Source organism: Phyllopteryx taeniolatus, chromosome 1, assembly GCF_024500385.1.
Source record: "Phyllopteryx taeniolatus isolate TA_2022b chromosome 1, UOR_Ptae_1.2, whole genome shotgun sequence".
NCBI classification, from domain to species: domain Eukaryota; kingdom Metazoa; phylum Chordata; class Actinopteri; order Syngnathiformes; family Syngnathidae; genus Phyllopteryx; species Phyllopteryx taeniolatus.
In genome coordinates, this window is record NC_084502.1 from 12,079,964 (window position 1) to 12,149,334 (window position 69,371).

At 45.7% G+C, this 69,371-nt stretch overlaps 2 protein-coding genes and 1 long non-coding RNA gene across 6 annotated transcripts in view; all 3 read right to left on the reverse strand.

Annotated features, from left to right (window-relative positions):
* LOC133477424 (polypeptide N-acetylgalactosaminyltransferase 6-like) overlaps positions 1-3,216 on the reverse strand; it is a 13,886-nt gene extending 10,670 nt beyond the window's left edge. For both annotated transcript variants that reach the window (XM_061772158.1, XM_061772149.1), the window contains exons 1-2: positions 2,614-3,216; positions 623-795 (exon numbers count right to left, since the gene is read on the reverse strand). In XM_061772158.1, coding sequence (XP_061628142.1) covers positions 623-795; positions 2,614-3,083 — 643 coding nt within the window. In that variant the 5' untranslated portion in view covers positions 3,084-3,216. The remainder of the gene's footprint in view (positions 1-622; positions 796-2,613) is intronic.
* Positions 3,217-8,000: 4,784 nt separating this feature from the next.
* On the reverse strand, positions 8,001-60,420 carry LOC133477406 (adenylate cyclase type 6-like). 3 transcript variants are annotated; one of them, XM_061772125.1, is made up of 23 exons: positions 60,268-60,420; positions 59,919-60,033; positions 58,205-59,078; positions 26,793-26,942; positions 26,416-26,537; positions 22,551-22,662; positions 21,780-21,907; positions 21,491-21,649; positions 21,275-21,416; positions 21,075-21,203; positions 20,332-20,360; positions 20,058-20,205; positions 19,878-19,975; positions 19,678-19,765; positions 18,818-18,934; positions 18,306-18,458; positions 17,063-17,238; positions 16,316-16,345; positions 16,111-16,243; positions 14,754-15,017; positions 12,168-12,372; positions 11,935-12,059; positions 8,001-10,583 (listed from the first exon to the last, which is right to left on the reverse strand). In XM_061772125.1, exons 3-23 carry the CDS (start codon positions 59,075-59,077, stop codon positions 10,455-10,457), a joined length of 3,510 nt encoding a protein of 1,169 aa, XP_061628109.1. In that variant the 5' UTR covers position 59,078; positions 59,919-60,033; positions 60,268-60,420; the 3' UTR covers positions 8,001-10,454. The 3 variants fall into 3 exon arrangements, 2 of the variants coding, with proteins under 2 accessions (XP_061628109.1, XP_061628102.1); XM_061772118.1 differs by having other exon boundaries at positions 17,063-17,298; XR_009788352.1 differs by lacking the exons at positions 8,001-10,583; positions 11,935-12,059 and having other exon boundaries at positions 12,233-12,372; positions 17,063-17,281.
* LOC133477448 (uncharacterized) lies at positions 29,962-46,789 on the reverse strand. The gene is made up of 2 exons (XR_009788368.1): positions 46,562-46,789; positions 29,962-31,956 (listed from the first exon to the last, which is right to left on the reverse strand). It is a non-coding gene; the product is annotated as an uncharacterized LOC133477448 (long non-coding RNA).
* Positions 60,421-69,371: the final 8,951 nt, after the last annotated feature.

The window sequence follows — 69,371 nt, forward strand, 5'->3', positions numbered from 1 at the left end:
TAGCTAGCTAAAAAAATAGATGGATTTATAGATTTTTCCCTGGTGTCATTGATGTCCACTAAATGAAAAGGTTAAAAAAGAATGTATTTTAGAAAAGGTAATTTTATACAATGTTTCTTATAATGTACTAATAAATATTTTTTCTTGTTAGTACAGTTGACCCCTGCTATTTAACAGAGATGAAAGATGAATGAAAATCAGCGAATAATTGACGCTCATAATTGCCATGATTCTAATTGCCACAGATTAAGCGGGGGGGGGGGGGGGGGGGGGGGGGGGGGGTCACGTAGAAAAAGCGCAAATGAGTCGGGCAGGCTGTGGACGAATTTTGCTCAATAAAATCCATAAAATCAGTGGTTAGCACATCTGCCTCCCATTTAAGAGGTTCTGCGTTCAAATGTGGTTTGCATGTTAAGCGTCAGCTTTTCCTCCCACGTTCCAAAAATCAGCATCATTGAAGACTGTAGATTGTCCATACTTGTGACTGTGAGGGTGAATGCTTGTTTTTCTATCTAATATGTGCCCTTGCATTGACTGCCCAACAGTCTGTTGTGGTCCTGTTTTAGTTTTTATTCTTTCAAAAATGGTGATTTCCATGTGTTGTCATTTGCTGGTCTCCCACCTTCAGTGCTGGCGTCGTCCACCAGGATGATTTCTTTGAGCAAGAAGGCGGGCGACGTGTGCATGACGCTGTACACCGTCCGGAGCAGCGTTGACCAGGCCTCGTTGTGGAACACGATAATCACGCTGGTGTCGGGCAGCGGAGGACAGCGGACGAACCTCTGGACCACGCACCTGGACGTGTGTGGGCATGTTAGCGTTTGATGCTCTCTAATTACAAATGCAAAGGCGCAAATAGCGAAAATCCACCGATAGTTGACCCCCATTGGAATTACACTGGAATTTATATATGTATATATGTGTGTATGTATATATATATATATATATGTATATATGTGTGTGTGTGTTTTCGGGGTTGGTTCTCACCCAAAATAGAATTGGGGAGAGAAAAAAAATGGGGAAAAAAAGATAAAAATGGAATAAAATTCTTAAAAATGGAAAAAAAAACCATCCACAATTAGTTGAATCCGCTGGTGCCGATGCGTGAGTATATTTGGGGTCCACTGTACCTGAATACATAGCAATGAACACAGAGCAATACAATATGTAAACACCTGAACAATTGGCTATTGTACTCAGGTGGCTCAATGTTAGCATACCAACTGCCAGCATTTTAGCATTTCTTTCATCAATTCTCATTACAAACAGTAACAAGATACAGAGCAAAATGTAAAACCTGATCAATCTGCTTCAGCGCTGTCTCTACTCGGGTTGAAATTGCTCCATATCTTAGCATAGCAACTGCAAACATGTTAGCATTAGAAATAGCACTAGAATAGAGTGCAATATGTAAAAACCTTATCAACTGGCCTTTGTGCGTTCTGTAATCAGGTTGCAATTGTGCTATATCGTCATACCAACTGTTAGCATGTTAGCATTGAATCAGATCGCAGTAGAAATGGTACCCGAGTAAAATCTTTATCAATTTTAGTTCTTTCTTTGTCTCATGTTGCTCTCTTACTATATGTTAACATACCAACTGCTTGCATGTTAGCATTTGATTCACTCTTATTAGTATGTGTAGCACGATGCAGGGCAATAGGTCAAATCCCTTTTAAATGGGCCTAGGGCTTTTTTTCTACTTGGGTTGCTATCTAGCCATATGTTAGCATATCACATTAGACTGAAGCACCACAAGAGCATTTAATCAGTTCCCATTAGAAATACACAAAAAGGTCCTTTGTATTCGCTTAATTTGAACATGTACGTCAGTTACACATTAAAATGTGTTAAATTAACATATTATTTGATAATTTTCAAAGAGGGGGAAATTACGTCGGTTTACCAAATTTTTAGACCTGCAACCAATCTACATGAGTGTGTGCATTAGCTATTTCTCAGGCTAAGGTTGGTATTTGTACATTTATTTCCAAAAAGTCTGACTGTGGCTTGTGTTTTAAATGGATAAGGTACTCGGTAAGGTTTCTTTATCTGTATCAAAGAACATTGCTGCTACATTTGAATCAGCTGACTGTGTCAGAGACGTGCAGGTGAGCAACTTCATCGACTTAAAAAAAAAAAAAAAATCCACACTGCAGTGAATCTCCAACAAAGAAACTGCAATATAGTTGTACACTGCTCGATGTAAAATTCTTATTCATCTGCCTTAGTGCTTTCTCTACCCGTGTTGCTATCGTTCGCATCATACCTACTGCTAGCATATTAGCATTTCATTAACTCTCTTTTGAAATTGCACCTGGGTACAGGGCAATATGTAAATCATTATCACTTGGCCTTAATGTGTTCTCTAATCAGGTATGAAGATATTACAGTGGAATTCTAATCGCATTTTCATTTTGATTCTACAGCTGCTACATTTGAATGCATTACGCAGCATTTCAATTCAGCGTCAGGTCTTCAGCATTCACAAGCAAGTTCTAGAGAAGAAATGAGGATTGGCATGATGTCGGTGAGCTGCCGCACACGTTGGGAATTGGTCAGCCTGAGTAGAACTGCAACTTTTTAGGCAAGTAAAAAAAAAGGATCTCTTACTCCGGAGGCCGAGTATCTTCGCCGAGGCTCCGGCTGAGCGAAATGCGGTCGCTGGCAAACTGATTGAAGCAATGCTTGATCATGCCCGCCTCCTTCTCCTCGGTCTCCTCGGGAGACAGATTGTCTTTCACATAGCCGTTCCCGTTGGCACCGGGCGCTTTGGGGTCCTGAGGTGGTCTTTCCAGGTGAGGCTTGAGCTCAGCCTCGCTGTAGAAACCGGCGAGGCAAGTGATGTTCTCTGTCGGCTCCGTCTCGACCGGAGGGGGCATCTGGAAGCCAAAGTTTTTGATGGCCTCTCGGACCAGGACGAACACCTTCTCCTTCCTCCCCACCCGCTCCAGGAGCCAGGGGTCGGCGGCGAACGAGGCGTCGGGGTCCCTGTGGAGAACCACCACGGCCGCCATAAAGATAACCCCCCCGAGGACAGCCAGTTTCAAGGGGGACATGCGGCGGCGGGGTAACAGACGCATGCTTCAGAGGCAGCCTTCACGGGCGTGAGGTGACGTGTGACTGTGAGAAGGCATTTGAGGAAGTGCCGGCAAATGAGTCATCGAGGAGACATTTTCTCAAGCGACTCCCTTCTGGTGTCGTAGCAGCAGCGGCGCCCGCAGCGGGCTCACTTAACACCACACCTGCCCTCCCCGGGACCCACGTGACAGCAGGTGGGCCGGCTCAAGCTCACTCCGGTCCCCGCCCCTTCGCGACCTCCAGCTGGATTGACAGCTGAAGCGTGGCTACTTTTACTTGAAGCAAAACCTGTTTCCCGGATTGCTGCAACGGTGGCCGTTTAAAAGGTCAGAGGACAAAAATGTGTAATTCTTTCTTGCTAACTCGAGAACCCCTTTACAAACCACATCTGCCGTTTCGAAGTGATTATATGGCAGATATACAGCAGTTAAATCGATAAATATGATGCAGAATTCGCCTTCTGCTTTTTGCATCCCGCGCCTTCCGGTCTTCGTTTCTTTCTGGCGCCGTGACGTCACACGAGCCAAACATCCATTCGGCGTTGTGTGCTATTGTTTCATGCTGTCGTTTCCGTCCTTGTATATTTGTTGTCGTATGATGTAACGACATCGCGATGGTTTATTGTGTGGAATTTGTTTGTACAAATGGTTCAGGCAGCGGAAAGAGGTTTTTTTTGCCTTTCTAAGTGAAAAACGAATACGTGACCAGTGGATAGGGAAAGTCACTCGACGGTTGAAGAAACGTGGTCGGCTACGGGTGCCTAGCAAGCCTTCCAAATTGTGCCGATCACTTCGAACCGGCGTGTTTTGAGTGAGACTTAGCAGAAAGCGTTGCATACAGAGGCAGAGGCTGAAAGCAGCTGCGGCGCCAACTATTTTGCCGACGTCCTTGGGGATCTCCACCGCCAGCAAGAGAACTAAATTTCGATGCGGCGCAGACAAGAGGTGGGCATCTCCTTGTATACACCTACCACTCCATTATGGTTACTACGCACTGGGGGGTAGGAAAAAAGAGCCACGCAGTACTTTTCCGTACTGACGTCTGTACTTTTGCCAATACGACAAGCCAACAGACACACGGCAAAGACTTTGTGTGCGGCGTGTTATAACGCTACTCGAGCGAGGGGCACACCATGTACTGCATCCTATGGAAAAGCTTGTGCCGTGTCACTGAAACATATATGAATATATAATACGCATCGTCGTGCTCAAAAATATTGACCTCAAGCCATGAGTGTAGGAAAGGACATGCTTTTGACATGGCGTCACACGGCCACTCTCTTTTTCTGCTGTTAGCTGCGACTCGGCCGCTCGCCGTCGTCGTCGCTGTCCGATCGGCTCAAACGCGGACGCTTTGACGATGCCGAGTTCAGTCGGGTGCTCCCGTACGTCGAAATCCTCCTCCTCCACGTTGCGTATCGAGCGGTGTTTGGCGATTGCGACGTCACTTCCGGTAGCCCTTGCGGTGGATAGAGGAACCGCAGCCCAGCGTCTTGAGCTTCGGGTATGTGCTCAATATGCGTCATAGAAAAACTCATTTTTAGCTAAACTGTGGTTGAAAACTTGCTGGAAGTGACGTGCATGTTTTACATAACAGATAAACAATGCAAATATGAATTTTAACTGACCCCATAACACATTTGTCATCTGACCTTTAAGTGAGCACGAAAATCATTGATTTACTGATGAGTCATTCATAGGGGCCACCAACCGGCTAAGCGTAGCAAATTACAATCGCCTTTCATCCACTTAAACAAAAAAGAAAAGAAATTGTTACTACCAAGAAAGACAAAAACTAAATTGTTTTTTGTTTTTTTTGATGAGTCGAGAAAGCACAAAGGCCATTTGATCAGGGTCTCTACTACCGCATTTCTATTGCGAATTGATACGAGCAGTTGGCATGCTGACATATAGCGAGCGAGAAAAATAAGTAGAGGAAGCACTAAAGCACATTTACAAGGGTTTTCAAAATGGCCCTATATTCACTGAATCGAGACTTCGAGGAGTTGATGAATGAGGAAAATGATAGAGAAGGGAGAGTAGAAGAGGCAAGTGTGGTGGACCAGGAAGTGGCAATGATTAGTAAGGGGGAAGTTAGAAAGGCATTAAAGAGAATGAAAAATGGAAAGGCAGTTGGTCCTGATGACATTCCTGTGGAGGTATGGAAGCATCTAGGAGAGGTGGCTGTGGAGTTTTTGACCAGCTTGTTCAATAGAATTCTAGTGCGTGAGAAGATGCCTGAGGAATGGAGGAAAAGTGTACTGGTGCCCATTTTTAAGAACAAAGGTGATGTGCAGAGCTGTGGCAACTATAGAGGAATAAAGTTGATGAGCCACACAATCAAGTTATGGGAAAGAGTAGTGGAGGCTAGACTCAGGACAGAAGTGAGTATTTGCGAGCAACAGTATGGTTTCATGCCTAGAAAGAGTACCACAGATGCATTATTTGCCTTGAGGATGTTGATGGAAAAGTACAGAGAAGGTCAGAAGGAGCTACATTGTGTCTTTGTAGATCTAGAGAAAGCCTATGACAGAGTACCCAGAGAGGAACTGTGGTACTGCATGCGGAAGTCTGGAGTGGCAGAGAAGTATGTTAGAATAATACAGGACATGTACGAGGGCAGCAGAACAGCGGTGAGGTGTGCTGTCGGTGTGACAGAAGAATTTAAGGTGGACGTGGGACTGCATCAGGGATCAGCCCTGAGCCCCTTCCTTTTTGCAGTGGTGATGGATAGGCTGACAGATGAGGTTAGACTGGAATCCCCGTGGACCATGATGTTTGCAGATGACATTGTGATCTGCAGTGAAAGCAGGGAGCAGCTGGAGGAACAGTTAGAAAGATGGAGGCATGCACTGGAAAGAAGAGGAATGAAGATTAGCCGAAGTAAAACAGAATATATGTGCATGAATGAGAGGGGTGGTGGGGGAAGAATGAGGCTACAGGGAGAAGAGATGGCAAGGGTAGAGGACTTGAAATACTTGGGGTCAACCGTCCAGAGCAATGGTGAGTGTGGTCAGGAAGTGAAGAAACGGGTCCAAGCAGGTTGGAACGGGTGGAGGAAGGTGTCAGGTGTGTTATGTGACAGAAGAGTCTCTGCTAGGATGAAGGGCAAAGTTTATAAAACAGTGGTGAGGCCAGCCATGATGTATGGATTAGAGACAGTGGCACTGAAGAGAAAACAGGAAGCAGAGCTGGAGGTGGCGGAAATGAAGATGTTGAGGTTCGCTCTCGGAGTGACCAGGTTGGATAAAATTAGAAATGAGCTCATCAGAGGGACAGCCAAGGTTCGATGTTTTGGAGACAAAGTTAGAGAGAGCAGACTTCAATGGTTTGGACACGTCCAGAGGAGAGAGAGTGAGTATATTGGTAGAAGGATGATGACGATGGAGCTGCCAGGCAAGAGAGCGAGAGGAAGACCAAAGAGAAGGTTGATGGATGTCGTGAGGGAAGACATGATGGCAGTTGGTGTTCGAGAGGAGGATGCAGGAGATAGGCTCTCATGGAAAAGGATGACACGCTGTGGCGACCCCTAACGGGACAAGCCCAAAGGAAAAGAAGAAGAAGAGACTCGATGAATGAAATGCTAACATGCTAGCAGGTGCTATCGTCATGGAGCTGGAAACCAGAGTGGAGAAAATTCCTGCGGTCGATTGATCAAGGCCGTAATGTTTCCTGCTACTACTGCATTTGTTTCGAATACGAATTGATGAAATGCTAATAGCTAGCAAGCTAAGTAGAGAAAGCGCTAAAACACCTGAATAGGAATATATTAGATGTAATAGTGCGCGATGAGGATCACGGACGATCATTGGACAAATGAAGACCCGACGTAAGACGAAAGCAGTTTAATTTTTTTTTTTTTTTAAAGAACGCTAAGAGCTCTGATCACTGACATAATTGATGAGAGAGTGCCACCTACTGGATTAAAGCTGAACATCCACTCACAATGACAGTCGAGCTCAAGTCAATGCGTCAAATATCGTTTAATATTCACCTCAGTATTGATTGAAACTAAAAAAAAAAAAAAAACAAAAAAAAAAACACAGTCCTATTGTATTAACATTCTTACAGAAATTAAATAAATATAGAGAAGAAAAGGAATTGTCATCACCGCCTTTCCCTTTTCTCCGCTGGTCCAACAAAAGCAGCAGACTTTCCAACAGCTTCTTTCTCTTTGCCATCAACTTCTTAAACAATCCACTTGTCGTTTCATCTCTTTAGCGCCTTTTCATTCTTAGTATTCATGGGTGTAGCGTCATTTCCAGATATCTTTTGTTCGTGTATTACCGCACTTCATCGTGACTCTCTGCACTTTGTAATTTTGTGTATTTTAAAAAGTATACTTTGTTGTAGTCTTTATGCTCTAGTACTACAATTTTAAAAAAAAAAGATACAGCGTATTTTTGAACCCTTCTTTTGAGAACAGATTCTCCTTTGCAATGTCGATCTGTCTGCAAAACAAATGTGGGTTTTGACACACTAGGCCAATAAAGATGATCTAGATTCCTCTTCTAATTTCTGATACTACTACTAACAGTACTACCGTCCATCTTGCACGGTTTAAATTCCACGCGTCGGTCCAAACAATCGAATAATACAGCGAATAGGTTTTGAAAGGCACTTGTTTGTGATGAAGCGGTGAGGCTGTGATCCAACAAGCCAAAGAGCGGCCTTACACACCCGCCGTTTTGGTGTGCGCATCACTTTGCCGACTGTGCACGCTGATCTCGGCGGCCCGCGAGGGATTAGCTGGAATATGGGAGGTGTAATTCCCGTTCAGCACGGAGCAATGTGAGAACTTTGCCGCCGGCAATGACGCAGCCCCCCTGAAGCTGGAGGCGGCTTTCTTTGGGAAAAGGAGAAGAGGAAGGCTTTCTCGAATGTCTGAACCTGAGCCACACGCAGCCTGCAATGGAAGCGGTCGGACAATTTTCTTTTATTTTGTAAAATAGATACTACAGTCGTGCTGTAGAAGTGCATCAACAGAAGGAACACACAATGAAGGCAAACACAACCATTCGCCGCGTTCCTGTCCACCAAACGGTGACGAAGGGGTCACCTTTTAAGGCAGAAACATTGTGCGCCGCCACCCAAAGGTCAGCTCCTAAACACTGCGGTGCACGTGCAATCGAAGTCCTGCATGCTGTATTTCTTCATTTGCAGCAAACGGGAATCCCAAAGTGGCGCGTGTCCTTCAGTGGTCAGTTCGTCTTTGTTCCGCTTGGAAAATTGGTCCAATGCGGCTGCTTCACATCGACACAAAGAAAGTCTCAAAATATACTTGGATGTTTGCTTTGAAATCTTTTGGCTTGGAATGACATCGCCGTCCGGTCAGAGTGGACATGATTCTCCCGCAATCGCCAAAGGTCTGGCGATGAATCGACACCAAGCAAACAAGAACGCGCGATCGGGGATCAAAAAAACTCACAGTGAAAAGTTCAGCAGGCTGTTTCACACACTCACTCTCACGCGCACAGCAGTGGCGGTTCTGGGGAGCAGGGGGGCCGGTGCCCCCGATTGTGCCCCCCCCCCCCCCACCCTTTTTGCGGGGTACGCTAGATGGGAAAATGAATGGAGGCATCTTTTAGATAGAATTTAAGAGAGTCCAAATCCTCAGCGTTTCAGTCAAATGGGACTATGTTCTGATTTCTTTATTCCTCCGTGAAAGCAAACAAATTGCCTTTACGTTTTAAGCAAAACAAGGCATTCGCAGACTTCAGCTTTTAGAAAAGTGATCGTCGGTTTTGCCGAATTTCGGACGTGTTTTGAATCCAACACTAACCCAGTCATTCCTAAATCGTGCCGACTCGGAACCCGCTTTGGAATCCTGAGGCCCGCCGAAACTTTTAAGAGGCTATGGTATCAATAATATTCATAACAATGCTCCATAAATACGGATGTAAAAAGCAATGACTGTATGATTCAAATGGCTAGCAAGCAAGCTAACAGTATACGGTATATTACTCGTGCACTCACTGTCGTAGGCTCGCCACGCTGCACGATTTGCATATCTGTCATTGACCTATACTGGCCACTCATGCCAGAGTAGCATCTGCTCCATTTGCACAACATTCTGCAACATTTGCACAATCGAAATTGTCCCAGACTATCGTACTACTCGCTTGAAGTCTCGGCGCCCTTTGCACAATGGTCATTGCACCGAACTATTGCGATATTAGTCATTCCAACTCCTCTAATTGCTAGAGGACTCTGCATCTTTTTGCACAATTGTTCAAAAAAAAAAAAACGGGTCGCGGGCCTGCCGGAGCCTATCCCGGCTGTCTTCGGGCGGGAGGCGGGATACGCCCTGAACTGTCCTATTAATTTCTCATACATTGTATACGTGAACATGTAAAAGTGTCAGTTTTGATCAGCTGCGGTGCTCTTTCGTGTCCGCGCCACGACTTATGCTGCATTCAAGAGCGGCTCGGAAATGCTTGTAACCGCGTCTTCAAAATGAATTCAATTATTTTAATGGCTGTAAAATTGTGTTTGTGTGCACGAGTAAGGGGAAGCGAGGGAATTAATCAGCGGTGCCTTGTTTCCTTGCTCTTTCACGGCGCCTCTGATTCTGGTGAAACTTGAGGAACTTTTATGTCTCCTAAACGTGAATCTCACTCGTGGATGAGCAACTCACGCGGGCACGCCACAGCCCCGCCCTTCTCTTGTGCACCATTGCTTAATAAATAATATCTTCTTACATTTTTTCAGCATGTTTACATTACATTTGATTGATGAAAGGTCCCAAAAAAAACCCACAAAAAAAACGCAAAAGCCAAAAGGGGTGCCCCAAAAGGGCAGGTGCGCTCTGCATGTCCCTGGAGGCCGGCCCCCCTGAAAATACCCTTGGACCAAGTCTGGCCACCCCGCTAAAAACGGGCTAGAACCGCCACTGACTCACTCACACACACACACACACACAAACACACACACACGAGGCAATCGTATTGTTTGCGTTCCTTATCTGTGGGACTTTAGTCCACCTGAAGATACGCGTGTGTGCGTGTGTGTGTTTGTGTGTGTGCGTCCCTCACAAACCCGATGAAGTGAGCCTACTTGGGACAGAGTCTCAGTGTTGTTCTTTGGTCGTGTTCATTCTTCATATATGAACGTACGCTTATCTTATCACTGAAAATCCATCTGCACAAAACAAGAAAATAAATAAAGAGTGTAGAGAAAATACTTGAACTTCATCTGATACGGAACAAGCAGACGCCCCTCTTAAGGCAACTGGGCTTTCCAAAAAAAAAATGCAAAACCAAAAAAAGACTTCAAACTCCACCAACAGTCACGTGTGTGTGTGTGTGTGTGTGTGTGTGTGTGACAAGGCACAGACAGCGTTTGTCCACCCTGCGGAGGAGCTCGGGCCCGCGGTTAACAGGCGGGGGGGCCGCTGGCGAGGAAGTAAGTGGTCATTTCGCCTTTGCCCTTCACCTTGACCAGCCCTCTGCAGTCCAGCCGGTAGCCGTTGTTGGCCAGCACGCGGTACAGGTCCGTGGTCACCTAGGAAACCGTCCGCGGCACAGACGACGACATCATTGGGGAGAACTAACTGCTTTCACTTATGACAATATCAGGATAGAAATGACGTACGCAGCAGGCTTATTAAAATGACGTTGACTAAACGCATTACACTCACGTGCCGCGATCGCAGACTTTGAAGCCGTTGTTTGATCGTTTGCTTGAGATGGAACTGCGCCCTACCGTCTCAAAGTGAATGTGCTCGAAGTCTTTATCCATTTGTGGATTTTGACACAAGAATTTAAGAGAGCTTTTCATGAAACATCTGAGTTACCAGTGAGCAATTCAATACGTTTTTTTCCCCCGACCACATAAACACTCAAATCAAAAGTATTACAAAATGATCAAACTCTCAAGGACCATATCAGCAAAATGTCAGCGTCACACTCAACACACATTAGACACAGAAATGTATCGCGATGTCACTTCCTTGCAATTCTATAGCAGTGATCGCGCGATTGCTTACTTGGACGCGCACCAATCAGGTCGAAGCACTAACAAAAAGCAGCAGGTGACTTCATCTGTCTTCAACCAAAATGGAAGAAGAGCTCACATCTATTTCTGGACTGTATTTTCCTTTTCTGTGTGTTCCTTTTGACTGTAACCGTAACCTGTGCTGGATGCAGCATTTGATGTTTGTTGAAGTGTTATGCAGCGAAAAGTGCTCTTATTTTGAAATTCACAGCCCTACTTTTATTGAGTAAATGAGAAAACACACAGTTGTGCTCATATGTTTGATTACCCAGGCAGAATTTGTAAGATGGGTACAATTCTTGAACGAAAACATGATGGGCCAGGCCAAACACATTTCATTGTATTTTAATGGGATTCAAATTCAACGGTCAAGCATTTCAGAAAAGCTTTATCATGAAACAAAACATAACCATAAAGAAATTAATGATGGTTGTTGTTCAGTCATCAGTCATATAAAAAAAAAAAACAGCCAATATTTCACAAATTCCACCATAGTATGTAAACTTATGAGCACAGCTGTACATATATGCAGTCATACGTACCCCCGTCATATTGGAATGAAAGTGGAGGCTTCACCTTTTTTATAACCACTAGGTGGTGGTGGCATTTTGGAATTAAAGTGTACAGCTTTTTCATAAACACTAGATGGCGGCATACATTTATACAATGTGAAGGTTTAGTCCAGTTGCCCCTATACACATGTATAATGCGTACTATTGACTTTTGACAATTGTTTGGGGAAAAAAAAGTGCATTATACACGAGAAATTACGTTAATTTGCTGCAATAAACCAAGTGAAACCAAACTGTTTGAAACCCGATTCGTCCGGCATGTGTCAACTTCACGGTGTGAGTGTCACCTGAATGTAGTCCGGTACCCCGGTGCTGTCCATTCGACTGGCCACGTTGACCGTGTTCCCCCAAATATCATACTGCGGCTTCCTGGCTCCGATCACCCCGGCCACAACCGGTCCCATGTTCAGCCCTGAGGAGCACGAGTCAATAATCAGTCGCACAAGCACAACTGAATGGAAAAGTCCCTCCTCCTGGGAAAAAGCTGGAGCAAAGACTTGAAGACGCGGGAATATCTGACCGATCTTCATCTGGAAGTTGTTGAAGGAGTGCTCGTTGATGTACTTCATCTGCTCCCTGAGCCTCATGGCGTAGTCGGCCAGCGCCAGGATGTGCGAGCGACCCTCTCGGTCGTAGGTGGACACGTTGAGGCCGGAGGCGGCCATGTAAGTGGAACCGATGGTTTTGATTTTCTCCAGTTGACGGAATCTCTCCTCGCTGATGATCTGGGAAAGGAAACCAGATGAGACCGCACAAACTGCAGACGACACAGACCGCATTGTTTCTAGAGGGGGTTTTGTTCCAGACGCACGCGCAATTTGGAGACACCAATATACTTCATAAAACACTCTTCAACTCATTAAAAGACAGTGTTAAGCATTGCTTAGGGCCTCTTCGCACAATTCTCCAAATTAAGATGCTGAGCATTCTTGCTTCAAGCTGTTTTTTTTTGGTCACTCCCACTTCAAGTTGACTGTAAAACTCAGACAAAACAAAAGACAATTAAACATTGACTATTTAAACACCCAAATGTTCAACCAAACCATAAAATAACCAAAGACCGCTAGCTTAATGCTAATAAATAATGCAAAATGTCATAGATATGCTCACGGGAATGAGCACAGATGTTATGGTAATTACAGTATAAATCTTCAAAAAAAAAATCACATAGCACACAGCATCACATACAAGCCCAATTCCAATGAAGTTGGGACGTTGTGTAAATAAATAAAAACAGAATACAATGATTTGCAAATCATGTTCAACCTATATTTAATCGAGTACACTACAAAAGACAAGATATTTCATGTTCAAACTGATAAACTTTATTGTTTTTCGCAAATAGTCATTAACTTGGAATTTTATGGCTGCAACACATTCCAAAAAAGCTCGGACAGGGTCATGTTTACCACTGTGTTACGTCACCTTTTCTTTTAACAACATTCAATAAAAGTTTGGGAACGGAGGACACTAATTGTTGAAGCTTTGTCGGTGGAATTCTTTCCCATTCTTGCTTGATTTACAAGCTTCAGCTGTTCAACAGTCTGGGGTCTCCGTTGTCGTATTTTACGCTTCATAATGAAAAAGACGTCGCTTGGATGGCAGCCTATGTTTGTCCAAAACGTGTATGTACCTTTCAGCATGAATGGTGCCTTCACAGATGTGTAAGTTACCCATGCCATTGGCACTAACACAGCCCCATACCATCACAGGTGCTGGCTTTTGAACTTTGCGTCCATAACAGTCCGGATGGTTCTTTTCCTCTTTAACCCGGAGGACACGACGTATACAATATCCCAAAACAATTTGAAATGTGGACTCGTCGGACCACAGAACACATTTCCACTTTGCATCGGTTCATCTTAGATGAGTTCGGGCCCAGAGAAGCCGGCAGCGTTTCTGGGTGTTGTGGATAAATGGCTTTTGCGTTGCAGAGTAGAATTTGAAGTTGCACTTACGGATGTAGCGCCGAATTGTATTTACTCACATTGGTTTTCTGAAGTGTTCCTGAGCCCATGTGGTGATATCCTTTACACATTGATGTCGTTTTTTGATGCAGGGCCGCCTGAGGGATCGAAGGTCACCGGCATTCAATGTTGGTTTTCGGCCTTGCCGCTTACATGCAGTGATTTCTCCAGATTCTCTGAACCTTCGGATGATATTATGGACCGTAGATGATGAAATCCATAAATTCCTTGCAATTGTACGTTGAGGAACATTGTCCTTGAACTGTTTGAGTATTTTCTCCCGCACTTGTTGACAAAGAGGTGAACCTCGCCCCATCTTTGCTTGTGAATGACTGAGCAATTTAGGGAAGCTCCTTTTCTAGCCAATCATGGCACCCACCTGTTCCCACCTGTGGGATGTTCCAAACATGTGTTTGATGAGCATTCCTCAACTTTCTCAGTCTTTTTTGCCACCTGTCCCAGCTTTTTTGGAATGTGTTGCAGCCATAAAATTTGAAGTTCCTGATTATTTGCTAAAAAACAATGAAGTTTGTCTTGTCTTTGTAGTGTATTCAATTGAATATAGGTTGAACATGATTTGCAAATCACTGTCTTCTGTTTTTATGTATGTTTAACACAACATCCCAACTTCATTGGAATTGTACAAACAAAGCATACAAGAATACTGACAGGTATTTATTTTTGCTGGAAGCGACAACTATTACTGGAGCTAAGTTGGGGACCTTCTCTGCCTCTTCTTCTTGCTTTAAATCACACTGCATCTCTTCCAGTCGAGCCTGGCCCTGCATGTTGCGGCTCTCCTTGCCCACATGCTAGGGCATTACAGCACCTTAACTGCTGTACAGTGGACCACCAAATACTGCGGATACACCGATTTGCAGATTTTTGTTTTTCGGGGAACCAACCCTAAAAATGCTCATTATCCCCACTTCGTCAAGATTTTTTGGGGTTGAAATATATACACACACACACACACACACACACACACACACACAGTATACTGTATCAATTTTTTTTTCACTTCCATTGAGCGATGGCGAATCTGAAGCTTGCTCGTAACACAAAGCAAAAAAAACCAAAATAAAACAAAAAACAGCGAAGTGAATGTGCCAGCGTACTTTTGTCCATAACCTCCTCACCTCGTCGAAATCGGCGATGATCTCGTTGAGAAGCCGGAGACACTCCACGCCCTCGTTGTTGCCCTCCAGCTCCACGTAGAACTCAGAGAAGTTGCAGATGGACGCAAACATGACGGCCACGCACTCGCACGACTGGTAGTACAGCTCGTCGTTGCGCCGTTCGCGAGCCAGGAAGTGCGCGGCCACGTCTTTGGGCAGGATGTTGTGCAGCAAGCGGCGGTTGTATGCCTGAAGCTCCTCCATCTCCTCCTTCTCCTCGGTGGCCTGTGGAGGGCGACAAAGGGGTGCGGGGGTTTACTTCCTGTTTTGCAGACTGCAGTTTGCTACGGCAACGTTTTGAAAATTCAGCCCCCAAAGACGGTTGCACTTAGCGTCGTGAAATTTGCTCAGCCGGCCAATGACGAGCAGACCCACAAAAAAGTCTCGAGAAGCCGTTTCTGAAAACGCACAGGAAGTCGGCCATTCTAGTTCGAAGCGTCCGATTTAGGGCATTTTGACTACTGCCAGATTTTGTCTGATTGAAAATTGACAAATGGACGACGCTATTAATCGCAAAGAATTTGAGTTTTTGCGATTGCATGTTGGTGGAGAATGGCGGCGAAGATTGATGATTCACCATAAAACACAAAATTCGGGAAATTCAGCTGAAGAACTTCTAAAATTCCATCCTCTCGGCCAGTTTCACTTAGAAACATGACATTTGGTTGAGCGGCTCATTACGAGCAGAGCCGCAAAGTCTCAAGAAGCCATTTCTGAAAATGCACAGGATGTTGGCCATTTTGGTGTGTTAGACAAGATGGTTCCTGTGTATACTGCGGTTTGCTGTACTGCATCCCGTCTCACTCCTGGTTTGAATCCACTCTTGTGTTAGACACTTCCAGGTATAGCTTGCCTTCACCCCCCCCCCCCCCCCCCCCCCCCAAAAAAAAAATTCTGTTAGTTTTGGCATTTTGTGTGTGCTTTTTTGTTTTTTCATTGTGCTAAGTTATCAAAACGGGTACTATCTACGAGACTAAAATTCCTTTTTACTTTTTTACTTAAGAACATTTCAGTTTCCAGTTTTCAGCAGTTTCCATAGTGTAGTGGTTACCACGTTCGCCTCACACGCGAACGATCCCTGGTTTGAAAGCGCGTGGAAATGAGACTTGTTTGTTATCCAGTGTGTTCCACTAACAAGTGTGTGTGTTCACAAATTTTGTGTCCATGACAATGAAGGTGATTCTACTTCTTTCAGAGTGTATTTTTATTTTACTTAAGGAGTTGAATGAGTACTTCTTCTTTAACAAGTCACAAGTATCTCGAGAGGGCGTACTTTTTCCGCCTCTGATGATTGGCACGTGCGTCTTCATGCATTTACCTGCAGCTTCCAGAGGAAGTCGAGGCGTGCGGTGGACTCCACCTGCTGGCCGTGCAAGTACAGCGCCAGTACAAAGACGGTGAGGATGACGGGGGTCATGACCTTCAGCGGCACTTTGGTCACGCTCTCCAGGCTGAGGCCAGACCATCAGTTCATCGTCAGAGCGGAGAGAGGCGCGCGATCCCGACCCGACACGGCAACTTACCACTGTTCTGCAGTTGCATTGGAAGCCAGCCTGGAAAAAAGCAGAATCGGGTTCGTTATGGTCACTGTAAGAAAGGTTCTTGCGCGGCTACAATTTCTCACACAGACTCGTGTACAGTGTACACATTCACTATGTTAAAATAATATAAAACATACCTTAAACACTCCTTACAACAAATAACCCCTATAAAACAATTATTTCCGTGTTTTATTTGGGCAGTATTTTATTCTGAAATGAATGACTTTTCATTTTACTTGGCAATGAGTCTGTCACGAGGAATCAAAGCTTCTCAAATGCATTAAGCCGTATTAAGAAAATCAAAAATGTCCACTCAAAGTTTGGATAGTTGTGCACGTTTTTTTTGCATTTCACATCATGTGTGTTTAATTTGTTCGTATTTGTCTTCATAGTGCCGCAACTGTAGTGGAAATCGATCCTTTTCAATTTGTGAACGTCGGAACTCTGTTGTGTGTCGCGTTGCTGATTGGCAACCTTCGGCACGTGGTGGCAGCTAACGAGCTAACCGAGCTTCAGTAGAGCTCCTTACTCAACTGCTGGGCCACCAAAGTCCCACCCATTGAAATTCAAAATCCAACTCAGTCCCGTGGCACAATTTTCTATTTTGGATTTTTGATCCGAGCCCAATTGAAAAATGACAAATCGGGATTAAAAAAATAAAATGATATATAAAACGAGAAGACAAATACGGACGTAACGAGTCACGCCCGACGGATGGTGTGCACTTACAGCGCGCTGGCTTTGCGCAGCAGGTCTGCGTTGTCGAACAGGATGACGTGAGGCCACTCCACCAGCAGCAGGAAGACCAGCTGGATGAGCAGCATGAGCGCCAACTTGCCGATGCTGCTGATGTGCAGGAACACCGAGCAGGCCAGCAGGGTCAGCAGGACGCTGTAGCTGAAATACTGCGGCCGAGACGCGCAAACGTTGAGTGAAGGCGACTCGACTCTGTGAAGACGTTTCACCTTTCATTCCAATTGGAAACGACACCATTTTAAATCACCACAGTGTGTAAAGAACCTGGCCGTCATTTTTTTTTTTTACTCTAAGCTTAATTTTATTCCGCACATCAAGAATGTATCTAAGACAGGTTCTCGCCACCTGAAAAATGTAGCCAGAGTCGGCCCGTTTGTCTCTAGGGCTGGCAGGAAGGCGCCGATGCACGCGTTTCTCTCCTGTCCTTGAGACTCGCGCTCTTCCCAAAAAGAACATCTCCACCCTCCAACTGCTGCAGAACTCGGCTGCTCCTGCGCTGACCAAGGCTGGTTTTAAGATGGCTGCGTTGGCTCCCTGTGTGTTTCAGGATCCCTTCAAGGTTCTACTACTACCTTTTAAATGTCTTAAATCTATCTGATATGCGCTTAGCATATAAACCCTCGCCGGTCCTGAGGTCTTTTTTAGCGATTCCGACGGCAGGAACAAAAACCTTCCGAGAGGCTGCGTTCAGCCTCTGGAACAGCCTACCGGCGTTGCCTGTCGGCGGTGCTTTCAAAGCGCGAGTTCTTATGTCATGGGGGAAAGACGTCTCGTGTGTCACTAGGCCCTATTTTAGCCACGCCCCAAAAATGGTTAAATACAGTTTAACGGCATCTCCACAATGGAGCATTACTTAATCTTTGCAATTGTTCTCAGCAATCACCTTCAAACATGTATAACTTTACCTGTATATAGAAACAAATCTCAGAACTCACTTAAGAGGGTCATTAAAGAAAATATTTTTTTCCCAATCCATTTGATGCTAAATTCATCAGAAATACACTTTAGGCATTGTCAATGTGCTTAAAAAACGTGTAACTAAAGGACATTTTAAAGGTTTGAACAGTAGTGTAGATAATAATCAAATGTTTAATATGATGAGGTAATTATTCATTTAGATGGTTTTCACAGTCATAAGCGGAAAGAAACCAAAACTAGGACGCGGCCTGCGTCGAAGAGGAGTTCGGCAACCCGGCGGCGACCGAATGAGACCGACCTCGGGGAAATGGCAGGGCGCCGCCCGGCCGGAGCACGACGTCCAGCCGTCTTTGGCCATCTCGGTGAGGTTGCGCAGCAGGCAGAGCACCGCCGTCGCGTTGCGCCGCTCCTCGGCCACGCAGCCCTTCAAGTCGGCTCTGCTGCACGTAAACTAGCACAGCGGGAATTTCACATCAGCGAAGGGTCGGCAGCGTGCCGTTTCACAGGACATATCAGCTTAACTGCGGAGAGTAAAGTCACATGAGCGCTTCTCGTCTCCCCGCCTTGTTATTGTGATTTTATTGACGGGATGTTGTCAGCTGTGATGCGTTCATGCGGCTGTGTTTCCCAGAGTATTCTCTGGAAGATGTATCGCTCCATCTTGTGATGGGTTTATTTCATCTCGCTGGTCAACCCCCAAAATCCTGACGGTGTCAATCCAACCTAGCAAGCACCGGCCCGCCGTGCTGCCCGTTAACGGGCGTGAGCGACGTCTAACCCGCTTCGCGGTACAAGCCTGCCAAAGCGTACCATGTTCGCGAAGGAGGCGATGAAGAGGAGAAGGACGGCGAAGACGGCCACCAGTGTGCTGTTCGCACGCGACCGCACAATCTTCGTGGTGAGCGTCCGGAAGGCGGCCGGGAACAGCTGGAAGAGGGACAGAGAGCGGACGCCACGTTAGTGGCGGGCAATGGGACGGCATCGCCGTGAGCGGAATGCTATTCGTGATACAGGACACCAGACATCGTGGGAAGAAGGCAAATCAAAGGAAGCGTGCAAATATTGAAGACGCTGCCGCGGTAATAGCGAGACGGCCGTTTCGTATCGCGATGATCATCGGCAAAATGATTCGAGCCCTTCGCACCTTACGACCGTCGAAAACAGCAACAAGCAAAGTGAACTTTCACCAATCCGAAAGCCGACAAAGTCGACGTCAAACGACGAAGACCGCGTGTACGTGATCTATTTAGTCGTTAAACATACAAAAGTAATTGGAGGCTTCGACATCTCATTTCATCCAATTTGACACCGTAAACGATGTCTTGAGTTTCAAGTAGATTTTGTTCAATGAATAGACGAATAAGTGAAGATCAACAACAAAATCCAAAATGAAGTCATCAGTTTACCACACACAAACACATTAGCGCCATTTTTCTTTTTTTTTTTTTTTTTTTAGAAATATAGGAATATGCTTTGAAGCTTTATTTGGTGCTGCAAACCCCTAAACTGGAGTTACCTATATTTGCAGCGAGATCATTATTCATCATGTGGGAGCCGTGTTAAATATTCAACGCAAGCCGTAATAATTATTATTGCTAGAACATGCAGCAGGGTAATGGAAAAAAAAAAGCCAGTGCTAATCTGCACAAATCACAGCCGTGTCTGCTTACTTTGAGGCACGAGTAAATGGAAGAGATGAAGACCATGTTGCTCAGGATGAAGAAGATGCTAAGGTACAGACCCAGCATCAGCGGAGTTCTGCGTAAGAAAAACAAAACAAAAACACGCTGATCATTGGGTGGATGTCGAAGTGTCCTCGAGTTGTGCTCAACGGCTCAAAGAGTCCAAGCGGAAGGCGAGAGCAGCTTACTTGTTCAAGACGATGCTCTGAATGATGCAGATGCAGCAGAAAACCAGCAGGGCGCAGGCCACGTAACCGCCGAAGCCGTCGTCCACCTTCTTGGAGTACTGACGTACGAACGCACATGCACAACGACAACGATGCGGTTGAGTGGGGACGACACGTCGGATCTCGGCGGGCCGCGCACACCTTGTTCTCCAGCTCGGCGGTTTGAAAGGTGAGCAGGAAGTTCTTGACGTGGTCTTTGCGCAGCTGGTCGATGCTGCGAGCGTCGATGGCTCGGCCCAGGAACTCGTCCACCTCGTCTTCGGGGTTCGGCGCCTCCTGAGCGCAGCGGCTACCGGGTACACGCGACAACGCGCGTGTGTGGGATAGCCCGACATTCCCAAAACGGGGCCGGATTGTGTGTTGCAAAGAGTAACAAAAAAAAAACGACGACGAAAAAACTTTGAACAACACTCACTTGTCCTTCGTGGATGCTTCGTCGATGCCCTGAGAAGAGAGACAAAAACGGCGAGTTCAAAGCTGTGCGGCTAAAAGGAAGACAGACGCTCAGCCTAGCACGGCCACCGCTACGCTGGAAAACGCAACCTATAGCCTATAGAACCTTTAGCCATATACATTTTTTAACCCATCTCCAAAATCATTTTGGGCAGTGTACGTGGTATCCCCGAGAGGCGCCGAGGTTTCAATTAGTGCTCGGAGGGGCCGACGAGGGAACGAGAAAGAAAGTCCCCGCCATGCCACCTACGTATTAGCGGATTTGGCTGTTATTTCGTGGGAAACTCACCCATTGGCAATTTTCTCCAGCCTAATGTGGCACACACACAAAAATGGGACATTTTCATGGGGGCCGTTCCACCCGATCGGCGCCATTTACGTCTGCAGGGAATCAAATGGATGAATGTTTGATAAAAGCAAAGTAGTTGATCTGACTGCTTATTTATGAACTCCAATTGAATTATCCAATTATCAGACTGAATTTTGAAGGTAGAAAATGGAAGATTATTTTGAGGGTTACAACAAGCAAATGTACAACAAGTATGCATATATGTATGTATTTATGTATGCGTGATATTTACTGGATGAAAACTTCAAGGGTTAGGAATACTTTTGCCAGCCACTCTCCGTCAGTTGCAAGGAGATAAATGCGTACAGGGCAGGTGAGTTTATGATGGCGTCCAAGTCTTTTTCGCTTATTCTCACCATCTGCCTGAAGACTTTGGACTCCTTGGTTCTGGAGAAAGATCTGTCAGGCACCCAGCGTGGCATCAATCCCTCGGCGGAATTTGCCCGCGCTCGCTGCATCTTGGCCATCGCGGCTTTCTCCTCTTTCTGAAAACAAAGGTCCAAAAGAGCGTGGCACTCGACGCTTAGAGACGGACGGCTTCGGAGATGCAACCGACCCTCTTCTGGCTGCAGCCCAACACCAGAAAAGTTTCAATGTCGTTGTCCTTCAAGTACGCGTTCCTCTCCCCTCCGAAGCCGGGCTCCACTTCGTAGTCCTCGTTGAGGTAGCGAAGAGTGGCTTCGGTGATGTGGATGCGCCTAAAAGACACACGCGATCGCAGTCAGGACGCCGCCCGACTCCGGACGGCAGGTGAGGTCGGAGCGGCGCTGACCCGGCCTTCCCACCGGCCTCCATTTGGTTGGCCAGCGTCACGTCGTTGGACCAAACGTCGAATTGCCACTTGCGCAGGCCCAGCACGCCGCAGTGCACGCGCCCGCTGTGGATGCCCACGCGCATGTTCACGTTGACGCCGGTCACCTCTCTCACCAGTCTGAACGCGCACACACGCATAAAGGAAGTGAATCGTATCGCATTGGACTTGAAGTCAACCCAATTGCAATGGAACTGGAGTGAACCGGTGACATCGTACAAGAGTCGACGCGCGGTCAATGGCGACTTACGAGATGGCTTCGATCATGTCCACGCCCATCTCCACACAGCAGTGGGCGTGGTCGGCCCGAGGTTCGGGCAGCCCCGACACACAGTAGTAGCAATCCCCCAGGATCTTGATGCGGAGGCAGTGGTTCTCCTGCGTGGCCACGACATTCAAGAAATTGCAATTCACCGAGCTGGGTGGCCTCCTACCCGTCACACGGGTAATAGTGGCCGTTTGATCCAATTCCACATCATCCCTAATCGAATCAAACTGAATCTAATCTAATACGATCCCAAATCTAATCTAATAGAAACCAAAATGTAATGCATTCCCAAATCTAATCCCCAATCTAAACGAATCCAATATTATTGAATCTAATCTAATAGAATCTCCAATTTTATGGAATAGAGGTCAACCAAAATCGAATCGAATCCCAAATCTAATCTAACAGAATCCCGAATATAATCGAATTGAATCAAATCTAATGTAATCCCAAAGCCAATCCCAAATCGAATTCAATTGAATCAAATCCCAAATCGAATCTAGTACTAAATGTAATGTAACCCCAAATCTAATATCATTGAATATAATCTAATCTCAAATATAATTGAATCTAATCTAATAGAGTCCCACATCTAATCAAATTGAATCAAATCTAAAATGATTCCTAATCTAATCCAGTCCAAAAACTGGGATGAATCATCAACCCGAGTGTGGTCAAACAGATGAGTTGCGTGATGCCCCTTCACTTCCTTGCAGGGTGACTGGAGCTCTGTGCCGGCGGGCGGGCGCTCACCGATGCCAATTTATCGAAGCGGGCGAACAGCTCGTTGAGCGTCATGACGAGTTCCTGCGCCGTGCACTGAGACGCCAGGCTGGTGAAGCCCTCGATGTCGGCGAACAGGATGCTGCGCGGGAACACCACCGCCAACAATTAGCTAGCGTAGGAAGCGACTGCTCGCCAGCCAACATCGGGCACACGGAGACAAAGGAGGGACTGGCGCTTTTTTAGACAGTCGTTTGAGTTGGGATTGCTGGAGAACTTCCTTTGCAAGACATGTAAAAGACGGCATCATTATTATATTCCGAAGATTTATTTGGAGTGCTAATGCAGAGGTCGCGGCTGAACAAATCCGAAGCGGGCGCGAGGTGTTCCGCTTCCGCTTGACTCAACGAAGTTGGCACCTTTGCGGTGGAGCGGGTGGCACAGCGCAGTCCACGAGCATACTTTAAACGGCTCATTTGGTTTTGTTTGCTCAGTAATCCATTACACTACTGGGAGAAAATGTGCCATTAAATTACAGTTGCTTTTTTAACATTTCCATGACGACAATTTTGGTTTCGTTTGAAAACTAGCCGCAAAAGCTCGTATTTCTTTCCTCCTTCTAAAGCCGACGCTTGTGATTGGCTCTCTCTTTGGTCATGTGCCGTTCTGCTGTAGTCTGAAATATGACATTTTTTTTTTGGGGGGGGGTTTGATATTTTGAAAAGTTTCAACTCTTAGTTACACTTTTGAATACATAAAAGAACATGTTAACGTGTTCGTTGGTTGTTTTGTAATGCAGTGCATCATTGTAAATATGGATTACTGGGACAATTATTATTTGTATCAGAATGCTTTAGTCAAAATTACGTACGATCAGTTTTTATTTTGTTTTGTAATATAAGAATAGATCTAAATATTTCGCCAATATAGTCAGCCAGCGCTGGGAGGAATGCAAAGTTATCAAGGTCCTTTCACCATCGTTCCTGTCATACTGTGTTGCATGTTTTTGTTTGCTCATTAAGGACTAAAGTCCTGTTTTTGTTTTTTAATTCCTCCTTTTTTACAAAAAACCCCAAAACATTCAAGCAATGCATTTTTCCTCACATTTTTTAGATTGTAGGGTGAATGCAGCAGCTGGTTACTAGTGTGTGGACAACAATGGGGAAATGAAATGCCAGCAGCCTGTCAGCAACGTATTGAAAAACGACTACGAACTAGTTCATTTTTGGAACGATGGATGAATTTAATTCAAAATTTTGAATTATGAACTATGAAATGAACTAGTTCATTTTTGAAACAGTTGACTTAGTTCCAAATTTTGAATTCGGAACAGAACGAGTTCATTTTTGGAGCAGTGAACTGAACTGAACTGAGCTAGTTTGCATAAAAATGAACTTTCCCAACACTGGTAATTTGCATTTTCTTTTGTGCTTGTATGGTTTTTCCTCTTACATTCCAAAGATACGTTAGCATGTTAGCTTTATGAATATTATGTCCATCGGTAAGAATGTCTTTGTCTACATGTGAACTGACACTGACTGGCAACCAGTCCCTCGTTTGTCGATATATTAGGAATTAATACTGTACAATGAAAGTCATTAGTAATACGCAACATAGGACATTTCGGAGGTACGGTGGAACCTCGGGTTACGAACTTAATCGGTTCCGTGACCGCGTTTGCGACCCGAAACGTTCTTGACCCCAGATCATGTTTCCCATTGAAATGAATGGAAATGCAATTAATCCATTCCAGCTCCCAAATGAAATTATACTGACCTTTTTTTTTTTTTTTAATCAATGTGCGACTAAAAATAAATAGTGCAATATAGAAACAAGTGACTATTTTCATGGAATATAAAAAAAAAAAAACTTGAACTAAAGAGGGAAAAGGGAGGAGGATGACTGTTCGTCATTGAAGAGCCATAATGTCTTCCATAATAACACGAGGAAATTCTCCTTCAGGTGTTTTTGTTTCTTATGTTTGTTTCTGTTTTATTTCATTGGTTGATTTGGCACAACAAACCGATCCGGGGAAACTTTTCTTTTTCTGTTCAGAAAAAAAATCAGAAAGTGGGATGTCACATCATTTAAAAGATGAACTGCTCTGTTGGTCAATTTGCTGCACGTTTCTTCGGATCATTTTTTGCATTGCCTCGCTCACGCTATCACCAGTGAGCTCTTTCTCATTTTTGTCAGTTTAATAGAGAGCAAAAAATAAAACAAAGTGCGTAGCTTAGGTGTGTTGCGTGGCGCGCAGTCAATGACGGTTGCACAGGGTGCAGATCTTTCTGCTCATCTATGAGAAGTGCTTCCGAACACTAGCTTTAGGAGTTTCCCTTTTACAGGATCTTGGGTGCCATTCGGACTTCTTTAGCTGTTTGTTGACTTTTTTAGAAAACGTGCGTGATGATAGTGCACCTCCAGAGGTGGGTAATAAGTAACGCGTTACATTTACTCAAGTAACATTTTTCATAAACGGCACTTTAAATGCACTGTGCTTTTTACTTTGACTTGAGTATTTATGTGAAGAAGGATCGATACTTTTACTCGGTTACAATGATCGACATGCCGTTCGCTACTTTTATTTATCCATTCATGCGTGAGCGCGTCTTTTTTTAGACTCCATCTTGGACTTCCGCATAGTACCCCCGACACCAGGCAGTCACATGACGACGCACATAGCCTTCGCGAGAAAAAATAAATAAACAAAACAGCCTCACGTGTGTGTTTACAGACCAAAAAACAACTTTGTCATGCAGCTCTGAAACTGTGACTGGCCAAACTTGGAAATTTCAGCCCACTTCTAACTTGAGTTTTTGCTGTTGTTTTCGCAGTGGATGTGGCAAAATTGGCAAAATTAGCCCACGCACACACACACACGTGCACACACACAAACACAAACACAAAATCACTAAGTCTGGTCAGCAAACAGCTTCTTCATGAAGTTATTGAAGCGAATAAAGCAAATCATGTTTCTGCACGGCCCAATGCATGTGTCGTTTTTTTTGGCATTTAAAAATTCAAATGGTGGCAGGTGTGTGTCGACTTCCATATATTATATATATATTTTTATTTGATGTTCATGCTCTGATCTAAAAATAAAAATAAAAATCAGTTAAAAAAGTTACTCACAAATGACTCTTTACATTGAATACTTTCTTCCTCTTACTCAAGTAACTATTTTGGACTTTTACTTGAGTCATTTTTTTCTAAAGTAACAGTACTCTTACTAGAGAACCATATTTGGCTACTCGACCCGCCTCTGCGCACCTCCTTCAGTCTTCATTCCTAATGCGGCGGCTGCTGGTCCTATCCCATTGACCGAATGTGCGTATAAGCGGAACTCCGTCGAGAACTATTTTGAAGGGATTACGCAACATTAACCGTTCTTTCTTTTAATTAAAGAGACGCTACAATTCAATAAATAGCATACACACTGTAAATATTTTTGGGCGGAAGATAAATGATTAGCCTGCGATTGGCTGGCGACCAGTTGAAGGCGTACCCCGCCTCACGCCCGAATATAGCTGGGATAGGCTCCTGCACACCCGTGACCTGCGTGAGGAGAAGCGCTACAGAAAATGGATGTTTTTGTAACACGTCAATCACAAACGCATTTAGATTTGCAATTGGATGATGGAGGATGCGGAGGCGGAACGTCCACCTCGATAAGGATTTTCGACGGGTTTTGACGATCGTCTCGCAGCGAGAGTAGAAGCACGACACGGATCCTTCTGTTCGTCCACAGCGAGACGGTTCGCAAACCCAAAATAATACGTAACTATGAACATTTTGTACGTAACCCCAATTGTTCGGAAACAGAGTCGTCGGCAACCCGAGGTTCCACTGCAACATGCGAGGCACTGTTGTTTCAGCACGCGTATGGTGGCTTTACCTAACGTTGTCATGTTTTTGGATGTAAATCCTGTGGAACATCATATCTTCCTTCTTGGCATTGATGTCAGCCTTCATCTCCATGGCAACATGCCTGGGAAGCACTGACAGTAGGAGGCGCTCCTGAGAGACATCGGAGAAATTAAATAAGAGCGAGAGCGAGCAGGTCCGTCGGCGTTCACGTTTCCTCCGTCGAGGCTGCGCGACGAGTCACGCGGCCTCGTTGGCGTGCGCGTGGGAAGGTGCTCGCCGAAAGCCGGGGATGCGCGTTGCACGCACCGCAAGCATAGTGTTGACCTTCCAACGCTGAGGCAAACAAATGAGGCGCCACCTGTTGCTCTTTTGCATGCGTCTCTGCGCGTGTGCGTGTGCGTGCACCTGTTGCTGGTTTTCTCTCTGCAGGTGAATTCGGGCCTGGATGTATCCTCGGGTCTCCTGGAAGGCTTGCCTCTGGGAGACCTCGGCGGGGTAGTGGGTGCAGATCCCGATCATGTTGGTGCACAGGAAGATGACAATGTTGGCACTTATCTGCAAACATGCCATTAGTCGCTCAGATCAATAAATCATAATGAGGATAATGAGAAGTAGAGAATGTCATTTGTGTAGAAATTGCATGTGAATGGTGAAAAGCTGAAGCCAAACTGGAATGCGGTGGAATTAATGAAAAGGTTGAAATGCACAATGTCAGGCGAAGGCTAAAGGGTTCGAATTGGTCGAGAAATGTGAACGGAGGAGGAAAATCTCCTAATTTAGGAATTTTATCCAGATAAGTGGAGAAATCTTGTTGGTTTTATAGGTTTATATGTTTAATATGGGCATTACTGAAGTGTGGGAAATCGTTCTTGAGCAAGAGGACCTTTTAAATTGGAATTATCTGGATCACTTGAGAAATGGGGAAGGAGGAGGTCAACGTCACTCATGTCAATCAATCACTTAATTCAAGAATTCGGCGATGAAAATGAGGAAATGTAATCGTTCCCAAAATGTCCCAAATATTTTGAAGTTCAAATGGTTCGAACTTTGAACTGCTCAAGAAATGAGGAAGGTGAAGGTAAATATGCAAAATATTTCCTAATCTGGGAATTATATTTTGATACGTGCGGAAGTGGGAATCTTTGCAATGTGGAAAATAGTTCAAGACGTCTCGAACGATCAGACGTTTGAAATTGGAATTATTTGAATCCATCAAGAAATGTGGAAGGCGGATGGAAATATTGTAAGCCTAATACCATAACTGCCCAAGTCATTTTTAACTTAGTCACAATAGCAATAAAAAAATACCAATATGCTTGCCACCTCCTTGAGCTGTCACTTTATCGTGGTGGAGGGGTTTGTGTGTCCCAATGATCCCAGGAGCTAAGTTGTCTGGAGCTTTATGCCCCTGGCAGGGTCACCCATGGCAAACAGGTCCTAGGTGAGGGACCAGACAAAGTACGGCTCTAAAAACCACTATAATGCATAAAAACACTGGAAAACGTTTTCCCTTTCTTATGGGCTCACCACCTGTGGGAGGGGCCATAGGGATCAGGTGCAGTGCGAGCCGGGCGCTGACCGAAGGCGGGGACCTTGGCGATCCGATCCCCGGCTACAGAACCTGGCTCTAGAGACGTGGAATGTCACCTCTCTGGCAGGGAAGGAGCCCGGGCTGGTGTGTGAGGTCGACAAGTTCCGACTAGATATAGTCGGACTCGCCTCCACGCACAGCTTGGGCTCTGGTACCAGTCCTCTTGAGAGGGGTTGGACTCTATTCCACTCTGGAGTTGCCCACGGTGAGAGACGTAGAACAGTTGTGAGTATACTTATTGCCTGTATGTTGGGGTTCACCCCGGTGGACGAGAGGGTAGCCTCCCTCCACCTTTGGGTGGGGGGAAGGGTCCTGACTGTTGTTTGTGCCTATGCACCAAACACCAGTTCAGAGTACCCACCCTTTTTGGAGTCCTTGGAGGGGGTGCTGAAGAGCGCTCCCGCTGGGGACGCCATCGTTCTGCTGGGGGACTTCATTGCCCACATGGGCAATGACAGTGAGACCTGATCAGAACCCGAGCGGTGTTCTGTTATTGGACTTCTGTGCTCATCACGGATTGTCCATAACGAACACCATGTTCAAGCATAAGGGTGTCCACACGTGCACTTGGGACCAGGACACCCTAGGTCACAGTTCGATGATCGACTTTGCGGTCGTGTCATCTGACTTGCGGCCGCATGTCTCGGACACTCGGGTGAAGAGAGGGGCGGAGCTGTCAACTGATCACCACCCGATGTTGAGTTGGCTCCGATGGTGGGGGAAGATGCCGGTACAACCTGGCAGGCTTAAACCTATTGTGAGGGTCAGCTGGGAACGTCTGGCACAATCCCCTGTCAGAAGGAGTTTCAACTCCCACCTCCGGCAGGACCATGTTCCGCGCCTCCATTGCTGAGGCGGCCGACCGGAGCTGTGGCCGTAAGGTGGTCGGTGCCTGTCGTGGTGGCAATCCCCAAACCCGTTGGTGGACACCAGCGGTGAGGGATGCCATCAAGCTGAAGAAGGAGTCCTATCGGGCCTTTTTGGCCTGTGGGACTCCTGAGGCAGCTGATGGGTGCCGGCTGGCCAAGCGGAATGCAGCTTTGGTGGTCGCTGAGGCAAAAACTCGGGGGTGGTAGGGTTTCGGTGAGGCAATGGAAAATGACTTCCGGGCGGCTTTGAGGAAATTCTGGTCCACCATCCGGCGTCTCAGGAGTGGAAAGCAGTGCACCATCAACACTGTGTATATTGGGGATGGGGCGCTGCTGACCTCGACTCGGGACGTTGTGAGTCGGTGGGGAGAATACTTCGTAGACCTCCTCAATTCCACCAATACACCTTCCCATGAGGAAGTAGACTCTGGGGTCTCTGAGGCGGGCTCTCCTATCTCTGGGGTTGAGGTCACCGAGGTTGTTAAAAAGCTCCTCAGTAGCAAGGCCCCGGGGGTAGATGAGATTCGCCCGGAGTTCCTGAAGGCTCTGGATGCCGTGGGGCTGTCCTGGTTGACACGCCTCTGCAACATCGCATGGACATCGGGGACAGTGCCTCTGGATTGGCAGACTGGGATGGTGGTCCCCCTTTTTAAGAAGGGGGACCGGAGGGTGTGTTCCAACTACAGGGGGATCACACTCCTCAGCCTCCCCGGGCCCTCAGAACTGTGAGGCAGATGTGCTAACCGGTCGCCCTCCGTGCCGCTGCCTCTGTTCATTTCAATGAACCTTTTTTTCACGGGAGGGGACGTTGACTGGAGTGTGCTGGCACAGAAGATCACAGTCAAGTGTGATCTTCTGTGTGTGTGTGTGTGTGTGTGTGTGTGTGTGTGTGTGTGTGTGTGTGAACCACAGCGTTATCTATGGCAGCAGTTAAAATGGAGTGAACATGGCGTTCGCCTTCTGGGGTCATCAACCTTAAAATTGGTCCTTTGCTGTCCCGCGTGTGCGTGTGTGCGTGCGTGCCAGAGGTCGGCAACCTCAAATACGCAGAACCATTTCAACCATCTACCATGGAAAACAAAACACAAAAACATTTTGACATTTTTTATAGACACACCTGTGTGTGTCTATAAATATATAACACAATAAACAACTATGGTGTGTTGCATTTATGGAGTCAATGACTTGCTATCGGGAAGACAAAATTTGATTTCTGCATGTAACAAAAAAAGACGCTTGGTTGACGCTTGCTTTCAAATAAAATAGTCAGTGTCCTCCTTGTCTTCATAAGATTCTTCAACCTTCTGTTGTCTTCTGTCATCATTTTATCGCATGTGGAGCGTGCAGTCAGTTTTCAGCTCGAATGAAAAAGGGCCATTTCACGAAACAATGTCAAATACTCTGTATATTTGCAAAATAATAGCCAATTTGAATATTTGTTTGACCCGGTTGATATGATTTTTGCTCCTTAACCTCAGCGCCGTGCGGACACATCAGGGCCGTCGGCGTCATCTTCGTCTTCACACACGATCGTAAGCCGCCACCCGTGAGGCCCGCGTGGGCGTGTTTTGCTTTTAACATCGTTCATGTAGCTCGTAGCATTAGCCGTTCATCAGAAACTTGACTTTTCTTGGGCTTAACCAACCAGGAGTCAAATATCGCTCAATAAATCTTGGCGCCAGGTGTCGCACTTCAGCGCTTGTGACGCATATTTCAAGCGACAATTTTTATTTTATTTTAATGTTGCAGGAGCATCATAATCAAATTTTAAATTATATTTGAAAAACTAAGGAAGGAAGTCAAAATGACATAATTGTTATTTATTTTCCTCAGACGGACGAAAGCGCTTTTGAGCCGCAGGTGGCGGACCCTTGCGCTGCGCCTTTGCGATATCGTGATCGCAACAATCCTCACAAATCCAACCAATCCTGAGAATTATGCGCACGCTTGAGATTTGATTTTCACGGGTTTCACCACTTGCGCAAATGTTACTGCACACGTCCTCGTTTTCGCCGTGAAGATGAAGTACATGCCTGTGCAACTCAAACATTTCTCATCTCCCGACAAAAATGTCAGCACGCTTTCCACATGTCGCCATCACTTTTTGCGTGAATGCAAGTGTGAAGGCAACATTTTCTTTCAGAACCAAAAAATTGCAACTGTCACCATTTCCTGCAATTTTGTCACAAAACAAAACTTTGCGATTTCTCCTCACTTGTCCGCTGCAAACAAGTGTGAACATCAGAAACGCAGCCTTGAGCTGTGGACTTCCCCTCTCGAATCCACACACACACACACACGCACACACACACACACACACACAGTGTCCCTCCGTGCTGGGAAACACACTTTAGCCTGGGAAAGTCACTTGACCCGTGACCGCAACGCCAAGCGTTTCCTCTGAACATCATATCGTGAATAATGTGAAAAAGGCACGCAACCGGTCAAATGTCAGTCCGTCTTAATGGGGTCAATACCACTACGACGTGCCTTTGGCGTCCTCATCAGAATCACTCAATCGTCATGAAAATGACGCAGCTCGTTTCACGCCAGGTCCGGCCATAACTCGAGTCCAAAGTCACAAATCAGGTGACCGTACACTGAAAAAAAGGTTCTCAATTTCTTGATTGATTGATTGTTGATTCAAATGTGGTCAACTGACAGAATGATCCCTTTCTTTCCTTTAAAATAAGCAAATGATGTGTTAGTTTAACCCATTTTAATCACGTGCAACATGTTCAAACTAAGTCAATTCAAGTACTTTTTTCTTTTTTTGGAGTACATTAATGAAGTAGTCCAGTCTTTGAGAGTAGTCTAGTCTTCATACAGAGAGAGGACCAATACGGCCAGTAAGGATATTATGGGCCAATTTATAGCAGCGTGCCATGTCTCAACTAAAATCCAAAGTCTTCAAAAGAGTTTTCAAAAGCTGGACTCCAGTTAACTCCCGTCTTCAAGTGAAGAACCGAACAGTACACGTGCTCAACCAGCGTGCGTGTGTGCGCTCGCTTTTACGACAGCAGATGCGGAGGTTGGAGGGTCCTGCTCATGCGAGCACATTCACGTTTGAAATTGAATCCAGACGGATGTTCAACACTTGAGGGGGAAGCTGTGAAATGAAAACATGGGAACACTTTGTGAGAATATTTACACTGTACACACACAAGTGGTCACTTGTTTCCACAACAAGAGCGAAAGCATGTGACAGCTTTCATTAGCACAAGAAGGACGACTGGCTAATTCCACTTTGTTTACTCTTAAACTTAACCCAAGCTAAGCAGAAGGCTCAAATAAACACGAGAGAAGAGCAGCAGAAGAAGCTTTTCTAAAGTTCCCTGACGACAGACATTTGCAATCTGCACTTTTCCTCTTTAGTCTTTTTCCATTCACTTAGAATTCACAGGGGGGCAAAATTAAAAACTGGGACAAAGTGGCAGGCCAAACTGAGTATTGATTCAATTTGTGCATCTTTCCCCTTCTCCACAGATATGTAATGTTCAACCTTATGACATGAAACTTACATTTCGCTAAAACAATGAATCTGGAATAAGCAAACTAATATAAACATTTGCGATAGAAGACAGCTGTGCTGTTTATTTTAATAGCTACAAGCATTGTTTTAGTGTCTTTATCTGTAGCCTTTCAAGTTCCTTTTTAATGGAAATCTTTTTTCAAAGGCCACCAACAAAGCAACCCCCCAAAAATAAGATTGTCTGTCAGTGAAGATCCTAACTTGGAGTAGAAAAAGTGTCTAAATGCCATACGACTCCAAGCTACGTTTGGACAAATTTACGCTCCCGCTTCCCATCTTGCGTTCGGCCATTTTTGGGAAGGGCGTGCGTAAATTTGCGACTAAATATTGAATTTGCATTACATAGTCACTCAATTGGGGCTTTGCCAACGGTGTTTCGAATTGACTGGCGGATCGAACCCGATGACGCGGATCCCAAACAGTCGGCTCGGAACAACGGGAGCGCGCTTACGAGGTCGCAGAGCCAAGCCTGTCTGAGAAAGATGTTGCTTGGATGGCAGCATATGTTTCTCCAAAACCTATATGTAACTTTCTGCATTAATGGTGCCTTCACATACGTGTAAGTTACCCATGCCATTGGCACTAACACAGCCCCATACCATCATAGATGCTGGCTTTTGAACTTTACGTCCATAACAGTCCGGATGATTCTTTTCCTCTTTGGCCCGGAGGATACGACGTCCACAATTTCCAAAACCAATTTCAAATGTGGACTCGTCGGCCGCAATCCACTGACGGCTTTATCGCGCTAACAACGAACCACGCCAGCTCGCTCTCTTCCCTTACAGATCACAACAATGTCAACTGGAAGGTTTGCTGTATGGACGAAACAAAGTTTATGAAGTATGAGTATAAAAAGCCGCCCGTTAATAATCTCGTAGAAAGTCTATCTGGCCGCAAGACTCCAGCAAAACAAGACTGCACATATTCAGCACGTATGCTAACTACAAACTTGTGTAACCAAAGTCAACGGCCCGATTTTGTTTCCAAGACTACTGCCGCTACGTCGCTGGGATGATTCAGTTCACTTTGTCTTCAAGGGAAACCTGTCTTGCAAAAGACAGCTGGGAGACTTTAGGAACAGTCAATACATTTGCAAAGAGTTTAGGGAAAACGTACACCGTGCAGACAAGACCGAGTTGACCGATGAAAACAAAGACGCATAGACTGATGCCCCAGTGGTTATACTTTGTTTGTTTATCCTCCTTAAGGGGACTCGAAATTCAGGGAAGGACCTCAAAACAGTGGGGAAGAGGGCGTCCTTCCCGGTCCAGTGTGACTGTGACCTTTTTGTCCTTCACGGTCAAGTGTGACTTTGACCTTTGACCTTTTTGTCCTTCCTGGTCCACTGTGACTTTGACCTTTTTGTCCTTCACGGTCCAGTGTGATTTTGACCTTTTTGACCCCTCTGACCTTTTTTAAGGACCTGCTTCTTAAAGAGAGCCATCAGAAGATTCTCTGGCGCACCGATGACTTTTCCGGCCACCTTGACCACGTGAGCCAAGTGCAGCCCAGCATTGCCGTACCGGCCAATGAAAGCAAATGCACGAAGCGAGTGCTTAAAAACGGATCAAATAGGGGTATCGGTTTTCTGCCGACACGCAAATGATTTTGCTTCCGTGGGAAGCACAGATGTCGCCGTCCCTTTGCAGACAGCCCCAATTTGCCTCAAATCTCAGCTCACTGTCAACTGTTGTTCCCAGATAGTTTTATTGCTCGGCAAACCAGATGTGGTTCCCTTTTGTACGAGTCTGTGGGGGTGGCAAATTGCATGCTGATCAAGATTTTCCTGTGACATTGCTCAGATCTTTATTTTTCTCGTTCCAGAGTGCAACTACAGGACGTATTCAGTGTAAAAACCCGATCCCGTGTCAACCGCAGACCATCTCTTGCGGGAAGTCTTGGCCTGCTTGATTTTGTCTGCAGCAGTTGCTAATGTGTATGTAGCGCAGAGGAGGTCCCCAACTCAACTCCAGTCATCGTTGTTGCTCACACAGAGCAGAGAGAAGACATGCCTGTGAGCATTCTCGTATGCGTTGTTTTTATGTGTTGCTGCTTCCTGTGTGCTCAAAGGTTTATAATCATCCTAACAGCTATGCAAATTTCCATTAGCCCTTCTATGGAATTTTGTATTCGATATTAGGATTAAGCTAGCAGACTTTCATTATTGGTGTTTAAATATACAATGTTTATTTCTCGTGTTTTTTCTGTGGCAATTTTACAGCTGGGAGTGACACATAAACAGCTTGAAACAAGCACACTTGGGCTCTTTTTTTTAATAACTGTGTGACCCAGCGAATGAGAACAGGCGCTAAGGGATACTTAAAAAAGTGTCTTTTAATAGGTTCAAGTGTGTTATAATACACGTAATATGTTTAAAGTGGTGGAGGGTAAAACTATCTAAATAAATTGATATGGTCTCTCAACAGTATATCGCGGATTTGGAATGTACAGTATCCCCTGGGTTCACTATAGACTTGTTACCTCAGATCCCATTTGGAGGCTCTCCAGAGCGTTCCTCCGCTCCCAGACTATCGGCTCGTCTGCTTTCCAAACATTGGCTTATAAGGTGCGGCTACTGCTAAGGTGCTGGCAAGCATTTTCCAAGAACAAATGAAGGAAAAACAGTCAAGTTGTGCTTGGCAAACACTACAAGTCCTTTGTGTCAAACAAAGCACATCACTGGGTCAAAATCTTTATAATATAATAAGAATATAATATGCATAATATGCTTTTTTTTCTTGATAAAAATCATCAAAAGTTGGTATAAGGATTTTTTTTTTCACATTGTATAAACAAACAGTGCTGTGAAAATGTTTTGGCCCCCCTTCAAATTCTTATATTTTTGCATAGTTTTCTCCACTTTAATGTTTAAAATCCTCAGACAGGCACTGTGGACGACTGGTTAGAGCGTCTGCCTCACAGTTCTGAAGATCGGGGTTCAATCCCCGACCCCGCCTGTGTGGAGTTTGCATGTTCTCCCCGTGCCTGCGTGGGTCTTCTCCAGGCACTCCGGTTTCCTCCCACATCCCAAAAACATGCATGCTAGGTTCATTGAAGTCTCTAAATTGTTTATGTGTGCCCTGCAATTGGCTGGCAAGCGGTTCAGGGTGTACCCCGCCTCCTGCCCGATGATAGCTGGGACAGGCTCCAGCGCTACCGCGGCCCTTGTGAGGATAAGCGGCTCAGAAAATGGATGGATGGATGGATCCTCAGACAAATATAACCCAAGTGAACCTAAAATGTTTTGAAATTGTGCTTTCATTTATTGAGGAAAAAAATTATTCAAAGTTACCTGGGCCTGTGTTAAAAAGTAATGGCCCCTAAACCTAAGAACTGCTTGGGCCATCCTCAGCAGCAACAACTGAAATCAATCGTTTTCTAGAACTGTCTTTCACATCTCTGTGGAGATGTTTTGGCCCACTCTTACTTCCAAAATTGTTTGAATTCAGCAAATATGGAAGGTTTTCGAGCATGAACGGCCTTTTGAAGCTCACGCCACTGCATTTCAATCTGAGTGAAGTCCGGACTTTGACTAGGCCACTCCAAAACCTTCATTTTGCGTGTTTTTTAAAGGCATTCAGAAGTTGACTTGCTGGTGTGGTTTGGATCTTTATCCTGCTGCAGAACCCAAGTGCTCTTTAGCTTGAGGTCACAAACTGATGGCTGAACATTCTCCTTCAGGATTTTCTGTTAAAGAGCAGAATTCATGGTTCCATCAATCACAGCAAGTCGTCCCGGTCCTGAAGGAGCAAAGCAGCCCCAGACCATCACACTACCACCACCATGTTTGACTGCTGGTATGATGTTATTTTTCTGAAACGATGTGTTCCATTTACGCCAGATGTAACGAGACACACACCTTCCAAAAAACTAAACTTTCATCTCGTCAGTCCATATAATATTCTCCCAAATCTTGGGAATCATTCAGATGTTTTTTTTTTGCAAAGTAAGACGAGCATTTGGTCAGCAGTGGTTTTGGCTTAATCTTAAAGTGGGGAAACTATGCAAAAAATATAAGAAGGGAGCCAATATTTTTTCACGGCACTGTATACCATTACCAAGGTGTACTTTGATTCCAATATGATATGTAATGTCTAATGTTCCAAATTTATATATAACACTGTAAATTTTCACTGCTCAACTGAGAATCATGAAGTCATCTTCTTTGTTTTTTCTGGCAGTGTCATATTACTGCCCTCCTCAGATACTATGTTTCAACTACAATGGAAAAAAACAAAACAAAAACACAAAACGCTCTTCTTTCTATCCTCGGATATGTATTCATGTAGTCATGTAGTAATTGCAACACTGCCTTAACAACCAGCTCATCAACGCCAAATGTTGACAACTTTCTTTCCTGTACGTTGTAGGAAAATAGTTTCTGGGTTTCCACATTCGCACTGCTCATTTGGGTGTTTTCCCACGTGTGAGTTGCTATTCAAACCAAAACGGCCAAGCCTCAGGCTATGATTATACGTTATTTGGACCCTTTCTCACGCAGACCCGTACCCGACCAAGTTTGTTTTGACCCACGGCTGCAAAAAGAAGTCTCTCTTCCCCACAAAGCCTGCCACGCAAATGAATCGTGAGAAAACACGGACGTCTACCGGTAGTTCGACATACCACAAACTAACGTGGGCAGCGTGGGCCGCTGAGAAGATCATCGGAACTTCTCTTCCCTCCCTGCAGGATATTTCCAGCACCCGCCTCACCCGCAAAACGCTCCGCATAGCGGGGGATGCCACCCATCCGTCACACAGCCTCTTCAGTCTGCTGCCATTAGGGAGGAGACCGCGGCGTCTGCGGGCCAGGACTGGCCGACTTAAAGACATCAGTTTTAGTCATCAGGCTGTCAGGAAGCTGAACTCTCAGCCCGCTCTTCCCCCTCTACCTCTTCTGTCCTCTGCACACCTGAACTCTGAACTCTGACGCCTCACAAACATGCACATGCACACACACCAGACTCAGGGTCGCACCAGCCACTTTAGCAGCATTGGGGTTTTGTCATCTAATGTATATTTCTCATTTGCCCTGGTTCTCTGACCAATATACAAAATGACAATTCAAGGTAAATCAAAATCATAAGCAACAGACACACGAGCCAACACGGGCGCGCGCACACACACGCGCGCGCACACACACGCGCGCGCACACGCCCCCACACCAACACACACACACACACACTTGATGCTGAGCCTCCCACTAACCAGCCAATATTTATACATAATATACAAAGAGTACACAACATCAAGGCACAAGATGGAGCATTGTTGGATGTCAGTGCTAAGGAAACATTTGAATTCTTTTCGAATTGATTTATTCTTTGAAGTATGATTATTAACTTGTGCAATTACAATGCCTTGATTTCATTGAGGTTAGTACTGAGTCATCACATGAATGCAATTGTACTACTAAGTTCTTAAATAACAGTATAAAGACACTAAATACATAATAATTTGAAAAAAAAAATGAACATGGCGGCACGGTAGATTACCAGTTAGCACATGTGCCTCACAGTTCTGGGGACCGGGGTTCAAATTCCAGCCCCGCCTGTGTGGAGTTTGCATGTTCTCTCCGTGCCTGCGTGGCTTTTCTCCGGGTGCTCCGGTTTCTTCCCCCATCCCAAAAACATGCATGCTAGGTTCATTGAAGACTCTAAAGTGCCGGGAGGCCGGGATTTGAACTCCGGTCCTCACAACTGTGAGGCTGATGTGCTAACGGGTCACCCGGCCGCCGTGCAGACATTATTTTGAGAAAAATACAATTTGGTGTGGAGGACTGTGTAGAACAACCCCCCCATAAAAATAATCACTAATCGTTACGGGAATTGATGAGGAATCGATAAGCAGAATCAACAATGGCATTGATATTAATAAAATCCTATATATTCCCACCCCGAGATGAGACTAAACTGCAAAATATTTCCCCTCTTTTCATTGTCCCCGCTTTGATATGCGTCCTCCTTAGCCTGGCGGAGTTGCTTAAGTTTGGCAGTGAACCACGGCTTGTTGTTGTTGAATGTGCGAAATGACTTTGTTGGTACACACACATCTTCACAGAAACTGATATAGGATGTGATAGTGTCCGTATATTCATCCAGGCTGCCAGCTGAATTTTCAAAGACACTCCAGTCTGTGCAGTCTAACAGCTTTGAAGTTCCATCTTTGCTTCATTGGTCCACTTTTTCACTGTTTTCACTGTAGGCTTCACACATTTAAGTTCTTGCCTGTATGTTGGTATTAAGTGAATTAAGCAGTGATCAGACGAGCCCAGGGCTGCACGAGGTTTGGCACGGTATGCGTTATTTAGCGTAGTATAGCAGGGGTATAAAATGTTATTTTCCCTGGTGGGACAGTCGATGTGCTGCTTGTATTTAGGGAGTTCGTGGTTGAGTTTAGCTTTGTTAAAGTCCCAGAGAATAATGAGGGCTGAGTGTGGCCCGTCCTTTTTAGCAAAATAAGGGAACAAAAGTAATAGCTGCAATAAGAAACAAAATAATAGCTCTCTAAAGGTGTCAAGAATGATTGTAGCGGATGCGTTGTAGGGCTCTCCCGAGATTGATGACCCAATTAAGAGGCCGGCGAGTGTAAATATGCAGCACAAATATTTAGTTTATTTTCGAGTTTGTTTGGCAAAGACTCTTGAGTAAAGTTTCTGTGAGCAGCTCCCGTGATTGTGCAGCAACAAAATTGATTCTTAACTCGTGACAATAGCGTGACATAGGCCAAATGATGACAAAATCAAATAAAAAGACTTGAAAAGTGCAAGATGTTGCTTGTAAACACCTTTTCCACCTCGGACCGCCTCGAATTTCATTGGGGAAATATTTCAATGTCACTTTCAAAATGTGTGTCAAAAAATAATTTCAAGCTTGTCAATATTACACATTTGGATGCACTTTTTTTTAAATTCAAAAATGCCTTGAATTCCTTCAAGCTCGTCTGTAAGGACTTGGGCTTGCGACCAGCAGGGCCACGGTTCGAGTCCCGCTGCAAACAAATGTAAAAAATGGCAACTAGTTGTCGGAGCGCTGCTGGTCCGCTTCCTGGCTACTGACGAGGTGCCCTTAAGCAAAGCGCTCTCCCCATCCCCCAGTGTTGGTGCTCGGGCCTCAGGGGCTGAGCTAATATCTTCTCGATAGCAATGCAGCGTGTGGCTTGGAAAGAAACGCTTAGGATTCTAAATGAACTCGTTCAAGTGTTTGAATGGATTCCTGCCACGTAACGGCCTCTTAAATCCGATTTAACGGCATGAGCGACAGAGCCTCCGAACCAGGAGAGGGGGACAATACGTGACGTCATAAAGGCTAATGCGGTGCATTCTGGGATGTGCAGTCTCCGCAGTGTGTGTGTAACTGGCAACTTAATACAGGTCTACTTCTCAAAAGAAATAATACAGATTTTATATATGCTTCACAATTTAATTAGAATTCCCTGGTGGTAGTTTGTCAAAGTACGTGCGTGGGAATTTGCACAAAAGGGCTTGCTTCACACTAAAATGGCTGCTCCATTTGGGGCATGGCTCCTTGAGACTTTTATTTTATGTCCTTTAATGATCCACACAATTTTGTATTATTGGTGAAACTGGGCCTCATTTGTTCCTAACTTTCCAGGCGACTCTAGCGAGTATATATATATATATATATATATATATATATATATATATATATATGTAGTTTTTTTTCTACCAGGATACAGACGCTTGCAAAAGTTGGTGAGTTTTTTTTGAGGCATGTTGAGCCCCTCAAAATTCCATTCGTCATTCATCTGAATAACAATAACAATAATAATAGCAAACAGAACCATTCCAAGAGGGCCTTTCTCAGGCCCTAATAAAAGGCATAAGAATCACTACCACCCCCCAGTGGAATTTCAGCAGCGTAAAAAGGCTTCGGGTTTACAGTCTTGCAAAGACAGAGAACGTGCTGCCAGATTGGTAAAAATAGAGCTGAACCTTTGAAACTTTGGAGCCCATTAATTGCGTGCGTCCCTTAATGTGCAATTGTCAACACAAGAAAGAAGCCCTGAAAATGGCAGAGGGCAGGCGTGCCCGTCCGCCTCATCTGGAAGCGCAGCTCTCTTTTGCCACAGCTCAGGCCAAACTCAAATTAGTCTCGTGCAGCCGCAAATGCAAACGGCGAGGCCGCGTCTGCACATCATCGATGATGTCAGCGCTTGCGTGTGGGGGAACGGACGTTTTTCGCGGGGGATGCGTTCCGGACCCCGCCCCTGCCAAACCCCCATGATGGCTGAAAATCTGCCATCTGGAAAGACCATAAACAAACAAAAAAATCCCATACACTTGAAACATATTTCAATTTATTAAAACATGAAATTATTAAAAGACACTTTTAAAAGTTCTCACTCTCTCACTGTTGAGAAATGGGAGACTAACATATAGCGTCACTTCAGCGAAACGAAAAGAAGTGTTGGTGGAAATTTGAAGGGAAAATATGTTCCAGATTATTCCAAACACAGGTGGGGGGCGGCCGTGGGTCTGCCCCGCCCCCGCCACGAGCAGCATGTCAAGGATTCAAGCGTTCCTGCCTCCATCGGAGCTTCATCTTAACGCTATATTCAATGATCAACTCATTGACTCATCGCAGTTTGGATCATGCAAACAAAAAGTCTTTTTTTCCCTTTTGGGAAACCTTCTGTGCTGATGCTTCCAATTTGACCCCAACAAAACCCTCAACAATAAATGTTAAGCCTTTTAAATTGGAACTTTTTGTTCTTGTAATGTTATGACTTTAATGTTACTAAATTACTACTTTATTCTCACGGAATGCTTTTTTGTCTTTGGTTTGGGCCAAACAGGCTTTCGTAAAATGTTGCTTGTGTTTGATTTTTGTTTTTTCCCAATAGAAAGTGAATGGTGTAGAAAATTCTGCTCAACAATTCTATGTTTGGAAAATTGCACCGAACGTAACGCCCAAGACAATAGATAAAAATTCCACACAATCAAGAAGCCGCTCCAGGAAAGCACTTCTCAACAAATTGATCTGTATCAAATGAGATTAAGCGGCAATAATCTTTCATCTTTATTTCATAAGCTCTGCTCTGGAGGGAAAAACCCGGTCCATTTTGAACGAGGCATCCGGGCGGAAATCTGTGCAAATGTAAAGTCATTCTTTAGGTTCTATTCGCTCCGCACACATGCTAACAGCCCGAGTGAGAGTTCGCGACACCTGGAACGCCCCCAAAAAGGACGCCGGACGGCGGAGAAGACCATGGAGACAAAGATCCACAAGAAGTTACAGTGAAGTGAGCGAGCAGCTTTTTGGGAACGCAGGACTTGCTGGCATCGTGTGCGACTGCTGTGACGCTCGTTTGTGATCTTTGACAAGCAAGCGCACCGAGTGGCGAGGAAGACTGCACATTAGCTTGTGGCGCTACGCAACTAGTCATGTGCTCGTCACTGGTGATCAAAAGGTAGCCCAGTGTGTGTGGTTTGCTGTAAAAAGCCATCACAAAAAGACAAAACCTTACACACTTACTGTATATAAGATACTGTAGCTATGTTCTTAACTCTACGTTTTTATTGTAGCACTTTGAGAGTATTTATTTAATGTAAAGTGCCTTTAGAAATACCATTTCTTCTTATTATTATTGGTAGTATGTTGTATGGTAGGGTCGGTGTTTAATTAGATGTTATACTTGTGTGAAAGTTGATGTTAAAAAATGATTCCCCCTCTTCATTCCTCATTAAAGACTAAGAGAGTGTTTAATCGTTTGAGCTGATTAATATTAACCTGTAATAATGTTACTTCAAGCAGTGCCTTTACAAATGGAGTTTGCATATTGATGGCAGTCTGGACTCTGGAATGAATGAAATCAAATCTCTGAGGGAAGTTTTTGTCGTATCACGGGGCACGTACGTAGCAGAAGTGCTCCGAGTGCAAATGTATCGCTGAGGAGGGGGAGCGCCAAAATATGCGATCGCCTGAGTTCGGCTGGACACGGGAAGGAGCGGGGGAGGCGTTAGGACGCCAAGGGGCGCGCGCTCCTCCTCGCTGTGCCCCCCAAAGCGCTCCCAGCCCGCGCACACCCGTGCCCGCGCACCCTTCATTTCCGGCCCACCGGCGGTGGGAAGGAACCCGGTACAAGTACCGGCACTATGCGATGTCATCCAAGAGGGAAACTATTTTTTGTCTTTGTACAAAGTTATCAAAACGGGACAGTAACAATTCATTTCTTTCTATTGTAAATTACTACATTGAAGTCTGTACTTTTTGTTGCCTTCTACCTCAGTACAGAAGGTGAATCAGTACTTGGACGTTTACTAGAGTCTCTTTTTTTCTTCAGTACTTCTACTCAAGTACAATTTGAGAGTGGGAGTACATTTGCCATCTCTGGTAGCCACCACACCCTCACACATGCAAGTACAACTAGAACACAAGATTTGCTTAATTAGTTGTCTGAGCAAGCAGTTATTATTATTATTTTCTTAAATGTCGGTCCTCTGCTAGCGCCACGCACTCATCTCAACTACGTGAGGGAATCCAGACCTTTAACTGCGCAATTATGAGCTAAACTTCCAGGAATACCATCTCCTTTTAAGCACAATGCACAATAAGAAGGCAAGACCAGCATTAAACTGGAAGACGCACGAGAATGCATTTAGTCCTTCGGGCGACACGTATACGGGGCTCATAAAAATTGGACGATTCAATTACATTTAAATGAGAGCACGTGGGCTGACATAAAAACATAAGCATTAAGTTTCTCGAGCGTCAGATACCATTCAGCCGTCCCAACAAATCGCTCGGCGGCCCCGATCGTACGCAATATTGACTCGTAGCAGTCTGCAACGCGTACAGATCAATACTGTGATCAGAACAACACGTTACGCTCCAGAACACTTTGGCTCAGACGGACACGCTCCAAAAACAGTCGCTCTGAAGCCGGACAGCGAACATGTCCAAGGGATAAATATCATTTTAGAATACCAAAGATATATTTATCTCGCCATCAACTCTGCTCAGTTCTTAACGAAAATGCCTACGGTACGTCTTTCAGACTCTTTGTCACCAGATGTTGACGCTTGTTTGCGTACATTTTGTGCATGTGCGAACGCAAGTCGTTACCGGGGTTCAGTAAATGAAAACAGTCAGATGGAATGTACATCACTTGGAAAATAAACTTCGGAAGTCCCAGAAATCACAATGAGCAACGCAGGGTCTGATTTACTAAAGGATTGCACGTGCACGATACAAACTTGATTGCCCGTGCGACCACATGTGCAAGCTAGCGCACCCTGATTGCAAAATTGTCACACAGTTAAATTTGCGCTTCTGGGAGAAGTTCAGCATATGCAAATAAATACATTGCGCACACACAATGTGCTTTGTCAAACCTGGAATGAATTACGATGGCTGACTTTGCGTCTTAACGTAGCGCGTCTGAAAAGGCAGGCGCAAAGCAAGGCGGTGTCAGCGCGCTTTTTCCACTTGTGCCAACATTTCTGAAATGTCAGAAACAAAAATGATCAAGACTTATTGTCTGTGCGACAATGCCATTTTGGAGCCTGTGGATGATCCGAGGGTTGACGTGACATTTTGTGCTTGTTGAGATCCCAGGGCCACCGCTCCGTCCGCCCCCACTTTTGCACGCCCCTGACACAGCCCAATGTTCCGCCATTGTCGTTTCAAAAGTGACGTAGCCGCATTTCAGTGTTTTGACACCATTTAAAAAAAACGAAGTGGTGTTTTCAAATGTCTACAATACACTGCTGCAGCGCCCGCTAGATTTCCGTTCATCATTCTTTATAATTTGTATTCCGTTTCGACAGTACAGGCGGTGAGCATTAAGCCAGCGGAATTTCGTTCGACGAAATGATACGGTTAGGTTGAACATTTCCGTGTCTAAATATACATTCCTCGTTTCTTTTTTGGAGCACTGTGAAGTGAGTCTTCTTTTCATTCGTAGTCTCCCGTTTTGTGACAGCAAGAGAGTGAGAACTTTCCATACGTTTTTATCTTTCAAGCATGTGGGAGGCTTAAAAGTATTGTGTTTTTTTTGTTTTGTTTTTGAATATGGTCTCTTGATATTGTGGCTTTACAACACGTACTGCGGCGGGCCTTAAACGCATCCTCCTCGATAGACGGGGGTTCACTGTCCAAACGGTCTCGTGTTACTTTTCTGGTGCAGCATAATTGATGAAGAGGCAACATGTGATTCTCTGTGAGGCGGATCCTGTGACTTCTCCCGTTCGTGCGAGATGAATCATGAGACGAGGGCCTCGTTAATGTGAACGGAATGACTCATGTTCACTCTACCAGAATGTGGTGTCAGACCTTTCGGTTCGACGAGATCAAATGGGGTCCATCGGGGATTTTGACGACGACGATGCGCTAAGCCTTAGCGTGCAGGTTATGTGTTTGTTGAAACGTTATAACTACATGTATGAATAGAAGAGCGATACGCTGGAGCAGGCCACCAGAGCGACGTGCCCAAGTGGCGGCCGTGTCGGCGTGGGCAACGTTCCCGTCGTACATTGAAAATAAATCACAACTCAGAACTCATTTCTCAACCGACATTCCTGAGCTTTACTTTTTCGTCAACGTCAAAGCGTGTCCTCATTTGAAAAAAAAAGAAGCCCCAAATTTCTAAGGTTATTTCCAGTTCCCTTGTTGCACATACATTTTGGTTCCATTTTAAAGTACAGCAAAACTGTTAAAGGCCACAGTGTCCCCTTCATTTTCGTTGGACTATTTTATATGTAGGCAGTAAAAGTCCAAGGATTTCAGAAAAATAAACACTCAAATACACATACCTGAGAAATCTATGCGATTACATTTAGAAAGTATTTGTACTTTGCCACTCCCCCCTACTGACCGTGTGTGCGTGCGCCATTTGAACGGCAGGACATCGCTCCGTGTTTGCACAGCGATGGCGAGCGTGTTTGCCAATTACAACACGGTCTCGGCGGCGCATTCTCTCGCCATTACACTGGCTGCGCTTGTTTAACTATGCAACAGATAATCGGGAGGTGGGCGGCCGCAGGCAGGCCAAGCTGGACCGTCGTCTTCTGCTGATGTGACCTTTGACCCAGAGCTCTTCACCTCCACGGAGAAACAAAAGGCCACGAAAGCCTGAGGGCTAGCATGCCGCACTGATGGACATTTAACACCGCTAATGGATTCCAAATATATTTGCGCTGGCTGGCCGGTTGGCTGGTTGGCTGTCAGCCATCGTACTTCAGCCTCTATTTACTTTCACACACAGCCAAGTTGTTCGTAAACCATGTGCCGCTTTTGGAAGATTGCGCTCACCCAGCTATTATTAGCACCGCTATGATTTTCCTTCTTGTTGGCCATGTTTTAAGAGCAATATTTAATTCATGACTGATCTTAAATACGCTAGTGGCTGTTATTATCTGTGCCGTGGTTGTTGTAGAATATCAGAGATGGCGAATGTACTCACAATCTGTACTTATGTATAAGTACATATATGTGTATATGGAAAGGAAGAATCTGATGAAAGTAGAGGAAGAAGAAGTGCCTTGAGATACAAGTTCAATTCGTTGTGGGCAATATCTCTGACCGAAGCCAAACTCACTAACGTTAGCTGCTATGCTGCACGCAAACAGAATAAGTTGCCAACACAAGTCAAGTCAGCCCAAAGTGTCTTTAAATGCAGGGTCAAAACATTTTTTTCCCCCCTCGTGCTTATGATGAAGCATTTTAATTTATTATTTCTTGCGCTGTACGTTTTTTGTAATTTTAGTCTCTTTGTATTAAAATGCATTTAAATTGTCTTTTACTTTTCTGGACTTTGTTTTTTGCTTTTTGTTTTAAAATTCTTTTAATCGTTTAAAGCACATCGAGTTACCTTGTGTATGAAATGCGCTATATAAATAAATTTGCCTTGACTCTGCCTAACGTGCACAATCGCAATTCTCAAACATGGCCATTCATAATAGTGTGCGATTATGAAAGTGCAGAGTCGTGATAAGTAATCACAGAGAACGCATATCGCTGCAACACAGCAGCAGCGCTCGCAATACTAAGCTAGCATTAGCGCTGTAAAAAAGCCCACGTTAGTCACAGCCGCTACATTGGTAGCATGACTTATTCATAATGGGGTGTTACTATACCACTAAATGTTCTCGGTTTGACGTTTTATTTTTTGGAATGTACAATTGATGATTACAAATCAAGAAGAGTTGATACACCTACCAGTCGAGCAGAAATGGTTCTAATTCTGCGTTGCTTCTGAATCCTCTGAGCTGCCTGACGTCTCTTGCTCTGCTTCTGTTTGCTAGTCCTTTGCCCAGTTGTTGGCAAACGAGGAGCGGCCATTTTTTCAATGTTCCGAAGGTGGATATTTCGCCAGAGTTTCACCAAAGCTCCTGAAGCCCACGGTAACAGGTCAGCACAAGGCTGCGGGGGGGGGGGGGGGGGGGGTTACCCACTATGACTGTGCCTGCGAATACACAGCAAATGTTTGACACCTCGTCGGTCAAGCTTCAGTCTGTGATCGGTTGTTTTTAGTGTTGTTTCGTCCGCGAACGTTTCGTTCATAAGGACGAATCTTTTTTGTGAACGTACTGAACTGAATCGGTTTATCAAATAATTTGTTCTTTGAGCTTGGCCGCCACCCTGAGCGAGTCGGAACTGCTGTAGCGTTCTGTCACTCACTTCTGAAGTGGCCGGGCACACGCCCATGGGGCCCGGCCGGGCACAGCCCTAAAGGATAATGTGGGTCACCCTCCCCGTGGGTTCACCACCTGCGCGAGGGGCCATAGGGGTCGGGTGCAGTGTGAGCTGGGCGGTGGCCGAAGGCGGAGACCTTGGCGATCCGATCCCCGGCTACAGAAGCTGGCTCTAGGGACGTGGAATGTCGCCTCTCTGGCAGGGAAGGAGCCCGAGCTGGTGTGTGAGGTCGAGAAGTTCCGACTAGATATAGTCGGACTTGCCTCCACACGCAGCTTGGGCTCTGGTACCAGTCCTCTCGAGAGGGGTTGGACTCTCTTCCACTCTGGAGTTGCCCACGGTGAGAGGTGCCGAGCAGGTGTGGGTATACTTATTGCCCACCGCTATGACAGTGAATGAACTACACTTTTAGACAAACAAACAAAACATAACATAGGACAGGCGGGTGATAAGACGAGAAAGGCGGGAACACCATGCTAATCGCTAAGCTATCAGATGAAGCAAAATAAGTGATTGGCTGGCACAGTACACTTGTTACATTGGTGTGGCTGAAACCGCATTTATAGTGGAGATTAGCCAACTTTGAAGAGCAAAAGAGCAGGCAAATGAGTACGCGTCTATAGAGAAAAGTACTGGGATACACGATAACGCTAGGCAGCCATAACGGGGACCGGAAACAGGAAAAGAATTTGTACGTCACTGCTTCTGCGCCATTTGAGAAAGTGAACCCAGAACTTAAAAGTACATTCATATGATAACGCTGTATAATATAAGATAAGCTTTATTAGTTGCACAATGGGGACATTTGCATCATTTTAGCAGCAATAGTGAATACAGGAAATACAAAAATAAAATAAAAAAAATAAATAAATAAAAACATCTGGTTGCAAATGGTTGATGCAATAAATAAAAATAAATATTGAAGGCGTAATTTATGATTATAGAGTAATGATTATGTTGTGAAATTGAATAGTATGCAGATTTAAAAAAAAAATCCCATTACATAATATACTGCAAAAACTGTCCCGTGGTAAAGTTCTGGACATAATTTTAAAAAGGAGGAAATTCAAATTGCTCTGGGAGTGAGTTTATTAATAATTGACACAGTGGGTTTGATTGATTTTTTAAAAATTTGAATTAATGTTAAGCGCTTTGTGTTGCTTTTTTGTATGAAAAGCACTTCAAAATAAAGTTTGATCGATTGATCTATATTTTTTTTCGGCTTTTGGTTTTTGGCCTTGGGTTCCTTGGGTTTTGGTCAAGAATTTTCCTTTTGGTGCGTCACTATCTGACAGTATTAAGAAATATGGCAAAAAGTGTTTGCTCCTTTTTTATTAAGGCAAACTCACCTTTGATTTCATGTTCATTCCATGCATATCATGAGTGAGGTTTTTGTTTATTAGCCCTCGTCATTCATCATTAAATTTGTGCAAGTACTGTTCATAAAGATTTGAACTCGGGAGTGATCTTGTGTTAAGAGAAATACTATAATTTTGTGGCCTTCATATTCCTTTTTATGCACTCTATCCTCTCAGCTTCTTGATAACATTTTTGGGGGGATAAAATTCAACAACAAGAAAATGAAGGTTGTCTCTGAAAAATAAATGAGCCTGATTAGCCCTCTATGGAAGCGGGTCACCACTACTACGTAGGAACATGAGGGTCCCTGGGTGCGGCCAGTTGCGCTAAGACCCCTGATCGAGAGAAGAAAAAAAAAAGATGACATCAACAGTAGATATTTCACAATGGCACAGACAGTATGTGTGCGAAATAGCGTTACTGCAAAAAAGGTTAGAGTGGCCTGTGTGCTCGCAGTCATGTTTGCCTTATGTAACGCTGGCTATCCAGGCCTATGTCATGTCAGTGACATTGCATTGATTGCCATCTTGCTCTGCGGTGTTAAGAGCAAGGATCAGTAAGTTTCCACGAGGCCCACATCCGTTTGAGCCCGCAACAATCTAGCGTCGGAACAGGTTTTTCCTCCTGTGCTGTAACAACACACAATAACAAACACCCCGTCGCCCTGATGTACCTTTGATAGCGTGTTCTCCTCCTAAACGGTCTGTCAATAGATCCTCCCTGGGGACCGGCCCATTTGGGATTCGGGAACCTAAAATGTGCTGCCGCAGGCCAAATACTATCGTACTCTTGCTTGAATGTAAATCCACGTATGACATCTACCCCAAGCGGACGGTTATGTTTGAACCAAAACAACGCTTTTGTAAATCACATCATCCCGTTTCAGACATCGAAGCGTGAAGCTCCAGCTGCTCGTACGCATGGCATGGAAACACATATACGATTTCAAAACTGAACACATCCATGCGCCTGGTGCCTACTCCATGTGAACTAAAGACAACAGAATCGAGACCACAGGCAGGTGGGCTCTTGTAAACCAAACTAATCTGGTTTGGATCATGTATGTTTACATGTTACAACCCCCTGTCACAGACTTGTGGCTTTTAGCCTTTGCCGACTTTGAAGACGGCTGTGTGTACCCTGGTTAAACAGTGAATCTGTAAGCATTCATAGGAGGGGGGGGGACGTTTGTTTGCGTAACCAGGCCTCTTGCTAGGAATGTTATACGTTTTCTTCGACAGTCTAGAACCGAACCCCAGCCTCCCAGATAACAAATATATGTGTATCGTTTATTCTTCCATTTTCAATCGGTAATCGAAAACCCCCAAAAATCAAAAAGTGACAGATTATTTTGTTCTTAGAGGAACAAAATATTTGACTCCTGTAGTCCATAGTAACACATGCAGACAGGTAATACAGTATAACAATCATCTCGGGCATATATTCTTCCTATGTGAAAAACGAGTACTGTATATTAAGGTTCTATGGTTACTCTCTTCTTCTGCTCTTTTCTGCTAAGCCTGTCACGATAATTACTATATCCATTTATCATTCCATAAATAAAATGGAGAGGATTGTGTTTCTGGACTCGATAAATACTCATTGTTGTGGTGAGGCGTCACGTGGCTCACACAGAAAGCTGACGGCGAGTTATACGTCTGTGTCATTAGCCGCTAGCGGGCTCGTGGAACGCCAGCGGACCGCCGTTGGCGCCGTCCAATACGTCATGTGCACCGCGTCAATGGTAAATGGACTGCACTTACATAGCGCTTTATCCACACCATCACAGTGACCAAAGTGCTTGACAAAGCCTCACATTCACCCATTCACACACACACATTCATACACCAATGAGTAGCACACAACAGAGACAGTTACGGGAAAGTTAACTGTTTATTATGCTCGCTAGCCCGTGAGCTCAGGAGCTAAAGAGCTCACTCCATCACGGCGACGTGGTTTCAAACGTCTCGCTCCGAGTTGTTGTATGTGTTAATCCCCAATTAAGGCACACGCACGGGAAAATTAACTGTTTATTAAGCGTAATCTCAGCGGCACACGTACGTACTGTAATTCTGCCAGCAGTTGACGACAGCGAACATGCTCCACCGCCTTCAGCAGACCAACGGCACGGCCCCGCAGCTCCAGGGCGGGCATTATTTTATATGATTTCAGAGGCATAAAAGAAACAATGTTCTTATTGTTTACCGTGATAGTTTTTTGGAAAATACATCGTCCTAAAAATGTGTTGTCGTGACAGCCCTACAGCCAGCAACAGCTTAAGTCGGGGCCCTTTGCGGGGGATTCTTGATACGTTATCGTTACAGCAGGGCCATTGTTTTGTCACTGATATAAGCCAATGTCAGCTGTGTCTCGGGGCAATTTCCTGGGTTGCCTGCCCTGTTGCGGCGTATGTGGATCCTGGAAGAGTGACAAGTTTCAAGAGCTCTCATATCTTTCCAGTTCGAAGCGGTCACAGACCAGCGATTGGACAACACTCAGTGATCATGTTTGTCCTAGAAAGTGAACTTCTTGCCTGCCAGAGTAGGTTTATCTTCAGCATCTGTGCAGCTGCCCATTGAACCCCCTCAGAGCGCCGTAAGGTGACATGAAAGTGCCCGTGAGTGTGGAGAGCTCAGTGTCAGCTCTCCGGGAAATGGAAGTTCGCTCCGTCTCAGACGGATCTATTCAGAAAGAACTGGAAAAAAAGGGCAGAATGGATTGGCAGCGCTTTTGAAGTCGGATGAGTCATGCCCACATTATTCATACTCTCCATGGTCCGCCACTATACAACCCCCCCCCCCCCCCCCCCCCCAACGCCACCCACCTCCCAACCCCGCTCAGAGACGTCATACTCCATCGAGGAGGTCTCTCACAAAACGCGCTTTTGTCCGGACCGTCATCACTCTCACATAATCTCAGCTCTACGTGCGGCACGGACATCTCCACGGGGAAAACACAAATAAGGCAAAACAAGAGATGGCTGGGAGGAGGATGAAGTCCCAGATGGAGACCGCCGCTTTCCCAGATCAGGGAGCCGAGCCATGTGACGCGAGGGGCCACAAAGTTTGCGTGTGTGATACAGAGAGCGTGACAGACTGAATGGGCTCCCTCTGTATTTACAAAAGTGCGAGGACCCTGAAGCCAGACAAACGGATACCTGGTGAAATTCAGCTTACACAGAGATACCGCTACTCTTTTCTCAGGGTAGAAAGGCCAGAGGTGGCTAAAGTACTCACACTCTGTACTTACAGTAAGTAGAAGCACAGATACTTGTGTCAAAAGAGACTTTAGTAAAAGTAGAAGTAGACAGACAGAAAGACCGATAGACACATACTTTTTTCATCCAGTTGTATCCACAATGAAAACAACACAAGGCAAAGCAGGCATGCCAAATTGCTAATAACATAAAGAGATACAAATATTAAACATCGTATCTGTACAAGTCATTTTTTTAGTACAATTCCTGTTTGAGAAAAAAGTACAGACTCTAAAATGTACTGAAGTCCAAAAGTACAAAATGAATAAATACTGAAGAAAATAAATACTTGGGAAAAGTACAGACACCTGAAAAATCAACGTAAGTACCGTAATGAAGTAGTTGGTTACTTGGTTACTCCACACCGCTGCCATTTATAGAGCCTCATGCTGATAAACGTTGGATACGCTTCATACAAGTCATAAACAAGCCCAAACAATGTTGCTATCCTTCCTCCCAAATCTATTTTCAGCTTGAGAGAGAGACAGCAACAATCTTGCTGAACAGCGCAAGCTTTAAGCTTACAGTGGGTACGGAAAGTTTTCAGACCCCCTGAAAATGTTCACTCTTTGTGGTATTGCAGCCATTTGTTCAAATCATTTCAGTTCATTTTTTTCCTCATTAATGTACACACAGCACCCCATATTGACAGAATAAAAACGGAATTGTTGACATTTTTGCTGAGTTATTAAAAAAGAAAAACTGAAATATCACACAGCCATAAGTATTCAGACCCTTTGCTGTGACACTCATATAATTACGAACTCGGGTGCTGTCCATTTCTTCTGATCATCCTTGAGATGGTTCTACACCTCCATTGGAGTCCAGCTGTGTTTGATTTTAACTAATTGGACTTGATTAGGAAAGCCACACACCTGTCTACATAAGACCTTACAGCTCACGATGCATGTCAGAGCAAATGAGAATCATGAGGTCAAAGGAACTGCCTGAAGAGCTCAGAGACAGAATTGTGCCAAGGCACAGATCTGGCTAAGGTTACAAAAAAACTTTAGGTTCCTAAGAGCACAGTGGCCTCCATAATCCTTAAATGGAAGACATTTGGGACGATCAGAACCCTTCCTAGAACTGGCCGTCCGGCCAAACTGAGCAATCGGGGGAGAAGAGCTTTGGTGAGAGAGGTCAAGAAGAACTCAAAGATCACTGTGATCACTCCAGAGATGCAGTCGGGAGATGGGAGAAAATTCTAGAAGGTCAACCATCACTGCAGCCCTCCACCAGTCGGGCCTTTATGGCAGAGTGGCCCGAAGGAAGCCTCTCCTCAGTGCAAGACACATGAAAGCCCGCATGGAGTTTGCTAAAAAAACACCTGAAGGACTCCAAGATGGTGAGAAATAAGATTCTCTGGTCTGATGAGACCAAGATAGAACTTTTTGGCCTTAATTCTAAGTGGCATGTGTGGAGAAAACCAGGCACTGGTCATCACCTGTCCAATACAGTCCCAACAGTGAAGCATGGTGGTGGCAGCATCATGCTGTGGGGGTGTTTTTCAGCTGCAGGGACAGGACGACCGGAAATTGAAGGAAAGATGAATGTGGCCAAGTAAAAAGATATCCTGGATGAAAACCTTCTCCAGAGTGCTCAGGACCTCAGACTGGGATGAAGGTTCACCTTCAAAAATAAGCACACAACTAAAATACCGAAGGAGTGGGTTCAGAACAACCCTGTGACTGTTCTTGAATGGCCCAGCCAGAGCCCTGACTTAAACCCAATTGAGCATCTCTGGAGAGACCTGAAAATGCCTGTCGCCCAAAGTGCACCATCCAACCTGAAAGAAATGGTAAATGGACTGCACCCCAAATCCGGGTGTCAAGAACTTGTTGCATCATTCCCAAAAAGACTCATGGCTGTATTAGCTCAAAAGGGTGATTCTACTAAATACTGAGCAAAGGGTCGGAATACTTATGGCTGTGTGATATTTCAGTTTTTCTTTTTTAATAAATCTGCAAAAATGTCAACAATTGCGTTTTTTCCTGTCGATATGGCGTGCCGTGTGTACATTAATGTGGGGAAAAAAATGAACTGAAATGATTTTAGCAAATGACTGCGCTATAAAAAAGAGTGGAAAATTGAACGTCCCATCGCTGATTGCACGATAAAGTGCGGCAGTGCCCGGGAGGCGCCCGTCCCTCGGAAGAGCAACAAAAGTGGCACGTCAACACGGAGGCGTCGGACAAATGTGCAAATGTGTGCATGTAGCCAGCCTGTCTGGTCTGCAGTCCTCCACGCACATAGTGGAAGCTCACTCAACCAGCGGAGTTGTGTCAATATTGTCGCATTCCCAGTGGCTCCACACTCATCTGGCTTGCTACATAAAGAGAACCGATAATAACCTGCAGTGCATTTGACTAAGCAAGTTCAATCCATATGTCGTGGTCACAGACAAATATGAACAGTAATGTATTTTCTCGTCAGCCTCTGTGTGGGGAAAATGACAATACAATGCAGGACAGGACAGCATCTGTTCTGTTAGACCGTTACGCTGGTAGAACATCATTTAGTCTACTTTTAAACCAGATTCCACGTTGAGATCTATCATATTTGAAATACATGAATTCCCGGCAGCACGGTGGACAAGCAGCTAGCATTTCTGCTTCACAGCTCTCAGGTTCAGGGTTCCAATCTTGGGGAGAATGAGGATAAGCGTTTTTCAAAATGGACGGATGGATACATTTGTACCAGAGAACCGACTCTCACCACCATAAAAGCTCGGGAAACTGTACGGACAAAGTAACATCACCAACAGGCATAGTGTACACGTATAAGAAGAAGTTCACCATTCCATTCAAAACTCAGCCTAATAAACATCTCATTTTATACATGAGCTACTTCTCATGTATAAAATTATACCAACACAGAACACACATACAACACTATCTTTTTATCAAAAGTGACGCACGTGTTGGCAGCTGGCAAGCTAGCACGAGAAGCAGTCTTCACCTTCGCTCATTGTTACCTTCCCGTCCAACATCACATACAGACGGATTCAAATGCATCACAGAAGATCCTGATGAAAGTCATTTGCTCACGAAAAGCTACTCATCTCCCAACGAGCCGACGGCAACGGAACAATAACAGGAAGTAGAAACCCAACAAAATAAAAGAGTCAAACAAGGCCTAAGAAGCAACACGCAACGACCGCCAGATATCTGCTGAGAGTCCTATCGAGGCGAAGGGACTGGAACAACAACAACTTTGTAAAATAAAGGCGTGTCACTACGCGTGGCTTGACAGAAGCAATGCGTCACATGACCGCCGCCATCATGTGCGACTTTAAGGACACTCAAGCAATCCGAACAAAAGTACGCCGGTTTGTTCTGCCTAAATCGTGCGTGCGCTTGACCTTCTTGAGGTAAATACGTCAAATGCATAAAAGCTGAATAGTTTTGAATTTGGAATGGGAAACATCTGTTGACTGTCTCATTCAGTTGAACGGGTTTTTGCGGGTGGAAAATGTGGAATTTGAAGAAAAGAGGAGAAATAGGCAAACGTGGAAAATTGGTAGCTCGGTGTAGAATAACACGTGTTAAGGCCCTTCACCATTCACACAATTTCGCCGATTCCCAATGTTTCTATTTGTACAACCAGGAAATGAAGGAATCATCCATTTAACTTGATGTGTTTTCTTTTATAGTTTTATTCATGGTCCTTTGATGTTAGGATTTTATCGTTTTTCATCTATTCATTTAACCTCAATGATGATTTTTTTGTCTCTTAGGATTTTCCCTGTATGCGTGATACAAATCAACTTTCCTTGTGTCGCCTTCCGGCACAAAACTGACATTTCTTTGGAGAAGCTAACGAGAGCATCAGAACCATCTACATTTGGAACGGCACGTTCGACGCGTCAACAGCGGCCAATTTGTCCTAGATGGACGCGGAGCCAAAGCAGGGCGTCTCCACGTGAGTACAGTGACAACATTGTGCTCCATTTTATGCTGATGACGGTGGCCCAATCTCATGGTCACACATGCCCGCAGCAACTGTGCAACTGGGGGGGGGGGGACAAAAAAAAGAAAGCGCAAACTGCACATTTTCACAGGAAAATTTCCAATTGAAAAGATATTTGACATATTTTGCTCCTCTTCCACATTTCTCGACCACTTCAAACCCTTCTAACTTGAGGTGTCACGTTTCAACAATTCAGAGAATTCCACAGCATTTCAGTTGCGTGTCAGCTCTTCGGTATTCGCACCCGAATTGCATTCCAGATGTGCCGCACACTTCAGCTGTTTGTGACTTCTCAATCCAAAATGATTGATGTAATCCAGGCTTGAAATGATGTAGTGTACAACTCAATTGCAGCATACTGACAGCCCTTTCGAATATTTCACCTGAATATTAGAAACAAGTCATTATTATGGCGATGCGATATAGTGGACTTGAAACTTTGTGGACTACATTAACGCTGCTGTGACATTCGTTTCTCAGCAAGAGCAAAACTGTGCCCGGGTCAATTTGACCCATGTCACGTTTAATGATCCAAAAGTGTCAGAAACTGAAGAAAAACTGATTTATAACTCATTATTAACTCCGTTACAAACCATCTAGTGTATTACCTCTTGCACGCCTTGCTAACAACTGCTTGGTCTCCCCGTATTTCATGAAAGACAAAGAAATTGCCCAAAGGTGCAAATGCGTGTGTTCGTTTGTCTGTATGTGGCAAGCAGTCCGAGATGTTCACCCAAAGTCAGCCGGGTTAGACTCACGCCAGCTCAGTCGCAAGCGGAACGAGGACGAAAAGGCTCGGAAGATCACATTGGGCTGCCATTGGGCTGCCTTCGTGTATATACAATAAGTGTCAAAGTGTCATTTCTTCAGTGTTGGATGTTGTTAACATCCTTATTGTTACGTTAAATTTAGAAACTTGATCGTTTCTGTGTATTTTAACAGTGGTTCTTGGAACGTGTACCTTATTTAGCTGTCACATTTATTGTGGATTTATGTTGTACTGTTTTTTTTTTGTTGTTATCGTTTTTTTGAATGAAACCATGAATTTAGGTAGCGCGTGATAGAATGACCTCTTGGTCGATTCCTTTACAAGACCGTGCCCTTCAGGGCCTAAACGGTCTAAAAATAAAAATGACCATCTATAGTAATTATACTGCGGTACACTTTGACCCAATAGATAATCAGTAAGATTCAATCCATTATTCTGTCACTTTTCATGTTTTCCTGTTGCATAGCAAAAGGGAACAAATTTTGGTCTTTTCAAGTCAATGGGTTCAAGGCCAAGTGAAGTCACGAGTCGAGTCGAGTCGAGTCGCAAGTCTTTTAACATATTGTCAAGTCTGAAGTCATCAAATTCATGACTCGAGTCATGTGACTCGAGTCCACACCTCTGGGAACACAAGTTTGCCAACTTGTTCTGAAGGCCTGATTGCGATGTGATCAGGGGCAGCATGCAAAAAGAATACGAAGACGGTCCATGAGTAAATCGATGGAGGCCATCTTGGCTCTGTGTGCTCAGCTGTACGTGAAGTGAATGAAAAAACAAATCCCAGCGAGCGCAAGCGTATTACTAAACCGAGGAAAATCAACTGCAGTGGAACCCGGCACACTCGCAGCTCCCAGCTTGGCACCTGCGGATTCACGTATTCTCTGATTTATTTTCCAATTTTTTTCCCCATTTAAAAAAAAAAAAAAAAAAAATTAACAAAGGTTTGTTATTTTGTTTTTTTCCTTTTTCATTTTGGGGGGGAACCAACCCTGAAAACACTTATTATCGATACCTACTTTTATCAAAAAATGATGGGTTTGAAAAAAAACAAGCAATTATATTGGGCGTCAATGTGCGGATCTTCGATCTGGCGAATTGCGGGAACCCACTGTACGGAAAAGGGAAATCTCGCGATCAATGGAGCACAGAGGCAAATTAGCTTCATACGAAATCTGGCGCGAGCATCTCTTCATGTCTTCTAATATTGATTAATGCGTGTGCACTTTGTCCACAAATTTAAACAAAACCATATAAATGATATAGGAATGTATCGTACGATAGACATTTGCTGTTGCATCTACGATCGCTATTGTTATATCGCTCAGCTGTAGTTTGATCCATGAAAATGTCCAAAGAGGTTCCAGCTCTCTGCCTTTCTCTGACGCTTCGAATGTCTGTTGCAACCTGTGACGCTCCAACTCAGGGGCCACTTCCTGGTCCATGGCGAGGTTTCAATCAATGGTTAGGTGCCGCCATGGTCTCCCAATAAATTGTGATCGGCGTTATGAAGAGGACGTTTGAAATACCGATTGCAATTGAACCAGGAAACGTATCGGTCCGTTCGCGGCTCAAACACTTTAACACTGCAAATTTTGACCTTTGGCTCCTTTTTCGAGAAACAGTGCAAAGAGTGGAGAAACACTGAATAGCTGCAAGGTCAAATTAAATTCCCGTGTCAAGTTTATGTTGCATTTTAGGGTCACCCTGAAAGTTTTTGTGAGTCGTGTGTGACTTTTTGAAGGTACGTTTGCACATTATGTTACGTCGTACAATCGGCAAATACAGTGGGGTTACAATTCCAGCTGCAACTTACCAGTTCCGAAATGAACTCGTCCTCTCGGTTGCGTTGCCAGGCTGTCAGAGCGTGGATGAGCGACAGCGTGACACCGCTGAGCACGGCGGCTCTCATTCGGACGGGCAGCAGCGTGTAGATGATGTAGATGAAGAAGACCGTCCACCAGACGCCCTCCGAAGCACTGCGGGGGTACACCATCAGCAGCCCGAACACCTGGACCACAATCAGCACCCCGATCACCAGGTAGCTCACGATCCACATGTAATCCTGGCGGAAGCCGTTGCGGTTGCACGCCACCATCACGGCCAGGAAAAGCGCCGTGGCGACGCAGAGGACGGAGACGTAGGCCGCGTCCGGAGCCCGCTGGATGCAGTGGAAGGCCAGCATGACCCCGCACACCACCATTAGAACCCCCATCAGCATGGTCAGAGAGCTCTGGTTGAGTCTGAAGAAGTAGCGCTGATACAGACGCTCCAGTTTGGCCGACTGGAACTTCTTGGAGTGAAAAACCCACGCCGTTCGCGTCCAGCAGTCGGCGGCGCTCACGGACTCCGCCGAGTCCTCCTGGTTCGTCCCCTTCGCTTCGCCGTCCTCAAAGCCCGAGGCCGCGGCCTTCGGAGCCAGATCCGCGCCTTCGCCCGTCCTTTTCCCGTAGTGGTCCTCTTGCCAGCCGCAGCGCAGGCCCAAGTTTCCCCCGCTCGCGCCCGCTCGAGGGCGGTGACGCCGGGGGGCCGGGCTCGGGGGCTCCGGGTCCTCGGGGTCCCCGAGGCAGCTCATGTAGCGAGACGTGGACGGCGAGGACCCGTCCGTCTTCTTTTTGCCATTGCGCTCTCCCCACGCCGTCTTTCGCTCGCCCGCTCTGCCCGCGAAGAGGCCTCTGGCCCACGACATCCTGAAGACAACACGAGCGACAATGAAAACGCGTCCTAAGAGAGCTTTCTATCGGCTCAAGTATTTTCCTGTGAGCGACCGTGCTAGTTTGTTTCCATTTCCTCAAAAACGATGTAATACGATCGTCTCCCAAAGATTACGAGCGGGTGCTCAGGAACACTTCAAAAAGGGTTTGGAATAAGTTGAAGTCCAAGTCAAACGTGCGCGACCTTTGTCCGAAATGTATATATCCCAGATTTTCTGCAAAGGTCAGCCCCTCTGAACGGGGTCCCCTGTGTGTGTGGGACCGCATTGGGGAAGGGAAACACGCGTGAAAGATCCAGCAACGAGACCATCAAAGGATGAACTCTGGTTTGCTTCTTTTGAACCAAAGGGCGACCCCGCGATGACAGGAAGAAGCCCGTCAGCCAAAAGTTAGCGTGACGCTGCCACGCTGGCCTTCCGAGCCGAGAAGGTCGCCGGAGACGGTGGCCGCCAGTCTCGCTTCTGTTAACGACGACTTGCATTTGGATCGGTCGCTACTTCCCGTTTTTCTCCCGACTGTTAGATGTCAGCTGCTATCTTGTCTCTTCGCCAAAAACAATTGGATTGGGCTCTTGCGCGACTGTTATGGCCGACCGGCGTCTGCTCGTGATGTTTTGCAAAAAAGTGCGCACCGCCAGATGTTTGAGACTGGTTGGCGTCTTTTGACGTCTTTTGGTCTTGGCGTTTTCTTACCGCTTGATGCTATTTTGTACTCGGATTGTAATGTTTATTCAATTGGACAGAATGTTTTTGGACAGACGGGGATGCACCCTGCGCCGTTTTTGAGTGGCCCCTCCAGGTTCAGGTTTGCACTCACCTGGGCGGCCTGTGTCGGACTGAACCCTTTGCTGCGTCTACTTCATGCCAGCGGCTTGCGCGTTGCGCCGAGTGTCAACGTGCGAGCCACCTGCCTCCGCAGGCCTTCGTGTCTCCTGCGTGGGAAAGAAAGATGCGCAAAATGTCAGCTGCAGATCGAGAGCAAAGCTTCCAACCCGTTGTGATTGCGGAGATCGAAAGGGAACGAGAGCCTCGACATGCTGGCTGGCGCTCCCGTGTGCGACCGACGGCGGCCGCTCATTGCGCAAGTCGCTCGCCCGACGCACGAGCGCAGCAGACAACTTTGGAACTTTCCGCTGCCTGCCTCGCGTTGGCGCGCGGGCACCTACCTGTGGCGAGGGTCCATCTCCTAACTCCAGGATCCTGGAGCCTGATCCGGATGCAGATGTGCCTTCGAGATCCCAGCCGGAGTCTGCTGAGCCTGCTGGATCGCGCCCTCTCTCTCGCTCTCTCTCTCTCTCTCTCTCTCTCTCTCTCTCTCGCGCGCGCTCTCAAAGGGCTTTGACGGAGGCCATCGGGCAGCCAGTAGCGCCATCTAGCGGCAATTTCCAGCAAGTGGCGGCTTGTTTTGTCAATAGCGTTTGGTTTTCCAAATAAGAAATGTCCCCCAGCGCCTTGTACATGGTTCTCCCTGCCACTGTACATCACTGGCGTAGATAGATAGATGAGCTCGGAGGTATTCAAATTGGAAGACAGCACACCGCTTTGCTGCATATGCTTGATATCCGCCGTTTGACCTCACGAGCGCACTAGTCGAGCGGCAAGGGCGCAGCAGTAGCGATTTTGGTTTAGTTTTTTCCCACTATAGCCTTCCACTATTGGATGACATTTCTGCGCACGACTAAAGCAACTTCATGTCACCAGTGAGGCAAAATGTGTACTACTGGTAACATGCAGTTGTTACCTGTTGCACAATTTTGCCTCACTAGTAACATGAAGTTGTTCTACTAGTGTGCTGAGTTATCTTACTAGTGAGGAAAAAGAGCTTCTAGTACTTCTCGCCTTTGCACTGCTACCGGATGAAGGCTCCGCCAGCTTTCCGTGGACCTACTAGTTTGGCCTTGTCGTGTTACTAGAGCAGCACAGTGCTTTACTAGTGAGGTCAAGTCCTGTACTTGTGGGCCAAAAGCGGTACTAGGAATGGGGGAAACAAATAAGACACAGTTGGTCTACCAGTGGCCTAGTGGTACCTACTACAAGAGCGGTGAATTGTCTTACTAGTAAGGACAAAGAGAGTACTAGTACGGGGAGGTGGATATCTGAACTAATGCTGAGATTTTATTTTGTGTCGTTAAACGTCGCCAGGGCAGCAAATCCATTTGGACAGGAACCACTCCCTGGTTTGTCATATTAGGGAAAATGCTTATTCGATCATTTTCATTGTGTGCTTTTATTTCTTAATGTGATTAGCAGCGTTGCTGTTTTTTTTCTCATGAGGCTCGCATAGAAAGAAGCGGGGTCCGGTCTCCAGCCAATCGCAGGCCTCCACGCGCATCGACAAACAATCGTTGACAATTGAGAATTGAAAAATGGGACAATTGCAAAGAAGAAAGCTGGCCTGTGGAAGAACTGAAAAAGAAATGAGCTGTGATGTGAAAAAGGATGCGTCACCCCCAATTTTTTTTTTAAATCCAAATAATCCAAATAATAATTGTTTTCCCAGCAGGGGGCGCCATTGGTCACAAACGTGCCACCAATTCGATATTTGCTTTTGTTTTTCCCGCAATCCCGACTGCATCTGCTCCATTCTAAACGATGACGTCTTTTATTGGGGAGTCTTTAGTGGAGATGATTGACACCTGTCCCCGATACGACGCAGTCGTTTAGACATTTGGAAGGGCTTCACCTTTGCCTGTCGCCTGCGTGTGCGCGACTCGGTCACTCACGACGGCCTCCGAACAGTCTACAGTAGATGTTGCGTAATATTCAACAATTTGACCCTTGTCAGATGGAAGGATCCTATCGGCATTTCAATTATAAATGAAGCTCTTCAAAAACACCGTTTGTTTTGTCTTTCTGGTCGTGCTAGCGATGAGCGCGTGCGCCTCGCAGTGCCGAGCTTCCGGATTGGAACCCGGGCCCTTTTCCCCAAGGCTTTAAATCAAATAACTGCTCCCAAACACTCTTCAAGTCGCACAGATTACATTTTGGGCACATATGTGACCAAAATGGTTGAATGAAAATATTACTATATATGATATAAAATATAAAATATTGAATATCACTTTTAAATGCAATAATAATTTAATATTCAAGTATCTGGGATAGGTTAATTTATCTTATCGTTATCTGTTGGCTCTCTCCACTTTCTTATCATAACCCTCCTAAATCAAATTTCAAGTTAAATACACCTGATGTGACTATATACCTTGACTGAAAAGTTTCATATTGATGGCTTTATTCTGTGAAATCACATTTACAGTCGAGGTCGCGCCCTTGTTCCTCTTTCCTGATTCTGTTGGGTACGGGTGGAGGACTGACGGGGAAGGAGACCGGAGTGCCCGGAGAAAACCCACGCGGGCACGGGGAGAACATGCAAACTCCACACAGGGGGGGCCGGGATTTGAACCCTGGTCCTCAGAACTGTGAGGCACATGTGCTAACCAGTCGTATAGATATCCATGTGCATAAATATTTCTGTGCTTGTTGTTGCTGTTGTACTACGGACGCCTCTAAAACTGAATCGTTCGTCTGGGACAAATAAAGTATTGTGACTCTGAATGAATATGTTTGTGCTTCGTCATGGCATAAAGTGAAAGCGACATTGGCGTCAGTTTGAGCTCATCCAGATCACGTCGGACGTCATCACCATCAGACGTATGAAAGGATTCCTCAGCTAGGTGTCACGCCGCTCCCCTCAAATATTCCAAACCGCCGGTGCCTTAAAATAGCTGCGGCGCATTCATAATGCACCGGCAGCAGGACTGTGGCCTCAGAGGCTTTCAACGGGACGGACGGACGGCCTCGCTCGCTCACGCCGTGCTTGGCTGCAGCTCCCAAACCGGAAGCCATCTTCTCTGTAACTTTCAAACCACTGTTCGGTCATGTTTTATTCACATCTATTGCTCACGTGGAATTGGAATGGATGCCTTGCTCCCCCCCACCGTTTCCTGCAACCCTTATGAATTATGAATCGCAGCTGGTGAGTTCCACAACGGGCACAGTCATCTTTTTCATTTGTATGCACTTCTTGATCTCTCCTTTATTTCTTTTACTTCATACGTGTAGCCGCGCACTACTATATTAGGACAGCAGCCGAACTGGCAGGTACGATTTATTCTAGGTGATTGATTGACGATATCATCGATATAGCGGTCAAGTCGCTGTGCGCCCTTTGGCCCCCAAACACAAGCACACTCATTCACCTTCCCTGGCAACCTCTGTTGCAATTTGCCCCGCCCCCGACCGGTTCATCCAATCACATTCGGTCGCTCGCTCATCCAGTAACATTCAGATCCCCTCGTGGCCCCGCAGATCATTTCAAACAATTACAGGATTGGAGCACACCTGCAAGTTTGTTAGCTGGATTGATGCAAGAGTTTGACAAGATCCCAATGTCGAAGGTGTCTGAGTGACATTTGTGATTGGATGATTGGATGGACCATTCGGGGGCGGGGGGGAAGTGCAAGTAGGAAGAAGAGCTTGCCACGTGTCTGTGGGACGACGGCATGGCCCAAAAAGTAGTTGTCGGCAACATTCACCGCTCGTTTTCCCAAACAAAAGGTTATCGATCGACCGCTGCTTGTCTTCATTTTTATGTTTCAAGTGCGCACGAGCGTATCTCGTCTTTCTATGAACTGTTACAGGAGGTGGTGACTTTTTAGATGGGCTGGTGCTTTTGTTAGATTTGATGCACGCGCATAGTTTGCGAGTATCTGTGCTACCGGTCTGATTTTCACTCAAATATTTCCACACGCTAGTTTGACCACCTGAGGATTTCGGCGAGGCACCCGCGGTGTTAATGCCGTAACACGGACTTGCCATTCATCCACTTCAAGCTATACTGTAATCATCATCGCGCGGTGGTAAAGTCAAACCCCACGTGTGAATGTGAGTATGAATGGTTGCCTTTGTCAGCTGGGAGAAGCTCCAGCTCACCTGAGAACTCGAACGGGACGGACGGGTTACTTGCACCGGCTGTAACAACGTAGTAACGACATTACATTATTGCGTGACAGCTGAAAGATGACGCTCGCTTGCGCTTTAATTGCGTTACTTCGGTGAGGTAGGAGAGAGGCTGGGAAGGACGATATGCAGAAGAGATTGAGGCTTGCTGACGTAGCAGCGACGGGGGCTGTGCAGTGTGCACAAAGTCCAGGAGATAGAACACTGCCACTCGTGCAAGGGTGCACTTGAGTGTTGCCCGGGAGAGCGAGCGCACCATGACTGCCTAGCAGAGCCAGAGCGAGAGAGACAGAGAGACAGAGATGCTCGCCAACCTCCCACGGAGTAAGTACTCCGCTTTCGCTTTGCTCCATATCCACGCGCGCATCAGGAATAACAGCACACGGACGATGTGCGAAGAACATTTCTGCGTGGACTGAAACTTTGAGCCGTCGCGTGAGCCGTGACCAAACGCTTTCACGCGTGTCGGTCAGCAAAAAGTCATCCGACGGCATCGGCGATGGTGCTGGTGGGTGTACTGGCTCGGGGGAGAAGGAGCGCATCTGGGACCGCGAGGCTTCCTGTGCCGGGTCAATTAAATAGTGCATGAGACGGAGCACTAAAAGCCTGTCCCGTGGGGCGCAAAGTGCTTTCTTTGTGTCCGCACGCGCGCGCGTGCATGCATCAGTGTGCAATGTCTTGATTCAAGTTGATGGACCAGCAACGATAAGATGGCCGAAGATTGCAGTTCATGTTAAGAAACGGCGCCTTTGCTTGTTTTTGTCGTCGATCCCAATGTCGGGCATCGTGGGTGGTTCAAACAATTATTCTCGGGAGACGAGGGCAGCCAGCTTACTGCAAATGTTCCAAGCGGCGGTGATGTTTGAACGCCAGAAATGCGACGTCGCGCGCTTATGTAGGGCGGCATTACATATTGATAAGTCTGACATTCCCTCAGTCGAGAGGCACCAATTAGGCCCAAGTCAAACCTTGAGCCGGAATGGGGTCAGCGAAGCAGCAAACGCGTGCCAGCTAGTCAAGGATGCCGCAGTGGGCTTAGTTACTTAGTTAGTCAGTTAGCGCTAGTGCTCCTGGACAGCAGTTTGGGGAAGTCAGGGAGAGGGGTGAACATGCAAGGGAGTTTTTCCTTTCTTATTTCTTCTTTTTTTGTTCAACTTCTCTCCAGGCTGCTCGGTGATTCAGTATGGTGCATCCGTACATCTTTTTATGCCTGAGCAGTTTTGCGGTGCAACAGGGGACGTTGATATACTCTCTCGGAGGTTATTTGGATTGCGAAGGGTATTTATTGGAACTGCAGCCGGACACAACGGGCTTTGAGAGGGCACAGATGGAGGGAAAAGAGAGAACAGAGCAAAAACAACAGTGAACAAAAATAATATCACACAAATCAATCTTTTTCTGTGACAACACTAAGAAATGTCACTTGGCTATGATGTAAAGGAGTCACTGTACAGCTTGTATAACAGTTCCCCCTGAAATAACGCAACAAACAGCCAGCCATTCATGTCCAAACCATTGGCAAAAAAAGTGAGTAATTACACCATCTATCCATTTTCTACCGTCGGGTCACGGGGGCAGTAGCTTTAGCAGGGACGCCCAGACTTCCCTCTCCCCAGCCACTTCATCCAGCTCTTCCGGGGGGGGATCCCGAGGCGTTCCCAGGCCAGCCGAGAGACATAGGCTCTCCGGCGTGTCCTGGGTCTTCCCCGGGGTCTCCTCCCGGTCGGACGTGCCCGGAACACCTCTCCGGGGAGGCGTCCGGGAGGCATCCGAATCAGATGCCCCAGCCACCTCATCTGGCTCCTCTCGATGAGGAGGAGCAGCGGCTCTACTCTGAGCTCCTCCCGGATGACCGAGATTCTCACCCTATCTCTAAGGGAGACCCCAGACACCCTGCGGAGGAAACTCATTTTGGCCGCTTTTCCTGGATCTTGTTCTTTGGGTCACGACCGACAGCTCGTGACCATAGGCCAGGGGAGGAACGTAAATCAACTGGTAAATCGAGAGGTTCGCTTTTCGGCTTAGCTCCTTCTTCACCACAACGGACCGATACAAAGTCCGCATCACTGCAGATGCCGCACCGATCCGCCTGTCGATCTCTCGTTCAGTTCTTCCCTCACTCGTGAACAAGAACCCAAGATACTTGAACTCCTCCACTTGGGGCAGGATCTCATCCCAGAACTGGAGAGGGCACGCCACCCTTTTCTGACTGAGGACCATGGTCTCAGATTTGGAGGTGCTGACTTTCATCCCAATTCTACTGCGAACCACCTTTCATCCACCCCCGTGCCTTGCCACCGTGGAGCTTTTTAACCACCTCGGTGACCTCAACCCCGCCTCAGAGATCCCAGATTCTGCTTCCTCGTGGGAAGGCATGTCTGTGGAATTGAGGAGTTCTTCGAAGTATTCTCCCCACCGACTCACAACGTCCCGAGTCGAGGTCAGATGCGCCCCATCCCAACTATACACAGTGCCGCTTCCCCCTCCTGAGATGCCGGATGGTAGACCAGAATTTCCTCGATGCCGTCAGGAGGTCTTTCTGTACTGCGCTGCAGCTCAGTTTCAGGCTTTTGGCAATCTTTTTGTAGCCTAGGCCAACTATATACGACAAAAACTGTGTGTAGAGTGAACATTTTTGCCACAAGGTGCCATGTTGAACTTCCAGTTGCCAATTGGAGCCAATTTGAACGTTTTCATTTAGCGCTGTAGTCACCTTTGCTCCCAGCAGTTTGGACATGAATGGCCTTGTTATTTTATTATTATTTATTTTAAGGACAAATTCAATTTCGAATCGGAATCAGAATCAGTATCATCTTTATTTGCTAAGTATGTCCACAAAAAGCACACAAGGAATTTGTGGCCGGTAGTTGGATCCGCTCTAGTACGACAACAGACAGTCAATTGACAGAGAACACTTTGGAGACATAAAGAGATTGAGAAAAAAAAACCAGTCACTCAGCAGTAAAGGGTTGCTAGTTATCTGGTAATGCCGGTACAATTTGGCTATTTTATTTCTTAATTGTTTTATTTCTTGAGAATTGTGCAAATAGACGCGTCCGTTTCACCGCCTCTGCATCATTGCCTCGTCCTTATTGCATCAGCAGCCATACTCTTTGCAGACGGCTAATGCGAGATGTCAGAGCGGCCTTACCGAGCGGGTTTGTTGTCTGCGATGGCAAACCAAGTTGATCGTGCTGTGACTTGAAGGTACCGCGACCCTTCACTCATCGCTCGCTCCCCTGCTATATCGCAGATGTTGACAGTGTACAGGCCAGTTCCAATACAGAGTTGCGCGCCTTTCCACGCACACTTGTAGTACCGCATAGTGCCGCAACATGTTGGGCCGCATTGAGCCCTACTGAAAGAGATGTAGCATAATTAACAAGAAGAAGAGGCAAAGAAGGTCCCGAAGAACAGAGAGATGCATATGCTCTGTTTGTAACGTGTTGCTACGCTGGGTATGTAAAACTGGCAGTTGCTTGAAGAGTTATAGTTATGGGGTAGGTTGAGCCACTTTTCTTTTTCAGTGTCACCACAGGAAGGTAGTTAACGATGTTTGGCAAACTAATATATGAATATATATTTCAGGATGGTGCTCCCCCATACAAACAAGCATACATTCAGTGTGAATATAACAGTTTTGGTGAGCATGGCTGTCCCCAAAAAGTTGTCTCGTGGCACAATTTACCCCAAGCATAAGACTGGGGTAAATTGGGCCAGCTCCCTTTTTTCCCCCTACCTACTTCCCCCAGCCTTCCCTCCTCCCGTTTCCCCCTTAGAAGACCACCCCTGCCCCCACCCCCACCCCCGTCCACCCTCACCTCTAACCTTGCCCCTCTCTACACCTCTCCCTTCCTGAATTAAGTTATTCCATAATAATACATGTCTGTACTGAATGAAGTCAGTCATTTCTTCAAATGCTTATGTATATATTCATGAACACAATTCAACAACAAGGCACATACTGCTAGCTTTTCTTTCAACATTCAAGGATTCAAGGACTTGGTCATAGCAACATACATTTACACATGATATGGCACAAAATTGGATACACAACGTCCCAGATTAGTCCAATAAGTCTCAAGACTTCTGAAATATAAATACAATCAGAAAATAAGATAAAATAAGACAAGATAAAACATTTAACCACTTCTGCCATGTGGCTCTTACGCATATAAGTGGAATGAATTATTATTATTATTATTATTATTATTATTATTAGGAATCCCGCCTTGCTGCATTGTGATTGGCTGCTGATGGGATAAGAAGTATGTCAGTGCGGTGGCGTTATTATGGGTTCACTAACCCAAACACACACAAACCCTCATCCTAAACCATCTTAACCCCAACCCTAAACCATCGTAACCCCAATCCTCGCCCTAACCCTAACAAATTTGATTGCTTTTATTTTGTACTGTGATACATATTTAGAATGGTCATCTGCTTAGCCTGCCTTTCCCGCAATGCAAGAGGCAATCATATTGCAGCGGGGTGTGTCCTCTTGCCTCGAACACGAGGGTCTTCCCTTTAAATATTTAGTCACATGCTCATTTTTGACTGTTTCTTAACAATAACGTGGTTCGACTTGCCTGTATGCTCAACTTACCCCAGTCTACCTTGTGCTAATTTCCGTTAGCCGATCCATGGGGTTTCACAGTCTATGTTAACTCTGAACTCGAAGTTTTCTTTCGACGAAAGGAAATGGTTTGTTTGAACATGCTGTTTGTTTGTGTCAATATAGGATGTTGAATTCTCTTTTGTTGTTCAGGTTCAATTTTACAGTAAACTTCAAATGTGGTTGACAAGTATATTTATTTATCTATTCTCCCATTTCTTGACAGTGATGAAGTGAGAACAGTCGCTAGTGAACACTTTAAAAAGTGTGTTTTAATAAGCTGAAATTGGTTTAAAGCACGCAGGAGGGATAAAACCATTTAGCACAGTTTTTTTTTATACGGTCTCTCAATGTTGCGGGTTTTCACCTATCGCAGGTTGGTCTGGAACACATTACCCACGATAAACGGGGGTCGAGCGTACTTCTGTACTGGCTGCAGGAGGATCCCGAGGTAACATTGGAGCGTGAGATGCTCACTCAGGACAGGATGGAGCGGCTCTCCTATTGATCCACTCCGCCCGACTCCAGTTGCATCGTCAGGGGATGCGACGATCCACCTCTACCCGGAATGCTGCCTCAGCTTCCCCTTTGCACGCAGGGCGAGGCGCCTCCAATGTGAAGAAAGATCTCTTCTGCAAGCTGATATATTTCACAGCTTCTTCTTCATATCAAATACGGACGGGCATAAGAATT

Bases quoted from the DNA above. Each gene is read 5' to 3' on its own strand.
- LOC133477406 (XM_061772118.1), bottom strand. From the start codon at position 59,077: ATGTCGTGGGCCAGAGGCCTCTTCGCGGGCAGAGCGGGCGAGCGAAAG. The intron at 26,538-26,792 runs GTGCACGCACAC...GATGTCTCTCAG, and splicing joins AGAGAGAAAACCAGCAACAG to GAGCGCCTCCTACTGTCAGT. The intron at 20,361-21,074 runs GTGAGAATAAGC...CTCTCTTCTCAG, and splicing joins CCAAAGTCTTCAGGCAGATG to GGCATCGACGAAGCATCCAC.